This window comes from Populus alba, chromosome 3 (assembly GCF_005239225.2).
Source record: "Populus alba chromosome 3, ASM523922v2, whole genome shotgun sequence".
NCBI lineage: Eukaryota > Viridiplantae > Streptophyta > Magnoliopsida > Malpighiales > Salicaceae > Populus > Populus alba.
The window spans coordinates 8,865,116-8,937,204 of NC_133286.1; the positions used below are offsets into that span (position 1 = coordinate 8,865,116).

The 72,089-nt window shown below is 31.1% G+C and overlaps 5 protein-coding genes and 1 non-coding gene across 6 annotated transcripts; 1 reads left to right on the forward strand and 5 right to left on the reverse strand.

The window, feature by feature from the left end:
• Window positions 1–3,195: 3,195 nt before the first annotated feature.
• Window positions 3,196–4,305, reverse strand: LOC118037956 (uncharacterized). Its single transcript, XM_035044143.2, has one exon. The coding sequence runs from the start codon at window positions 4,122–4,124 to the stop codon at window positions 3,579–3,581; it is 546 nt and encodes a 181-aa protein (XP_034900034.1). The 5' UTR covers window positions 4,125–4,305; the 3' UTR covers window positions 3,196–3,578.
• A 10,121-nt stretch (window positions 4,306–14,426) lies between these two features.
• On the forward strand, window positions 14,427–17,163 carry LOC118037957 (CASP-like protein 3A1). Its single transcript, XM_035044144.2, has 3 exons — window positions 14,427–14,824; window positions 15,737–15,872; window positions 16,738–17,163. The coding sequence occupies exons 1-3, from the start codon at window positions 14,508–14,510 to the stop codon at window positions 16,957–16,959; spliced, it is 675 nt and encodes a 224-aa protein (XP_034900035.1). The 5' UTR covers window positions 14,427–14,507; the 3' UTR covers window positions 16,960–17,163.
• A 3,401-nt stretch (window positions 17,164–20,564) lies between these two features.
• On the reverse strand, window positions 20,565–21,534 carry LOC118037958 (early nodulin-like protein 7). The gene is made up of 2 exons (XM_035044145.1): window positions 21,345–21,534; window positions 20,565–20,920 (listed from the first exon to the last, which is right to left on the reverse strand). Exons 1-2 carry the CDS (start codon window positions 21,532–21,534, stop codon window positions 20,565–20,567), a joined length of 546 nt encoding a protein of 181 aa, XP_034900036.1.
• Window positions 21,535–22,825: 1,291 nt separating this feature from the next.
• Window positions 22,826–30,784, reverse strand: LOC118037959 (probable inactive ATP-dependent zinc metalloprotease FTSHI 2, chloroplastic). Its single transcript, XM_035044147.2, has 11 exons — window positions 29,210–30,784; window positions 28,194–28,366; window positions 27,846–27,947; window positions 27,580–27,744; window positions 27,294–27,434; window positions 26,220–26,378; window positions 24,927–25,012; window positions 24,661–24,739; window positions 23,907–24,029; window positions 23,588–23,644; window positions 22,826–23,506 (listed from the first exon to the last, which is right to left on the reverse strand). The coding sequence occupies exons 1-11, from the start codon at window positions 30,552–30,554 to the stop codon at window positions 23,264–23,266; spliced, it is 2,673 nt and encodes an 890-aa protein (XP_034900038.1). The 5' UTR covers window positions 30,555–30,784; the 3' UTR covers window positions 22,826–23,263.
• Window positions 30,785–38,607: 7,823 nt separating this feature from the next.
• Window positions 38,608–38,680, reverse strand: TRNAR-UCU (transfer RNA arginine (anticodon UCU)). The gene has a single exon. It is a non-coding gene; the product is annotated as a tRNA-Arg (tRNA).
• Window positions 38,681–69,516: 30,836 nt separating this feature from the next.
• LOC118037960 (ethylene-responsive transcription factor TINY) lies at window positions 69,517–70,487 on the reverse strand. Its single transcript, XM_035044149.2, has one exon. The coding sequence runs from the start codon at window positions 70,411–70,413 to the stop codon at window positions 69,601–69,603; it is 813 nt and encodes a 270-aa protein (XP_034900040.1). The 5' UTR covers window positions 70,414–70,487; the 3' UTR covers window positions 69,517–69,600.
• Between the last annotated feature and the right edge of the window lie 1,602 nt (window positions 70,488–72,089).

Consider the following 72,089-nt stretch of genomic DNA (forward strand, 5'->3'; position numbering starts at 1 on the left):
TTTTTTTTAAATCAAAAGATATTATTTTAGTAAAAAAAAATAAAAATTCAACGGGTTGTAACCAGGTCTTACTGGTTAACTGGGTCATACCATGTTTTTTCTTAAACTCAACTCGGTTTCAACCTTGGATCAACTCGTCAGGCCGGGTTGGATTTCAAAACTATGATATAAAGATAAAATTACATCTTTGTGGATACCCGATCACCAAATTCCTTCTTATGAAAGTTGGCAAGTGGGGCATTTTTTCACCACAAATAAATATTTTTGTTAAAAAAAAATTATAAAGAAAAATTAATGCATTTTTATTCCCCTTCTCCATAACATAGCTATAAACATATTTATAGTTTTTATCTTTCATCAAACTTATTTCTTAGAGTGATTATTAGTTTGACCCCTTAATGAATTCTTTATATTTTACATTGCATTTATATATGGTGTTCTCAAACCATAATTGTTGTTATGTCATATGGACCTTATAACAGGTATTTGGGAATAAAAATTGATTTTCCTTAAATTCTTTTATATTCAAAAGACAAAAAAAGTAAAAAATAATAAAACTTGAAAAGCCCCTTATCATCCCTCCCAATTACTATTGTAATGGAGAATTCTTGTCTTTTCTCCTCTTCCTTTTCTTCACCATCAAAAACGACATTCACTTTTCTCACTATAACCAACATAAAAATAACGCAAAAAACCCTACAAATTTAACAACTCAATATTTCATTTTCATAAAGTATTGTTAAGGAAATAATCAATTAAATATTCTTGATTATTTTATAATCAATAAAATAAAGAGATCAATGAATTGAATAACTCAAAACAATTAATAAATTTCAATCATCCAATCATAGGAGATGATAAAGCTTTTTCTACAATTTATTTTATTCTATTTCATTATGTATGTTGTTGTATGTTTATATAAATTGTATATGAGATGATTGTAAACATATAATAGAATTACCAAATAATATCTTTCTCTTCTATTATAAATTTCTTCTACGTATCAGAGTAGGTTTATCATATAGTGCCTAAAATATTAGCTTTCGTCTTTTCAGTGGGTAACTTTATGTAGTTCATCTAAATAGTTTAAAACACTTTGTTTTCAATGATTTTTTTATTTTCAATTAAATATTTTATTTACTATCATTTTTCAATGATACATCAACTCGTGATACCTCAATATCATGTTAATGACCAAATGACATCCAAAGAATAAAAACTAATAATAGAGGTGTAAGATGACAAAGCCCTACAAGAGAATTGAGATCTTGCATCAATACAAAAAAAAAAGAAAAAGAGAGAGTGCAAGTTGATAAATTCTTGTACAAGAGATAAGGTGGTACAAAAAAGAACACCATAAAAAAAAGAAAAAAAAGAGAGCATTCTTTCTAAACAAGGAGATGAAAAAATGGCCACCATAAAAATAAAAGAAAGAGAGCATTCTTCCTAAAGAAGAAAATGAAAAAATGGCCAAGAAACCATGATAAAAAGACATTAGTCTAATGAAGGATGAGCCAAAATAAAATTGAAAAATCAAATCTTGAAAAGAGATATTTGACTAGAGAAATGTGGCAGCAGCAATAATATGAGAAAAACAAGGGCTAAGAATGACCATGTTTAGAAAAATAGAATTGCCGAAGATAAACAAATCAGGTTATAATAACAATAGAAGTGATGTATGTCAAACTCATGAAAATTAAAATATCAAGGTAAATATTATTGATTATCTTATTTTATTTAAATAAAAAGATTAATGAATTGAATAACTCAAGAAAATTAGTAAATTATTTCAATCATCCAATAAAAAAAGATGATGATCAAGAATTTTCTATAATTTATTTTATTCTATTTCATTATATGTCTATATAAACTCTACATGAGTTGATTGTCAACATACAATAAAATTATTGAATAATATCTTTCTCTTGTATTTTAATTGTTTTATGAAAAAACATAACTATAAAAACAAGAGAAGAATATTTGTTTTTATAGATAGGGTGAAAATTGCTTCCAAACAATTAGATCAATGGAAAGATTATTGTTGCTATACTAAGTTCATGATTCGAGGATTATCCCTTTCAATAAATCCAGTCAATTGTAATGTTGTTGTGGTTGTTGTTGTTTATAGAGTTAATAAGAAGAGAAAAACATAGGATATCATAAAATATGGAGTAATACTAACACTAACATTAATAAATGAATAAATAAGTGAAAAAGAGAAAAAAAGCAAAACATCATCATTATTATCATCAACAATAATAAAAATAAATAACTAAATAAGGGTTAGTTTGAAAATTCAAAGAAAAAACACCATTATATTATATATTAGAGGAGCTAACTACATGCCACCATTTTACTTACATCAATGTTTTTTTTTGGATATAATAAATCATATGGATTATCTCTTTAATGTTACATAACAAAAGGAGCAAATACAAAAGAGACAAATGCTTTTTTGTTGGAAAGAAGAAAACAAAAATATAAATTAAATTTGTCTCTAAAATAAATTTAAAATGATTTTATGTTATTTCAAAACAATAAAGGATAAAAAAACATATTTTTTTTATCTTAATTATCTTTTTCTTTTATACAATAACCAAACGCTATTATGATGTAATGATTAATTATATTTTTATGTTTGGTTATGAGATTTTCAAAATTGTAATATAATAGATTATAATTGTGATGATCCATTATATATATAAAGTAATTAATGAGCTATTAAATGATTAAGAGAAGTCATGCATGGATTTAATTATAAATTTTTTTTCATCATAAGATTAAATTGTAATTTTTATAAAATACAAGGACCAGAAAATTTTAAATTAAGGGCCAATTTGTAAATAAAAATATTTTTGAAAATCGCAAGCACTAAAATGAAACTTTATCAAAACCTCCATCACATTAATAGAAAAGAAAAAGTTTGGTCCATATTACAACAATTATCCGCAAGAATTTAGAAGTTATTATTTACAATTACCTTGCTGAGTTAAATTAATATAAATGCTGGCAGTCCTCAACATGCAGATGGAAAATTTAGTTACACATTTAATTTAATTAGCTTGAGTTTGGCATCTCTATACAGGCACTGCCAGTCACAGAAGAATGGAAGATACGATCCGGACCAATCCCTCAAAAAAAAAAAAAAAACACAAAAAAACAAAAAAAAAAAAAGAAGAAGAATGGAGGAGAATCTGATCACCTAGAAAACCCATAGAGGCTATATATATTTATTGAAGATAGGGAGCAAAATCAACGAAGAGGAATTAAAAATAGCCCTTGGTTGAGAAGCATGAAACAGGTTTGGATCAACCCAAGAAAACCTTGTAAGGTAGCAAAAAGGGTTGGTCCACCGAGCATAATCTGATAAAAATATGTCCTACAACGTCTGAAACCTGATGCGGGCACTGGAAATATTGTCATTCCAGATCAAAATACTAGCTGGGTTTGGAAATTAAGGCATAGAGAGGGAGACAAAAAGAAAATCCAAAGAGTTTTAAGGTCTTGTTTAGAAGAGATGGGGACGAAGGTTGACAGATATAGCTAGGCCCATGACCCCATTGAAGGTAAGCAAGCTTTCATTTTTTCAACTTGAGATCATCCATGTCCCTTGTAATCGCTGCAATGCAGCTTGAACTCCTTGCAATCCCGACCATCTTTTGAGCACCTTTAGGACCAAAGGATTTGGTCCTTAAAGCGCTTTTCTTCAACATCTCCCTCATGGCCTCAGCTTGAGACAAAACTGGATACGCCCGGACAAACTTGTTGAACGTCGTACAAGCACTCATGTGTGCATTCAAAGCCTCCTCCTTGTGGCCTCCATTTTTCTCCATCTCTTCTTTCACTGCTTCTGTACACAACCCGCATATCCACTTCCCTAGAAACTTGTTCCGAACGCGATCAATATACTCAGGGGTGTACTCTTCACTCATGCCGCAACACTCACATCTTGCATCTTCAACCTCGGATATTGGTGGGAGATTGATATCAATTACTTCTTTGGTTAGTTGAGAAGAAATATCGGATCTTGTTCGATGAAGATTGTCATTTGAGAGCCTTGGTGGCTCGGGGAAGGCATTTGTCCTCGTGTAAGCGCTAGCAATAGCCTCCCCATGTGGTGCCATATTATGGTACGTGCCCCTTACAGATGGAAAACAAGAAATCCCTAATGATGTGATGAGAAGTTAGTTTGGTTCAAAGCTTCGCAAAAACAACTGAAGAAAAAGGCACTTCAAATAGGGTTAGAGTGATTGATAATGAGGAAACCTATCTAGACATAAAAGAAGAAATTGGAAGATTATGATCTCTGCGGTGGTAGCTATATCGTTCAAGTACAGGCACGTCCATATTTATAATGGTTCACCTCTTTTCGTAGGAATCCCAGCAGTGAGTTTATGTGGTTCTTGAAGATTCACATGTCAATTATCATAATCGTGAGTTTATGCTAGATTTTGTCAAGAAAGTATAGAAAGAAAAGACGGTTCACGGCTATATGTGAGGAGCATCATTGTCATTTCATGGGAAAATGAGGATGTTTTGTACTTTCAACTGTCTTTGCCTTTCAGTTTTTGGTAGATTAGGCAGGAGACGTGGGGCTGTTCCTCCACCATTGCTTTCTGCAGTTGGCTTAAGACGTAGCTGGTGTCAATTCGAGGTGATACATGCAAGTACGTGGCACTTTGTAATATCATCTTCAAGCTGGTTGAGGGTTCATAGTTGAAGAACCAATAGAAATTTCATATTATATACTCTAATTATTAGGTCGACCGTTCTATGTAATAAACAACTACCTAGAAGTTCTGCTTTTGGTCGAACCACTTAACTGGACTGAAGCTTATTTCATGTGAAGGATATTTTGCATAATACACCGCAACCTCAGTTTTTCCATCCTAGAATATAAATTAAAAAAAGAGTTAAAGTTCATTTGATTTGTTTTTTTAGTTAATGAAGTGGGTTCTAATCTTTCATGTGATGATATTGGAAACCTCTTTTAATTCTTCATTCAAAATAGTGATTTTGGGAACCAAAAAGATTAGAAAATGCTCAATAAAATTTGTGTAACAACGTGAAAGCAACCCTGTGGAAGTTTTCTTTCACCCGTTTTTTTTCACTTTCGAAAAAGGAAGTGTTAATACAAATAGATTGGTCACATGCGGGTATATTCCAGCCATAGATTTATCTTGTCTTTAAATGCAGATGCTGCTGACAGAAACATGAAGAAATTAAGAGACTCCTCCTTCTACATTACAGCGCACATAACAATACAACCAATTACCAATGACTTCACGAGCGTATATATAGATTTATCTTGTCTTTAAATGCAGATGCCGCTGACAGAAACATGAAGAAAAGTGACAGTAAGGGCTTTAAATGTGAGGGTTTTGCAAGTGGGCTGCTGCTTTATCTTCTTAAACAGTAACTTTACATGCTCATCGACACTGATAAGTTGATGGATATGCATGGCATTGGCACCTAGTGGTTTGATTCTTATCTGTGTAGATGTTAATTCTCAAAACAATAAATAAAAATAAGAGGGGTGGGCCAGTTAATGGGGTTAAATGGTCAAGAAAATTGAAGTTATTAAGAGATGGAGTATGTTATGATAATGATTGTTTTTTAAAATATTTTTTTTATATAAATATATCAAAATAATATATATTTTTTAATTTGTAAAAATTTATTTTTAATATCAACACATTAAAATAATCCAAAAATATAAAAAACAATTAGTTTCAAACAAAAAAATTAATTTTTTTCAAAAACATATTCATACCACAATAACAAACAAGCTCTTATGCACCTTTGACTTTATAAATTAATTAAAGGGGTTTTAGTGGCTTGGTATTTGCTAAAACTTGAGATGCACCGTTGAAGTGATTATAATGTGAGGTTAGCTCTGAATCTTTTGTGGCTCATCATTTTGAGAAAGGGAAGCGTCATTTGTTGGCAGCCTTTGATTCTATGAGCCCAATGTGTTTGAGGTATGAAAAGCTCGATGTCCTTGTCGGTTGTAATTTCTTTCCAAAGTTGAAAACCAAAAATAATATGGCCACACAGTTTTAGTAGTTGTTAAAGTTCATCTTTCCACAATGTGATGCAAACCATCTCATTGCAATGGCGACCATGAATGTTGGTCGTCCTAATCAGAGGTGGAACTAGAAACTTAGGATCTAAGGTGGATGAATTGCTCGAAAAACTTCAAGAGGATTGACATGCTTCAAAGCATATTGGAATCACCCTGTCCATCAGTGAATAAATATCTCTCTTTTTCTGACGCATCCTTGCTATAGATCTTGACAGCAAGGAGCCAATCCACTATGATAGAATCATGAGAACGATGCCAAGACAGTCTATGAGGCAATCATCAACTGCACCTTTCACGTTAATGCATGAAATTCACAAACTTGAACACCTTCAGGATCAACTTTGGGAGGAAGCAAATCGAGCTCTGAAAGCTCTACAGAAAGAGAGATAAACCAGTTCCAAAACAAGTTGAAATTGGAAATGTCGTAGCTCCTAACAAGAGTGTCAGTGCTAATCTCAATTTTGAGATTAGGGGTGCCATGGCACCTACGACACAGGATCGCCCTTCATCCTAACCTTAATTTGACTTAGCCCAATAACAAGAAGGAAGGAAGACCGCGCTCGTGCTTGAACCAGTGGTAGCAAGTGGGAATCAATTTATATTTAAGATGTGTTTCTTCACTAAGGAAATCAGAAATGGTTTCATCAATTCTTGGCTGATTCTTACAACTTAAAATGCTAATACGAAGAATTTTGAATTCTGATGATAGCTTCATAAGAAATTGCATGGCTTGTCATGCCCACAAAGAAATCATACCTGAATAACAAGTCTTAACGTCTTTGTCATCCTGTTGATAGTTGGAGAGTTCAAACTCCATCTCTAATTGTGCCTTGCTTGACTTGTCTGAGAGTGAACTCTCTCTCAGTGTTTAATTCCACAGAGCAGTAGCAGTTTGATAAGGCCGAAGACTCAAAGCGATGTCGTTCTACTGTGCCCTCTGCCTGTCATCTACAGGTTCGAGAGTAGAGCCATCAAGAATGCCGAGCTTATCTTTTCCCTTTACAAGAACATGGAGATGGGACTCTTTGGAGAAAAATTCTTCCTACCAACCTAACAGATAAAACCTGATTGTGCTCCATGATGCACTAATTAAATGATTAGTCAATTAAGAAATAAGAACCTCAATAAGTTCTCCAGAGAACAAAACCGATGCAAGCGGAAATTAAAGATAATAACAGATATAAAACACAACACAAATATTTAATAAGCGAAAAGAATAGTGCAAAACAACTGCCATTGTTGTCGCAGCTACCAATATGGGCAGCCCAAGCCGCCGGCAACAATAGCAGCAAGAAGAAGAAGAAACGGCATAATTTATGATTCCGCCCGGCAACTTGTATTTAATTACTTTTAGATATATTTGGGGCTGAAATTATGATTTTAACCCTCTATATATAAAATAATAATTTTATATTAAAATTAAAATTAAAACAATAAATTAAATTAATTCTAGAATTACCTTCTCTAATTGGATTGGATTGGGTTAAAATTTTTAATTAAATTTTTTTTATGTTGGTCTCAGAATTTAGTTAAAATGTTTAATTAAATAATGTTTAGAAAAATGGTTTTTCTAAAGTGAATAGAGTTTTTAAACTAAAATATTTTTATTTAATTGATCCTAAAATAATTTAGGATATTGATAAGAATTCTAGTATGATTAATATTTTTTTATTAAAATAAAAAATGATTTTTCAATAAAAGAATCTATAAGAAATATAAATTATTATATTTGGGGAAATTATAAAATTTGATTTGAATTTCATATTTTTAAGAGTCAAAACATTATAAAGCCAATAATTAGAGTTGAAGCATCCAATAATTCTATTATGCATATTAATATGTTTTTATGTATGATGGATGATTATGGACATTAAAGACCAATATAATTATGTTTTTATAATTGAATGGTTGTAATATTAAATAGGATTTGTGTGTTTTGTCTTATCTCTATTTTTCTTCTAGATTGTAAATTCTTTTCTTATTTAATTTTCCTCGAATGTAACTCAAGATTTCTTACTTCTATTTTGATATAGTGAAAAATAAAAGTTCCTTACTCCTGTGGATGTAAGGACATTGTCGGATCACATTAAATCTTGTATTGTTTTTAATTTTTCTCCTACTACAGTATTAATCTATAATTGCTACAGATTTTTCAAAACAAAATTTCTCATACCAAACTAAACAATCATAACATGTTCATTATGACTTTAATACCATGACAGATTTGAGAGAGCCAAGAATATTAATCTGACGACTTTTATATATAGTTAAAAGTCATACAAGTTTGGCAAAATCATCTCACCACATTAACTAGCATATCACAACACACACACATATATGAGTAAGGAGGTTGAAGCTACAGATATGGAGGAATCCTAAAGGATATGTGCAAGATGTTTATAGATTTGATGGATGATAAGTTTGGAAAGGAGTTTAATGGAGGATATGTGCAAAATAAGTATAAATAGGGGTTTAATGAAAAGTAATGGATTTATGGAATCAAGGATTATAGGCAATAGATATCAAGAATTACATGGTAATCATATGGTGCAGATTTGTTCTTCGATTCTATTGTTCACTCTTATTCTACTACTGATCAGTGTTACACGATCTTTTGAGGAAAAAACCGTTGTTATATGATTGACAATAGTGAGCTTTTGGAAGGATGTTTGGATTGGTGAGGAAACTACTCTTCAGCATCAATTTCCACTTTTTTAATGCCATTGCAGAGGATGGGATGTGCTCCATTGCTGACACGGAGGGGCGGTTTGGAAACTCCTGGAGACGGAGCCCAAAATGGAGGAGGCGGCGGCTTCAGCTTTGGGAGCTATAGCTAGAACATGACTCCTTCCGGGATGGTTTTTTTCCTCACATTTTGCTCAGAGTCGCCTACTTTTGGGCAAGAAAAACACTTTCCTTGCTATGATTCGTTAAGAAACGGCGATGATGAGGTCTGGTTTATTGTTAATAATACACTAATGGATCTTGATTGGGGAAGCCAAGATTGTGATTAATGTCAGGTATGGTGGTGTTTTCAGGAGTCATTTGGATCGTACTGTATGTGTTTTTCCAGCTCCTACTGGTATAATAGAGAGTCCAGTGAGATGGGAATATTGACATGCTTAGATAAAAGTTATCTAAAACTCTCAGCCATTAAATCTGTGACATCGTTTTACAAAATAGGAAAATAAAATACTCAAATTAATATTTAACAAATAAAATATTTTGGAATTTATTTAAGATTAAGATTAAAATCTACTGTTTACTTTTAAAAATCAAATTTTTTATTTTACGAAATGAAATATTTATGAAATAAATAAATCTAAAATTTTTAGCCATTAATGTTTTTCAAAAACAATTAAATTTCTTGTACATTTCCTAAAACAAAATCATTTTTTTTCTTTGAAATCTTAAAAATTTTCAACGGCTAAGAATTCCTGAAATTTTTATAGTTTCATTAATAAATTCACTATTTTATTTAATAAAAGAAAACAATTAAGATTTTTTTTTTTTAAAAAAAAAACAATGACCGAGTATATTTTTAAAGTGGTTTAGCTTTTTTTTTTTTTTTTTTTTTTTTGTAATTAAGCAGTGCTGCTGCCAAAACCTAAAACAATTGTGGGGTTGGATTTAGACTTTTTTTTTTTTTTTACAAATACGCTTTTATTATAGAATCACGAATTATAAACATTTGATTCGACAAAAAACACTATTATTATTATTTCATATAATTAATGGCTAAAATATATAGGTTTTATCTAATGAAGACAATAAAATACACAAAAATAATTAAATCTTCTCTTAGCTTCGTCTTTTCTCCTCTTTTTTTTAGAATTTGAAACTCAGATGAATGGTCACTCCCTTTTTTAGCTATATATATATATATATATATATATATATATATATAGAGAGAGAGAGAGAGAGAGAGAGAGAGAGAGAGAGAATTGAATGGGAAGGGGAAAATGTTAAACTTTTTTTTTTTTTTTTATCATTTGATTTTTTGAATCATTTGATGTTTTTCCTTCAATTTGATTTTTTTTGCATTAAGTTTATTTGGGATTCAACTTGATGATTTGTTTTAGTTCTTTAAATATAAGAATCCTCTAATATCGAGAAAGAAACTGGTGCTTAGTTTAGAAAAATAAAATTTACTTTTATTTATTTAAATAATTAAAGCTACAGGGACTAAATTTAAAATTAAAACAAATATTCAACCTTTTATCTGCCAAGTTAGGGACTAAAGTGAATGTGTTACGGGAAACTAGTTGGTGTGTGTAGGCAGGGGAAATTAGCTGATGCGACACGCCAACATGAGAGGGAGTTGCTATGGTGTGTGAGACTTCCTAGAATCTCAAAATCCCACATTTCTTAGTGGCGTTGGAAACTTCTCCGTGAGGTCATGCTTGGACAATAATGTTTAAAATATAATATAAAAATATTATTTATGTCAAATTTCTTATTTGTTTGATTTCTAGTTTTTGACAATCATTATAGTTTAGTTTGGCAAAACTTACATTCAACGAACCATGGAATAGTTTTTAAAATCATGGACATGCGAGGAATGCGAGGTGGAGGAAATATTGAAAAAAAGAGAGAAAGAAATGCAATATAGGAGGGGCACAATTGCAATAATTACCCATGTGTTTTTTAGTCCTTTGATTTTTTTGTCACTTGGCTTTTTTTTTTTCTTTCCAATTTGATCATTTTACATTGAGTTCATCTTGGATTGAGTTTGATTATTTATTCTGGTTGACTTGATGTAAGGTTCTCACAATGTAAAAAATAGATTTTGATGTTAGATCAATTGCTCAATTTGGTGGAATAAGAAAAGATTTTATCAATTTTAAATAATTGAATCTTTAGGAACAAATTTAAAACTAAAATAAATATCCAGTCTCTTTTTTTTCTTTGTTATTCATGAGTCGCATTTTAACTTGTTTTAGTCCCTAAAATTTTTGAGTTTTATATTTTTTGTCCTAATTCCTTGAGGTTTTTAGACACAATGTAGTGACAAAAAAAAAAAAAATCATTCTTGGTATCAATGAGTTCTGTTTTACATGAGGGATTCCAATATAGTATTTTTAGTATAAAAATATTTATTGGGTCCTTTTATTTTTTAGGAGATTAAATTGTAATTCAAGATTATAAATGAATTTATTAAGATCTCAATGATTCGTTTTAAGTTTTTTCGAGTAAATAAATGGTTTCTTAGGTGAATAATGTTGGGTTATATACATTTTAAGGTGTGTGTGTGAATGTTGAACCTTTATTGTCCTTGACCCCAAATGACATTTGGGATTAAGTTACATCATGAGAAGCAAGAATTATTCTTTAAAGTTGTAGACTGAATTTTTATAAAAAAGAATTATCAATTCTCTCTCCCATTTTTTTTTTTTATCACATAATCATCTACCTAGGTATTTCATTGACTTTTCTTAATAGTTTGGCAAAGAATATAACTCTAAATAGGCCTATATCTCATAGGATCATTCTATACTTTTCTTTTTATGTATAGTTGACAAGACTTGATTTCGATTAAGTATGACTAAGTTAAATAGATTTTACTACATTAAAGTATTAGCCAATTTAACTAGTCATTCTATTAATGTTAGGTTTTGAGTCTTGAATGTTTCAAGTCAATTCATTAGTTATGTTGAATTTTAAAACTATATAGATAACTATTAGCAAATATTATTAAAGAGACTAAATTATGATTTTTTTTTTATATATAAAAAAGATTGTTATTCTAACTTATATGTGATTTTCCTATATTTGAATTATTTGTATTAGTTTTTAGTATTGACTATATCATTTTGAATTAAAAAATAATATTTTAAAAGTAGTTTAAACAAATCAAAACAGAACAAGTTTACATGAAATTATTTTCAAGCTGAAATAAGATAGTTGATGGAAAAAAGTATAACAAATTATGATAGATTACAGGTGTGTTATAGCTATTATTGATTTTCCATCATAATGATGAAGAGGTTATATATGTTTGTCTTGAAGAACTTTTTTAACACTATATCTATGAAATAATTTTATCATGCTTGTTTTGATTCAGGTCTAGCAATTTATTTGTTCAACTCTCTCTCTGTCTCTCTATCTCCCTCTCCCTATATATATATATATATATATATATATATATATTATTATGAATGTTGAGCCTATACTGTCCTGATCCAATTTGATATTTAGAGCTTAGTTAGGTTATCAGAAGCAAGAATTATGCTTTAAGATGATCTATGTGGGTATTTCATTTACTTTTTTTTTCTTTCTTACAGATACTGAAGAAGAATACAAGGAAAAAGAAGCCTATCTCTTAATAATGTATTTCATTTTTATTTTACTAGGATATTTTTCTCTACAAAGCTGGGATTTTTACTTGATTTTAATATGGGATCAAAGTCAATAAAATACCAACTTGTAACTTTTTTTTTAGTGGAAAATTATTAATCAATTCATTTAGCTAATAAAAGCATAACTAAATAGGAGAAGAAAAAAATATCAAAAAATATATTACAAACTAAACATGAACCAAGCAAACTTAATTCACTTACCTATTAAGTCAATAAAATAAACAAATCAAGTAAAATATAAATATTTGAAAGATGACTATAACCATGCAGCCAAATCAACTTGTCTATGAACTCTTTGCTTAGGCAAATAATCTGCCATAAGATTACTTTTTTTTTATTATTATTAACATGTATAAAAATCATGGGAGAGATATCAATGGAAATTTTAGCTTGTTATATATTGTGCTTAGCTAGCCTCAATCTCAATTTTAGAGGCAATAAATGGATACTAGTGCAGACTAGTAACTTTCAAGTAAGTTAATTGTCATCTAGAGATTAATCCGATGGTAAATGGCTCAAGGTTATGTTAGAATGACAATATATTAAAAATATTAAATTAATATTTTTTTCATAGTATAGACTATTGATATCAAAATCATGAAAAACAAAATAATTTCAAATATATTTTAAAAAAACATTTTCAAGACATAATGTAAAAAGAAAGGGTTGATTATGCCCTTATGGGAAGATTACATTTAAGTTTCCTTAAAATATCATACTCCATCATTGCACTTTTTATCAAACAAATATTAGGTTGGATTTTGGGTTATGTAGGAGGTACAGTGATTAAGTTGTAAAAGACTTTATATAGAAATGAGGTTTTTCATGGGCTTCCTTCCTGGGTCTCTGCTTTGTTTCTAGGTCGTGATCGGGCTTATATAGTAGTTAAATATTTTTTTAATAAAACATGTTTTTCTAGTGAAATGAAAGACTTTCTAGTACTTAAATCAATGATACTTGTAAGAGAGAAAATGCATGTAATACCAAATTGTTATAAAATGAAAAAAAAGTAAAGTCTAATAAATTGTTACTTTTTTTTTTTTTGTTTGTGTGGTGTCTCAAGCTATTTATAAACCTTGATTATCTTAGTTCAATTTGAAAAATTACATGATAATTGATTGGTGGAAATATTGGTGGCCATATTGATTGTAGTATTTAACATTTTATTGATAAAGTAATTTATGAGTATCATTAACTAGAAATAATCATTAGTTAAGAGATGAAGTAATTGATTTGTATAGAATAATTTACATGTTACACTGTGATCATTAGCTAAAAATATATTGTCAACCTATAAAAATATATACTTGTACATGATTTATTAGTAAAATATATAAAATTTTATGTGTGTGAGATGCACAACTCCGTATTCTGACTTCTTGAAACTTGAAAAAATATTGAGGAGTGTATATTGAACAAGTCACGGCAAATATAAAAGTGTAGCTGTTTGAGCCAGGATCTCAATTTTGTGGATGTTGCCATTCCAAACAAAAACAAGCTCAACTAATAATTAGACAAATACAATGTTGCCGGGTGGGCCAATGCTACAAACCCAAACTACTATAATAAATTTAAATTATTGAAAATCAAACTTATTTCATTGTAGGAAGCTACTGAATACTAAAATTATAAGTCGGTTATAAGTTTTTTTAAAATATTTTTTATTTAAAAATATATTAAAATAATATTTTTAAAAATTTATTTTTAACATAAATACATTATAACAATTTAAAAATATTAAAAAAATAATTTAAAGCAAATGAAAAAGTTTTTATTTTTTTTTATTTTTTTTTTTAAATACAAACAAATAAATAAATTATATATAATTGCTGGCAAATCATCATATTATTAAATGTTTACTTATTAACACATTTTAAGCACACGCTCTAGAAGTAACAGGAGAGACAAGCACGTAACCCCTGGTGCCTATAAAATCTCTCCGCCCTCTTCACAGGTTACTGCCTAACTGCCTCCTTCGTATTACACATCGAAAAAATTTCGAAAACTCTACATCATATTAAATAAAAAAACGGTAAAAAAACCCACAAAAGAAACTTAAAACCATGATGATGAATGGGCAAAAACTGGCACCAGCAGCAGAGGTGGCAGTGCAGCTGCCTGAGTCGAAGGTAGCGGCTGATAATACCGGTGGAACCATGAGTGGGCCCCTTGCAGGTGCTTCGGGAGGGGGAACGACCGCTGCTATGAGGCCTTTTGGGCGGAAAGCTGAAGTTATGCACGTGTTACTCGGGTTGCTATGCATGATAACGTCTGTGGCAGCACTGTCCTTTATGGTCACAGCACAACAGTCCAGCACCATCTCCATCTATGGCTTCATGCTCCCTGTTCAATCTAAGTGGTCCTTCTCTCACTCATTTGAGTAAGTTACTCTCACTATAATTTCGCAAATGCCCTTGTCCCTTTTGTTCTTGTTGCTGCGCTGCTTAATTGGTTGCTGGGAGTCCGATGGAAATTAAACGGCAGAGAGTGGAAGTTTTGAAGCTTCACTTAATTGTTTGTTAATGGAGGGTATTATCCATTTAATCATGGGTTTAATTAAAAAGCTTTTGCCTCCCTCGCATTTTTCAAGCATGCCATTGAGTTCATTTTATACTCATAATGAAAGTAATGTCCAAAATCTGTAACTTAATTTTCTTTGGCCTCTTTTTTTTTATATATATATTTTTATTTGATCAAAGGAGTCTTAATTTGTGGTTTATTAAATTGAATTTCTGGGCGGTGCTGTGTTGCCCAATCCAAGCTTAACCGACAACCGCAGGCTATGACCTTACTTGTTTGTCATGTTGTTTTTTGTGTTTACGAAATCGCCCTTGGTTTTGTTTCTTCTTAGTGTAACAACAAATTTTTGGGACTCCCACCTCCACTTTCATGGCATTTGAATGAACAGAATCAAACCCGTGACTCTTTTTTCTGGTTACTTTAGTATTCTCTAATACGACTCTTGGTCGGATTATTATTATTGTTATTATTGTTCTTCTTCTTATTATTGTTGTTGTTGTTGTTTTTCTTACTAATATGTAAGAGAAGTTTAAGGCTGTTGATGCTGACATGAGTGAAGAATAATCTGGTGAAGTAAATTTCGTGTAAAAAGGAGTTGTTAACCTGAGTGACTGTGTTAATCCCTTCCTGCAAAGCAAAGCAGGACAGGGGAAGGCCTCATGTTGAAGTCCTGCCTTGCCACTTTATGGAGGACATATATTAAAAGGAGTTGTGTTTGTGTAAAAAATTGGATGATCTAACGTTAATAGTTCTGTTATTTGGTGCTGAACAGATATCTGGTTGGAGTCTCTGCAGCTGTTGCCGCACATTCTTTGCTGCAATTGCTGATTAGCATGTCAAGGTTGCTTAGAAAATCTCCGGTGATTCCATCAAGAAGCCATGCATGGCTTATTTTTGCAGGAGATCAGGTATATACATAAATTCTCATCTTAAAAGCACGCATGCTGCTAGCTAATTGTCTCTCGGATTGGTAGTTTCTGAGTAGTTTTGGTTTCAGTGAGCAAAAGTGCCTTCCATATGCATCGTTTGTGCATTTCTGAAATTTCTCATTTGTTCACGCAATTCTTCTTTCTATATGCTTTGGTTATTAATGATATAGAAAATCCACAGAATGTAGCTAACTCGTTCTACTAATTAAACAAGGTAGCAAGCTGGGTGAGAATGAAAACGTGTCACACTCTTCTTTATTGATCCAACCTAGCTAGCACATGCTTTACATATAAAAGTTTCACCATTTCATGGAAGGACTAGGAGCCGAAAATGGAGCGTGCACAAAATTGAAAAAGGCATTCACAATTATTATGTCATAGATGTCTTGTTGGGAGAATTGAGGAGGGCCATATTTCTTAATCTCTTGTACAAAATGTTGTCATCACATTGTCAACAAATCGAGCCTCTGGAATTTGCATCCATTTGAGCTTCTTCAGCTCCGTATCAGTGAGCGCAAATTTAAAATGATGGCCATATTGACATCCCATCCCAAAGTTGTCAGATTATTGGAGTAAATCCTGTTGCTTATTTCCCTACCTAGCTGAAATTATTAATCGATTATCTCAAGTCAACTTGGCTGGAACTAGGGATAATTGTTATACAGAGTTTGTACTGGTGCATCTTCAAATACTTGGTTTCACCTCATGCATTGATCGAGTGCAATGCAATGATATCTTCAAATATTGTTGCAATGCACCGCGTGGGTAGTGCAGGGAATACAACTAATTCTGTTCGCCAACGTAAAGAGAAGAGGCTAACATATGTGTAATTTTTGAGTTGCAGGTGTTTGCATATGCAATGATAAGTGCAGGGGCTGCTGCATCAGGAGTCACCAACCTCAATCGAACAGGAATCCAACATACAGCTTTGCCAAATTTCTGCAAGCCTTTACAGAGCTTCTGTGACCATGTTGCTGTCTCTATATTCTTTACTTTCACGAGCTGCTTCTTGCTTGCTGCATCAGCTGTTCAGGAAGTCATGTGGCTCTCCAGATCCAAGTGTTGAAGATCCTTGCCTCCAGACATGTATACTTGATGTTATTCCTTCCTGGACATGCACATGACTTCTATGAAAAAGGGTATATCCATCAATTAATTCCAGTGATATCTACTACCATTACTGGAAATTTTGTGATAATGGCTTTTTACCCTTTGTAAATAACAAAGGCTTGTCTATTTTGTTACAGTATCATGTCCCAATTTAGAGCTATCTATGACCAGCTGGCTTAAAACTCTTGTTCTAGCTTTATACGGGAATGGATGAGCACATATCCATTGTAACTGGCAGAGCTATTCATATAACAAAATAATTGGTTAAACAGTTTTAGACACATGCTGAAGCCATCTAAATTCGGAACTATCAAATTGGTGAAGTTTTGAGGCTTTGAATTTGAACTAGTCTTATCATCTTTTAACTTTTCTTTTTCCTTGAAAATATATAAAATTGATGTTTTTTAAAAAATATTTGTTAATGATTTTAACATGAAAATATCAAAAATTAAATAAAAAACTCTAAAATAAATTGTTTTCAATTAAAAAGTATTTTTGCAGAACACAAAATATACCATATTAACATACACACACTTAATCTTATGTATGTTTCAAAGCTATGTACTTCATAAATAAAATTACACTTGCTAAATAGTTTCAAGGATATAAAAAAAAAAAAAAAAATTAAAGACCCTGTAAAAAAATATATAATGTATATAACTCGGGAGAAAATATTCTCTCAATATCCCGTCTCAAAATCAATATTTGTATCGAGAATTCTTTCTTCAGTAAACGATCGAATTCCTGGCTTGACCTAGCTCTTTTGCTCAATTCTTTTCCGTTAATAGAAAGAAAAGGTAGAAATTGAAAAAAGAAGGCAAGTAATCACTTCTTAGTCCTTTCATCTGATTTAACAAAACATGTGGTATTGATTTTTATTTTTTTTTGATAAATTTAACCCCATTAAAATTAGACAGGGAACAAATCATTTCCCTCCAAATTTATTTTTTTAAAAAAAGGGAAAGAAATAACATACTTTCCCAAATAACCATTGGAATTCATTTCTTTATTCTACTCATCTTCGATCTTAAGAAGTGTACCAATGTGTGTGAGAAAAAAACTTTATTTTTTGTTTTGTTTTGTTTTGTTTTTTTACCATACATGCCATATTTCATTTTTCTTCTTATTCAGTTTTGATGGTGTTCATGAAAAATTGATGGGCTATTATAGTCATTAAATTTAGTCTGGTTTAGTGTATTAACCCCTTCGATATTATTCATGTCACACCCGATATTATAGCGATTCTCCTCTCTTAGAAAGAAAATGTGTATTTGTTTTTAAAGGGAGAAAAAGTCTGAAACTTATAAAAATAAATCATCATCTAGTATTATTGTTATTAGAAACTCTAATTAGTTTTCAGAATTCTAAGGTAAAGGACTGGTTATATTAGAGAGAAGATATTATCACCCTAAAGTATCATATCTAAGGTAAGTTGTATTGTTACTTATCTTCCATTTTTTAATAGTTTGATGTGCCTACTTCATCAATAGTCTACCTATATGGGTGATAGTGTCTACTATAATGAGTTAAATCATAAGTGGATATTTAAGCTTAAATCTATCTATTATAAAGACCAAGTCATTCTTGCCACTCTCAATTGCTGCCATTCATTTCGATAACAATTGATGAATTCACATATTTATAACCAATTACTTTTGATCAAGACATGTGACTATTTATAGTTTATCAAGTGATATTAATGAATAATTGGAGATATGAAGAAAAATTAATGCTTTTAGTTTAAAAGATAATGACAATGCATGTTTTAAAAATTATTTGATCTCAAGTAATGCATTATAAAGATTTATCCTTGTCTGTTTAGGTTGCATCTTCTTATTCATAAATTATTAAATGTATCCATTAAACACTAATCTTTCTTTCTTTCTTTTAGGGCATGACATTAAAGTGATAAAACTTGTCAGGATCCTTTGGTTTGTACCACTTTTCATAAGAAATGGGTATCACATAAAACCCTCCTTGAATGATAGTTAATACCTTAACACATGTAGTGGTAAAATGTGTGGTCAAAAGCTTAGAAAGTATCAGACTACCATGAATGGATCCTTAATGCTCCTCTTAGAATCCTTGGTAATAGATTGATGGTACTAAGAATATTTCTCTATCTGGAAATGAGGATGTTCTTGATTGGTCACACTTGTTCTTTTACTTGAATATGATTCTTCATTGCTTATTTCATATTAAAGAAAGTTCTATCAGGGAGAGTATGCAAGCTTCTCATAAAGATAAGTTATAAACTCCACTAATTAGGATTTTAGTAGTAATAGGTTCAAGTAGATCTTTCGGTTTAGCATTTATTTGTTAAATCATTAGAGATATGTTATATTGCTTTCATCTTTTTATTGGTTGATGATGAAAAGTTTATTCTTGTTCTTTTTAGCTAGAATACTAGTTTTAAAATAAAAGATAAGCCCAACATAGAGATCGTTAAGGCCAATAATGGAGTTAGGTTCAGGTATATAATACCATATCTTGGCATATGAGGAAATCTTGCAAGTACCACCACTCTTTTGTATTAAAAGCTCTATGATGTTTATGATGTTTTGTATGTGCTTTATGAGATTTATAAGGTCATCATAGTTATCTAAGTTGACATTTGTAGCGACACGGTCTTTGAAAAAATAAGCGTGTAACACTTTGTGATAAAGTGGAGAGTGTGATAATTCATAGGAATAATGCTCATTCTAAATAGTTTGTGTAGTTATTAATCTCATCTTGCATCTATGTTTTTTTCTTCAAGAGCATGTGAGCGAGATTTAGAAGAAGATTGATACTAATAATCATGTTTTTGCCTAGGACGGTTAAGAAGTGCTTTTCATAATGGCTTTTTTGGAAAAATTGGAGTACCATGCCTATTTTATATATTGTTTTATATTGTTTTTTCAGGGAATTATAGTAAATTAGGCTTTGAGGTTTTTTTAAAAAACAAATTATCAAATGACTCAAATTATGGACTTAACAGGTTAAAATGGATTGACATCATTTTTTTTACTTGTTTATTTTTTTAATTTTTATCATTCAGTATTTTTTTTCTTTTCTTTAAAATGTGCTTGTGTTGGCTTAACATCATTTTATAATTTATCCAACTCATGGTGTGTATATATATTACACTTACCTTACTGTGTGATGTAATTTTCCAAATCCAATTTGCAAAGCTTATAATGTTTTCTTAAAAACTGAAAGAGCCGAGAGGGTTATGTTCCATGCTGCTGATACTGTGCAAGTGTCCCCACAGTTGGGGCCCTTGGGGGCCTTCTCATCCCATAATATGTATATATATATATATATATATATAGTAAATCACACAGGATGGAGTAAGACATTAATAAAATGCTTTAAATTCAATAGCAATAACGTTTCTTGGAAAAATCAAAGTACAAACTCCTAGCATATTAGATCCAACAATATGCAATGAATGACTGAAAAGACAAATGCTCGAACACAAGATTCCAACAGCGGGAATCAGATACTAAGGTTTTTTTTCTTTTTTTTTCAAGAAAACAAACCTATATATAGCTAATAACAATTGAAAAGGAAAATAGGTCATGCTAAAGACCATAACAAAGTAATCAATGTGGCCATAAGAGCCATTGACAACGAACCAAGTGTCCCTGAGACTGATACTCCTGAACTTAGTTGTGGGGATGGTGCTAGGTATCCAGGTGGAGCTGCAATAAAAGGAGGAGAATGGTGGTGGAGACCCATCACTTCAACTAGCAAACGCTGGCCATTCTTGCAGTGACTTGGGGTTCCACTAATATAGTAGAATAGTCCTGACTTGTCGAGCTTGAACACTCTATTATTTCCATTGTTGAAGGCAACAGTATGCTTGCTAGCGTCGCAGTGGTAGTATCCCCACTTGTCTACTTCAATAACTGAGTCGTTCTTATAATCAAAGGCTGCAAAGAAGGAAAACAACAGAACGAATCATAAATCCGAGAACGTAAATGCTACTACTGGCTGCACAAAAAAGAAAACACTGTTTAAGCTTGTACTCATTCTCTTGCAAGAACAGTACTCTGTGGTCATAAATCATTCTTATCTGGTTTCAGAATTATGATGTTTACACAGGACAGCCCATATTTCCTTCTTTACTTTCTCACAAGCAAGTAGAAGAACATCAAAAAGAAATTTCCTGGTGAAAGAAAAGTTTACGTTTCTACGTACCATGTAAACATCAGTAACCGAACAACGGTTACACACCAAGTACGATATTTGATAACCAGAGAAAATCATACAATCTTAACAGCATTCAAAAAACTTAGGTGTAGAAGTAGAAAGCAAACTGTATAGTGAAGATCTAACTAACTGTAATGAACTCACAGAGAGAATCTCCAACTTGGAATCTGTTCGTAGTAGCCCACTGAGCATACAACGAAGAGCTGTTTTGTCCAGGTTCTTGCCATCCAAACACATCCCCAACTTTGAACACCCTTTCTGCGTTAACCAAACCATTCATGGACGCAACAGTGATGATAAAACAAATGCAAAAGAAAACCACAAGAGATGTCATTTTGGTGATGTTCATTGTTGTCTGTATGTACGTATCTGCTAGAGGGCTTTATATATATTAACCAAAAGCATGATCGATATGATGCATGGGTGTGGAAAGTAGTGGTTGGTAGTTAATTCAACTCAGAACGTGGAGGATTTTGGCGGTTACATTCATCGAGTAATGGATGGTTTGCGAGATAATCGAGCGTGGATTAGTGACAATTATGACTTGAAGAAATCTAGAATTGATTTGACTCTTTCAAAGGAGGACTTAGTGGGACGTTATTATATTTTTAATTTTAAAAATTATTTTTTTAATTTTAAAAAGTTATTTTTGATATTAATATATTAAAATAATTTAAAAACATTAAAATGTATCAATTTAAAAATAAAAAATAAAAAAATTTAATTTTTTTTAAAAATACTTTCGAAATATAATGTCAAACACTAGAATTATTAATAAGATAATTTCTATGGTTATTCAAGCTATGATATATATATATATATATATATATATATATATATATATATATATATATATATATATATATTCTGTAATTTTGATAGTTATTTAAAATATAGTACAATTACAACTGAAAAAAATTAGATTATTACCTTGAAAAAAAAAACTTGGTAACATGGCCAAGTCGAACGTAATTATGAAGTTACGAAAAATTAAGTAGGATTTTAATTAAAAAATAACTATTTATCACCTTAAAGGAGTAAATATTATTATTACTAAAGGAAATCAGTTTTAATTTATTACGAATTATTGTATTCGTTAAATCGTAAATTTAAAATCTCTGGAATTATAATAACTTCAAATATAATCATACCGCGTTACTTTTCTTAAAATCACGTGGGATGAAGCAATAATCAGAGACCACCCCCCACCAATTGAAACTTCTTTGCCATTGGTCTAGGAACATTACTTTAGAATCTTCGATAGAGTAAATAGTGGCCTTGCCACTAAAACTAAGAACATTACTTTAGAATCTTCGATGGAGTAAACAAGTAGAATGGAGAACTTGAATAAGTTCTAGACGAAAAAGGCCTGTTTCTCCCCATTTTACAAGACAGTAGTAAAATGAAAATTTTCAGAACCAGAGTTTTATGCAGCATGGTCAGCCAAAAAACCTCGTGCTACTTGTAGTTGGTTTGAGACCAAAACGTTAAGACCATTCTGTACATGGAATTGAAGATCTACTTTTAAACTTAATGGAAGGTAGAAGCTCTTGAACATGTAAATAAACACAGCATCCATCATGAGAGAATCGCACATCTGACAAATTACAATAGAATGCACAGGATGAGAAAACAATTTCATTAGCAATTCAGTAAAAACTCAGCAGAGATAGGAGTGGCTTGGCCTTTGAGGGCACAACCAGTTAGTAAGAAGCAAATACAAGCTAACTAAAGCCTATTCGACCAAAACAAAATCATAATATATATGATTGCAGAATATATGAGAGTTCAGAAAAAAAAGGTAAAAGGATGAAGCACCGTCAAAATTTCGCCCCACACGTAACTTGGACTTCTGTGTGCTTATTGTATCAGCTCATCCGTGATAGATCAAGGTGATGCATGATCTAGGTTTATCATCGAGAAGTTTACTTCACACATTAACATAATTTGCACCGTTCACAGCTAGCCGTTCATTTTTACCATGCAATCAAGGTAACAGCTGCTTCTCCCATGGCTAATTTCCTTGGCTAATGTTGCAGCATAAACAAAGATCGAGTTCCATGCTAAATTGAGCTCTCTTGGCATGTTGCTCTTGCATTGCTTGTTAAAGTTGTTTCATTCTGGTGCACCAACATTTCTTGAAACTGTGCACGCTTGGCAACCCTGATGTCGAGTATATTTGGTGGCATAGGTTTGATCACACCATGCAACTCAACTAAGTTAAAAAATTCTTGTTTGGTCAAACTTTTCTTTCGGACAAGTTCATCAACAACAGCATCCATCAGTTTTCGGTTCTGCTGCAGAATCTGACACAGACAAATTGTTTGCACAAGATAAGGATATTGGAAAGTTGCAACTAAGATCTTCTTTTGCATTATATTAAGTACCTCTTTTGCACCATCATAACAAAAGTTCATAACTCGTAGTGCCTCCAAATCAATTTCCTGCAATTTGCAAATTTCCATCTTAGAATGCATTAATGCAATAATTAGCATGTAATAGAGATGAAAATGTTTGCATTAGTGTGTCATTTCAACTAAAATATTGTAAATTTGCTCTATATAGCCATCTTCAATCCACTTTCAGCTTGTGTAAATGGCAAGGGAACAATATAATCACGTTAGTCTATATGGTAATTCAGGTGCAAAAAAATGCGTGGTGCATGTAACCATGATGCAAAGTGTAGAAAAGATCATGAATCCCTACATTAATTCGATCTGCAGCCCAGAAGTTGGATAAACCATGATGTTTCTCAGAAAGGCCACCAAGAACATAGCTCCGTGCTGCTGACCTAGCATTGTCTGCTGTTTCAGCCCATATTGTGCTCAACTGGAATAATTTGATGTATGAAGGCAAGTATTAGCATACCAGTTAAGATATATAGAATACAAAATAATAATCCTGATACACAGAACAATCAACTTACACGACAAACCACATATGATGATATCAAAAACACAAAACTACGTTAGGGTTTTGATATTACCAATGACAACAGGTTTCTCAAAGCCTGAAAGTTAAGAATTAAGGTGGTCCAACTAAATCGAAGTATAAAAACTTTTTGCTTGAGAAGCTGAAAAATAATTTTCTAATCAGAATAGTATAACAAATTGATGCAATATTTCATTTACATCATTCATCTGTTTTTGAATTCATGGTTGGATGCTTTTTTATGCGTAGCGTTCTGCTGTGCAATAGCTTGTAATTAGTTTAATCAACAACTCAGCAAAGAATGAACATCATTTGACTTCGAGTCTTCAGATCTTAGTATGAGTTAAATCAAGCAAATGACTCGGAGGACTGTTTGTTTCTTTAGGAAATGCAAAAAGACCTACTACTGAAACCGATAAAACAAGACCTTAAATGCTAACAAAAGAATGAATAGCTAATATCCAAGCATCAATCACAACATATATCCAATGACCTACTGAATCACACATGTTAACAAAGGTTTATTTACCTGACCCTCACCATACCAAAGCTCATCGGCTGCACGTGGTGCCAGTTGAACGGTGATATGGTCCAGAAGGGATTGCCCACTGCATGATACAAAGAAACAAGAGGGTATCTTAAAAGAAAAATATGAGTCCATAAAACAATTTCAACTGTACAATTACTGCAGTAATCGTAACACAGTGCTGTTGTATCTATCACAGTCTGGCATGATTGATATTTGGCTATCCTTTGTGCAATAAAAGACATTGAAGAGTTAAAGGATATATATACCTAAGCATTCCTTCCTTAAATTTGACATGATCCATTTTCATCCGAACATAACCAAGTTCCCTGCCAGCTCTGGGAGCAATTGTTACCTAATCCAATAAATAGATAAGTATAATCCTATAATTTTAAGGTTCAAAGTACATTTTTATGGGAACAATTTGTGATATATACTAGCACAAATACCCAGCAAGTTTAATTTCTAGGTAATCATCTCAACAAAGTCAAATATTTCAATAGCAAGCAGAATAAAAGGCAAGATGCTGACATTCCCCAAGCTAAAGACAAATGACAAATACAAAGATGTGATGATTTTAAAATATTTGAAACATTATTGGAAAACCAGAAGGATAACCACCAGAAATTGAACTCCTGTTGCAGCCTAGAAAAGCCCTATCCCTGTAACAGGGAAGAATCGACATGTAAAAACCCAAGAACTTGCCATAGTTTTTGTAGAGTTGTTTTGATCGTTTATAATGTTTTTCCTAAAGTTAAAACATCATTTTGGGCAAATCATAATGAAACACCATTACCCCGAAGTCACAGCAAAGACTAACACCATACTATAGAATCCATTGTTTGAAATATTTCTGCTTCTCTGTCCATGGTCATGCTCTAGAATTTCACCAATTTCTATTAGAATTTCCAAGAGTTTCCAAGAATATGAGAGAAATTTTTCGATGTGCAAAAGAAAAGGCAGAATCTATTCTCTTTCTTTCTTAAATCTATTAGTCTGTCCAAAGAAAAATTATTTAACCACTCAACAGCAACAAAATGTGAAATAAATTTGCTGACTATCAAAGTGTTCATCTGTCAAAATGCATACAAATCATCAACATATGCCATGAATTTGATTCATCCTCCCCAATCTTCAAAGAGTTCAATAAAAGGTGTCTAACTAATCTAACTTATTTTTTGAAAAAAGCCAGCAACTTCTCATTTTTATTGTGCTTTGAAAATCAACGCCAGTTGTATAGAACCACAACTAGTACTCAAAAGGCTTGAGCAAATATTCATCGACTCAGAAAAGTGCATAAAAATTATGTGGTACAGTTAGGACCGATTTTAAAAATGATTAGGCAGTTATTCTGCACTCACGTTGTCTACACATAGAAACAAGCTATGAATTGTGCCCTATATTCTCCATCTCACACATAAAAAATGGCATTTCAAGTAAACATCATGAGTTTTAACTTAAAATCTCTCTCTAAACAAGAATAAAAGTGAGTCAAGGAATGCAACTGAATGAAAGAAACAGTACTATGAGAAAACTAATAAAAATGAATTTAAAAGCCATACAAACTCGATATTTCTGAGATCAGGAAAGTTCACAGCCACAACAGCCATGGCTGCTTCATTAATAGCTACTTGCTTCCATGTTTCAAGGCTCCTTTCCTTTCTATCCAGCATTCCTCTTTCCTCTATTTGTGCAGCTTGTAATAAGTCATCAGTTGTAATCTGCACAGATGCAATAAATTATTCACTGACATTATGTTATACACAAAATTAATTATTAAATTATAAATCAAATCATTTTGGCAAAAGGTCACCAAGAAGACTGTATAATATAACTAACAAATTAGCCACAAAAAATAAGCAAATATCCATTTTTTTACAGCTAGGCAAATAATATTTCATTAACATTTCAATTCTTCACAAAAACAAACAATATTAAAAAAAATATGCAAACTAAAATAAAATGATTTATGGGATGAAGTAGCCGAGGCAGTAAAGGAGGATAAAAAATTAGATACTCAAAATCTCATGATCATCCATATTGTGGAATGACCAATATTGGAGGTGGTTGGTCACATCCAAGTAGTGGCTGGTTTTTATCTACATGGAATTCTTATATTCCAAATTTTGAGGACTAAATAGAATGTGATTTTTAGTGTGATCATAACTTATAAGCAAACTTAAATCTATGACGGTGTACAGACCATGAGTTGGTCCCAACAGTAGTTAGCTGTGTCGTTACCACAATATAATTCCTAGGAATAGATAGAAAAACAAAATGGACCTCTCCTGACCATAACAAAAGCAGACAATTAAAGTTTATTTTGGTATAGGATGTGGCTATGAACACATCATACTTGTCAAGGTAATATTTGAGGCGGAAAATATTGTCTCCTAGATTGCCAAAACAAAGAATGTTCTGAATAGGAAATTGAAGTCTCAGTTCCATCAAGTTTTATGGGAGACCTCCCAGTATGCAAATGCTTTTCTGTCTACTTGGTTCAAAGAACATTAAAAGCTGCCTAAAATCCAAATCAATCCATTTCTCACAGCTCCTCTTCAGCGATTCAGTTGTAATGACATGAAATCATACTGGCAATTGGAGTAAGATTTTCAATTTACAAGAATAGACAATACCTCAGTCCTTCCATCACGCATCATATTAATTGCAGCAACCTCAATTATGTTGGCCAGCTCTGCACCAACCATTCCATCTGTCATGCTTGCAACAGCCATATAGTCCACATCATCAGCCATGGGTTTCTTACGAGCATGAACCTATTACCAAAAAAAATAAAAAATAAAACAGGATAAAAAGAAGCTAAAAGGTGTGGAATGGCCTAGTTTCTCAATGCCATAAAGAAAATGACAGGAGAAAAAAAGAGGAGACCACAAAAACATGTTGGAGATCATAAATAATTACCTTCAGAATTTCCATGCGACCTATGACGCCAGGTTTAGGTATAAATATTTTTCGATCAAACCGCCCAGGCCTCACAAGTGCTGGGTCTAGAATGTCTGGTCTATTTGTGGAAGCAATAGTGATCACTTCCCCTCTACCTTCAAACCCATCCAAGGATACAAGGAGCTGGAATTAGAAAACTGAACATCAATCCTCAAATGCAGGTTTATCATAAAACAGCAGCATTGAAGTCTAAAAGTACAGGTTTAGGATATGCCCCAACCAACCTGATTAAGAGTGGCATCACGTTCTTGTCCACCAGAACCTTTAATCAAACCACGCTCCCTTCCAACAGCATCCAGTTCATCAATGAAAACAACAGATGGAGCCTGTGCAAACAAAAATAAGTATGATGACATGTGAAAAAGATTAAAGTTCCCAGAGCTTGAAAAAGAGGTGTTGCATTCTGAACAATATTCTGCTCTATATTTGAATTTGAAAGCATTGGGGAAAAAAAAGGTAAATACATGTCTAAATTCATAGTGAGAACAAGTTTAGAATTTAACATCAGCAATACCACTCCAAGATATCATGTGAAGAACCTTGATATTAGAGAAGCTAAAGAGAACACCTACGTTTTCCTTTGCTTCTTGGTAAAGTGCTCGAACTCGAGAAGCACCAACTCCAACATATATTTCCACAAATTGAGATGCAGAGATGGAGAAGAAGTTTACACCTGCCTCACCAGCCACAGCTTTTGCCAGTAAAGTTTTCCCCACACCAGGGGGGCCACAAAGAAGTATGCCACCTGATTGAAAAATGGATTCAAGCGGACAAGTCATGCACACAGGATCACAAGCATAATGACTTCATTAAAATAATCTAATTGGCAATGAAAATTCATAGGAACCACAAACATAAATAAAACATAATTCTTTGCTCCATATCCCTTTCATCTCTTGCTTTCAAAAACATTTAATTGCACAGAATACTCTATCCTCAAGAATCTCCAGTAAACTTCAACTAGATCAAATCTAGTGTCTGTAATCATCCCAGAAATTGACCAAATGGAAGATTCATACCAGTATATGAGGTCATGTAATTTGAGATGAAACCAAAAGAATGTGTTGGATAGAACTTACATACTGAATGTCAAGCATTTAAAGAGAATATCACAAATAGTCTATGATAATTTTGCTAAAAGCAAGCTGTTATTTCCAGTCCTTTCTGCCTCTACAACGTTGTCTGTAAAAGTTATGTTTGAGTTTCTGTATTACTTAATACTCATGAAAGAATGAATGCCTGCAAGGCAGCATATTAGTGTGAAATGTTAATTTGCTATGATAGTTCAATCTGTGCTGCTTTTTTTATCTTTTAATTTTATTTACACAAGTTCTGCACAAGGGAAGTTTATTTGCACAATCCACTTCCAAATTGAATGTTTAAAGTGACTCCACAACATGCAGAGCAAAAGTGCAGTGTTTAATGTAATTAAAACAAGAACAATAACATAAAATGTAAGGTCCTCCCAACCAAATCCTCAAACCAGATAAAGAACATAAATGAGATGACAAGCCACGAAAACAAATCCTACTGAAAGTTCAAATCAAAAATCATTAAAATTGCATACAATGGCTTTCCAAAAACTAACCTGGGATCTTCACTCCTCTCCTGCGGTACATCTCTCCATGTGTAAAAAATTTCACAATCTCCTCAAGTTCAAGACGTATTTTCCCAAGTCCTGCAACATCAGAGAACTTCACATCCACACCCCTTTCCAAGTACTGAGGCAATCTCTTATTATGTGCACGCCTAACACGTGCTCCTGACTTCATGAACTGCATAGCCATCTTCAAATAAGGATTCTGCTCCGCTTTCCCAGGCACGCTCTCATCTTCTTCCTCTTCTTCAATACCCATCAACTCCCTCTCTAACTCCCTCATCTTCTTTCTCTCTTCAGCCTCTGCCTTCTCAATCTTGAGCCGATCATCATAGTCCTTCTTCTGCTTCCGATAACTAAGCACCACTGTACGATAAAATATTACAAAAAACACCAGCCCTAACAAAGTGGTCACATTCGAGTCCTGTGCTAAATTTGCCCACATACTTGCCATTCTTGTATAATTCTTCCGTGCATCACGCAATGACTCTTCATACTTCTTTATCCTAGTCTCCCTCTTTCTCCTCCTGTCCCCGTCTTTCTTTTGCATCTTGATTGCCTTCTCGATTATTTCTCTTTCCTCTCTCATTTTCTTCAGCTCCTCCTTTCTTTGCCTCTTAAACTCCTCTCTGGCCATCCTCAACTCCATAGCTCTCTTGGACTCCTTCTTAGGCTTTAACCTCGACAGCATAAACTCTGGAACTTTCCACAAAAATCCTAAATATGGCTTAGGAAGCTCAGGTCTCCTAACCGGAGGGGAATATGCATTCACACACAAAGCATCAATCTTGAACTCATCCCATGAATCCCAAAACCTCCTATTACTCTCTAAAGAGGGCAAGACAGTCCTGAACACTTGATTATCATCTAAAACCACTAAAACAGCCTCCGGACGTTGTTTTAAAGAGGCATTAGGCGCTTTAATCACATGCTTAAGCTTGTTGTTCTCTTTTAAAATCAAAACTTGAGTATATGGTATTCTATTGGATACAACTGGCAGATTCTGAGACCATTGTTTAAGCTGGTCCGGTGTCAAGGCTTCTTGTTGTGTCTTTTTTGAGGTTTTCTTTTTATGGTAAGTTTTGGGTGTTGGTGTGGCAGCAAAGGCAGGGTGTGGAGTGAGAGAGGTGGAGATAATAGTGAGAGTTATGGGTAAAGAGAGGAAACTGAAATGGGTTTTTTTATTGGTATTTTCAGTTTTGTTATCATTCTCAAGAATTGGGTCTTGTTTCTTGCATCTAATGGAAGGGTAAGTGATGGTTCTTAGTGGGATTTGGTGGGGTTTTATGGTGGTTTTGGGGTGCAGTGACGAGCTCGAAGGGAAATGACAGGCCATCAAAACTGAAAATTATGAATTTTTTTTCTCAAATAAAAGAATATAGCGACAGAGACAGAGGCATAAACAGGAACCTTACATTGTTGATTGTGAGACAATGAGCCATGGCTGTGCTTGATTGAATTGAATTCGAAACAGAGATGATTTTGCTGTCTTCAGTTGTGCCTCTGTTTCTGTTTTACAAGATAGAGAGACCTAGCCTCATCTGAACTGGCCTTGTTTCTCCTTTCATGCAAGAAGACATCAAGACACGCCTTCCTTTTTTGTAAATATTAGGCCTCTGTGGCCCATTCCAGATGGGCCTTCGTTACCCGTTGGATATGTCTTTTCAATGAAGCCTTGTTCTTAGTCGTTGTCCAGGATCGATTGTTATTATAAACTTCGAGGACTTCGTAAATTATTGTTCACGAATATTTATAATTTTATTTACGAGAGGTAGTAGAGAAAAAAAAAGGAAAAAGAAAAAGAAAAAGAAAAGGCCTGTCCAGAGAGCCCAGCCGAGCTCATAAATGAGAGTTATCGGCCTAACCAAGTTCACAAACGAGAGAAAGCTTTCGGCCCAACTAAACCCTCTTCTTTGCCCAATTAAACCCTCTTTTCCTTGGCCCAACATAACTTTAATTTTTTTTAATTTTGATTGTTTAGTCAATTTTTCATTTTCTAATGTGATTTATTTTATTTTTTTTTGTAAAAATACCCTTTAAAATAAATAAAAATATTTTAAATTAAATTAAATGATTGTAAAAAAAAAAAACTTTTAGATGTAAACTCTTTTCGTCAATGATAAGTCATCTTGTAAAGGCTAAAAAATATTTTATAACTAAAAATTAAATTATTGATATAATTGAAATATTTATAACATAAATAGAAAGTTGATGAAATTATGACAGATAGACTATATTTAAAAAAACTTGAGTAAAAGAACCTAAAATGATGGTGTATCAAAAAAAATATTAAAGTTCATGTACTTGACTATTATAAAATGAAAGTTTAGAGTACAAAGAGCAATTTAAGGATAAATGATACATCATCAAATAACAGAAAAATTGATGAAATGTGGACAAGATTACTTGATTAAAGTTTTTAAAAATATTAGTGCACTCAAATAAAAAAGAATTAAAATTCACATACTTAATTGAGAAAAGGCATCAAATTAGTATATACTAATATTGAAATTATATCCTTTATCCAAAGAAAAAACTTGTATATAGTAATAATTCTTTTCTCGTATTTATGAGTGAGGGGTATATACCTAATCATTTGTCTTTTATAATGAAATTAACAATTGTGAACAAAAACTTATGTGTGCAAGAAAGCTATTAGGATGTATAATGCTATAAAGCTGGCACAAGTTAATCATTTCTTTGTGATTTTGGCTAATATTAGTTTGTATAATTTTCTTTTATGAATACTAGCTAATTCCAGTAACCTAGAAAGCTAAAGCAAGTTGAATAAATCATGAGCTCTAGAAATGCTTTAGAATAAATAAGTAAATATTAAAGTTGTGAAAACATTTCATACAAAAAATGAGTTTTTCATGGCTACATCATTAGGTTGGGTTGTGATGGGTATTGAGCTTTAATCTTTAGCCTAAAGATGTCCTTGAAAAACAAGTCTCTTGTGGGTACAAGGAACACTCACATACTTATATTAGTAAATATAAAAGATGAAAACAGTGTAAGAAAAAAATATAGGGAATGAGAAAAAAAAAAAAAAAACTTATTAAGACTTTGTCTATCGAGTTTGTGAGTCTATGTAAGTTTATATGTCTAGGTATGGAGTCTAGGTTTGGCTTGTGTTTGTATGGATTAGTGTTGGTCTTTTGCTTTTTTAAGTCTTTGTTCAGTCTTATTCCTCTTTGTTGGCAATGGTCTTTAGTATTTATAGACCTATTATGTTGGCTCACCTTATGTAAAGCGGAGAAAAGAAGTTGTGCAATTGGTATATGAGTTGGCACACATTATTGGTTATGGTGCCATTAGCATCAATTATTGAGGTTGGTGCTTACGATGCAAAAGGTGGATAAAATAGTGTTAACAATGCTAGAAAGCAATATAGAATTATGTTGTTGCTTTGCATAAAATAAAAATATATGGTGCCAACTATATAGAGAAATATGGTGGTGCTTGTATTGCAATCATTGGCTAAAAGTGGGGTGTGAACAAAGAAATGTGTATTTTGTAAAGATTCTACCAATCACGGAACTAAAAAAAAGAGTTGTGTGCTATTACAAAAAGAGAGATAAGTTGTGTGAGAGGGAGAAATGTAAAGAGAGAGCAAAATGAAAGGTTAGGTTGGTTGTTTGTGCATGGCCTAAACGACCACATTATTTTAATTATACACCATTATCCAACTCTCCAAGTTTTTTAAACATACATGTTTGGAAGATGTTAACCAAAAAAATTAAGGGAAAAAATACTTACTATATAAACATTACGTTTTTGGTTATAAGTGCATGAGAATGTTACATTTGGCTTTTGTTTATGTGTCTTTATAAGAGTTCTTTTCTTAACTTCTGTTAATGTTTCTACAAGATAAGAAGAATTTAATTGTCTTGCTTGTTAATTAAAATAGTCTAAGTAATAAAAATGAGTATAAAAGGTAAATATTATGTATGCATTTGTGAACTTATTTTAGAGAAAAGTGACTCGTATGGAGTTAGGAGCAAGATCCCTAGTTATTTTTTAAAAGAAGTGGTCACAAATACTTAGTGAATTTTAATAAAGACATGAAAACATTGCCATAAAGATTCTTTATAAAGGAATGTAGATTTTTTGTGGGAGACATGGAGATTTTAATGGTGACATTTAGTTAGGGACTTAGAGATTTTCATGGAGACAATTTATTGAAAACATAGGGAAACATTAATGTTTTTTATTTGAAAAATTCAAGAGATAGTGGAGATATAATTTTTGTAAATCATATGAACTCATGTTTGCATCACAGGGATTTTCCCTATATATTCATGTTGTATCTCATTTATCACAAATTATTGAAGATATCATTTGTTCATCAATATTTTCATTCTTTTCTTAAGACATTGTGTTCCTTAATTTCATGATCATGGTTATAGTAAGTGACAAAATTTTTTAGGATTCCATGTATTCTTGCCACTCTTTATTAGAGATAGATATCACACAAAAGCTTTTCTCTAAATAACAACAAACACCTCAACATACATAGTGATAAGAGGTGCGATAAGGAACTTAAGACATGTCAAGTAATCATAAATAGATCCCTTCGTGCTCCTTTTAAATAATGTCTTGGTAAGAGATTGATGGTATTGTGGAGATTTTATTCTTTGAAAAAAGAGGTGTCCTTATCCGGTAACATTTGCTTCTTATACTCAAATATGGTTCTTCGTTGTTTATTTTACATTGAAAATAGTCATTTTAGGGAGTGTATATAGGCATGTCCATAATTAGTAGTTGTAGACTCCACTAATCAGAGCCTTAGTGACAATTAGTTCATGTAGATCTTTTATATTTAGCATTTTCTCATTGAATCTTTTGATATAAGCTCTAGTGCTTTCATCTTCTCGTTAGGTGATGACAAAAAGCTTATTTGTGCTCTTTTTAACTGAAAAGCTAGTGTTAAAATTAGAGATAAGCTTAACATAAAGATTGTAAAACCAAGAATGGAGTTAAGTTCAAGGTTATGATATCACACCCTAATATATCCACGAAAAGTTATATGAAAGATTTTGCACATAGCATTATTTTTTTATGTTATATATTCTAAGATGTTTGTGACATATTATGTGTTACCTAAGATCTATATGACTATTATAGTTATCTATATTAACCTTTTTAGTAACACAGTTTTTTGAGAGATGAGTGTGTAGCACTCTATGATAAAGTGGAGAGTCTCTTACTTGATAAGAATGATGTTTGTTCTTAAAGGTTGTACAATCATTGGTTTTATTTCATATTTATGGTTTCTTCAACATACAAGCTAGAGTTAGAGGAAGAAAGATGGAGATACTTATTTTTGTGGCTAGGATCTATTAAGGAGTGCCTTCATAGTAAGAGCAACTTTTTCTTAGAATTAGAGTATTGTGTTTACTCTTTATGTCATTTTATCATGTTTTTTATGGAACCAAAGTTGTTACATATAGTGCATGTAACAGAGTTTTATGTTGTATTTCTTGTTGATAAAATATTAGAGTATGAACCTGTTCTTTTATGACTGAAACAATATTGTTGAGCACTTATACTTGATGAGTGAATTAATGGAAATTTAAAGGGGATGTAGTTTCTATGGTAGGGAGATCAATCATTTTTCCCTGTCCTAAAGTTTCTCCATCATGAAAAGAATAGATGAGAAGTGAAAGAGAATGAATTAGCTTTTATTCAGTTTCTCCTAGTCAATGTTATTAATAGAGTCGTGAAAAAAATCAAGATAGAAATTGAGTTTTCCATAACTCCATCCTTAGGCTAGTTTATAACTAGTCTATTAGCTTTTATCTCTACCCTAGTCATGTCCCTAAAAAGCAATTCCCTAGTGGGTACATGAGACACTCTAACATTTAAGTTGGTAAATGTAAAAGTTAAAAATAATGTAACAAAAAGAATGTAGGGAATGAGAAAATTTTCTTAAGATTTTGTCTATGAAGTTTATGAGTTTTTGTACTTGTGTGAGTATGTATATCTAGGTATGGAGCTTGGGTCTAACTTGTGTTTGTATGGACTAGTATTGGTCTCTTACTTTTTAAGGTCTTTATTCAATCTTTCTTTAATGGTGACGGCTTAGGATATTTATATACTTGTTATGTCGGCTCATCTCAATAGCAAGTGGAGAAAAAGATGGTGCACCATGAGCATTTATTAGTGAGGTTGATGCTTGTGATGCTAATTGTAGAAAAGTTAGTGTTATCAGTGTTAGAAAGCATTATAGAATTGTAGTGTTGTTCTATATATATATATATATATATATATAAAAGTTATGCAAACTACATAGAAAAATATAGTGGTGCTTATATTTTGACTATTGACTAGAAATGAGGTGTCAACCCTTCATAATAATTGTACTTTGTAAAGAGTTTACTAGTATCAAAACAAAAAAATAGAGGTGTGTGCACAACTACGTACAATAAAGTTTACTTTATACAAAATAAAGTTTTTTGTATTTTTAGAAGGTGATTGTAATTACATAGTTTACTAGGCATCTTATCTATAACTAGAATTTTGAAATTTGGAGCTAGTGTACAACTACGTGTTGGTGGTTCTCGTCTAAAAGGTTTCTTCATTTTTTTTTTTTGTATCATTAGATAATTAAAACGAACCGATTCATACAAAAATCCTATGAATCATTCATTATTTGTTTTGATTTACACTTTTTAAACATTTATTTTTTTTTATCTAAATAATTTAATTATTGCTCATTTGATATATACGACATTAAATTTTGTTAATATAAAAATCACTTGAAAATCATATGCATAATAAATTAAAAAAAAAATCAAAGTAATTTTAACTTGAGACTCCATATTATTGTTAGCTTATATTATGATATTAATCCATATGAACTTATTATTATTATTATTTTCATTGATGTTTTTCACTTTTATATTATTTAATCTTTCTATTTTCATAAAATTTATGTGTAGCTAAATTCCTTATGAGTTGAGTTTAAAGATGAATCTCTACCTATGAATCAAGGCTAATGGGGTTTCTCAAAGTTCTTATGCCTCATTGCAAGTTGATATATACTAATTGATATCATTGTAAATGTGTCCAAATACACTATTTTATTACTCCTGACTAAATTAATCTCTCATTACATGTAATTTTTTATAGGCATGACAACCCTACTTTAGTTATTATTGAGCTCATGAATTATCACATACAATTTAATAAATGAAAACTTTAATACACCATTTTATTTAGGTGTAAATAAATTAATTTTGTATCTAATGCTTAGTGTTGTAACTTAGTAACTTGATTTCTTATTTGAATGCCATGGTTATGCAATAACTTTATTAATAGATTTTATTGTATAAGTCTCATTCTGATTGAGCTATTCGTGCACGGTTTTAGATGAGGGGTAATGGGAAAATCATGCTTAATCTTTTATTATAGTGGAGGGAATCCCAAGAATCCAACCTCATTTATATTCATAAACACTTTAATACTTGTATTTGTCATGAATATTTGAGACATAATCAACCTAGAATCCAAGTGAAATATTATATTTAATAAAATAAGTTTCTTCTTCCAGGATAATTCTTGTGGAGTGACCTCGATACTCTTGGGTTTATTATGCTTAACAATGATAAATTCATGACTCCAAACCTATGTTTGGGATTGCATATTAAATTGAACTACACTTATAACTATAACATTATAAAACAAGTAAGCATAGTTGAAGGTAAACCATTTGTATTTTAGTTACTAGATGAGTCAATTGAAATAGTTAAAGTAGATGATAGGTTACCATACATATCAATTAAGTAATTAAAGTGGATTAAAATTCATTTATGATCAATTTAGGGATGGTAGATGCATGGTTGTGTAGCAATAATATAGGCCCATCTTAATTCATTGACATGGATTATATGTGTCATTCTATTGATAATATGTTTCAACGATTTTGTTCAAGAATATTAGAACAAAATTTCTTCAACATAACTAGTTAACATTATCAATTAATCTTGCTTGATATGACAAGTATTCCTCAAGTGCCACCAAAAATGGATGATGGACATGCATTAATTGAAGTTAACTTGAGGCCTGAAGATAACCTTAGACTAACCTTTATACGTGCAAATATACCAAAAGAATTTTAAAAGGATTTGGTATCATTGCTATACATTTATAAAGACTGTGTTGCTTGGAATTACAATGAAAGGCCTAGTTTAAATGGAGGTTTGGTTGAAAATCCTTTGCAAATCAAGTTTGAGTTCAAGTCACATAAACAACCTCCACGATGAATAGTCCAGGACATAATTAATCATGTGAAAGAAAAAATTGAAGGGCTCTTAGAAGTTGGATTTATTAAGCTAATTAGACATGACGAATGAATATCTAACATAGTGTCAATACTAAATAAGAATGGAAATTTAAGGATATGTATAGCTTTTAGAAATATAATTATTGTAACTTTAAAAGATGAATATCCAATGTTATTGGTGAATATGTTAATTAACACAACACTCATCAATGAAATATATGCTCAACTTTATGAATAGTCACTCTAGTTATAACTACATCTTCATTGTAGAGAAAAATGTGTCAAAATCTATTTTTAGATATTCTGATTTATTAGGAATGTTTGAGTGGATGGTAATGTCTTTTAGTTTAAATAGCGTAAGTGCTATTTACCAAAGAGTAATGAATTTGATTATTCATATTATGATCAAACACAACATGAAGGTCTACATTGATGATATCATTTTAAAATCAAAGTGCAGATCTATTTTCATGAATGACCTACAATTGATCATATAACTATTATAAATGATGTTCTGCTCCATATACATAATTTTTATTCCTTAAATTTATTCATTTTATTTCTTTTAGTATCAGTACTTTCTTTCATTTATTTACTTGCTTTCTTTTACAATTTTTTTTATTACTTTATTTAATTTTTTTATATCTTTTCATTTTATGCAATTCTCTTTATCTTCTTAGATGTTTGTCCTCTTTCACATGTGGTTCTTCTTGAAGCAGATACTCTTTTCTTAAGTAGAAGGTCTTGATGTCTTGGTATTTTCACACTCTGCTTGGTTTTATAAAGGCGTTACTTATTTCCATCAATGATTAAGTCCCACAATATAGTTTCTCTTTATTGAAAGAAAAAAAATGACTAGCAGGGTAGTATAATTAGTCAAATAAATATTAACTGGTCAAACCTTAGGTCAAATAGATAAATATATAACTAAATTAAAAAAAAAAAAAATAGGCTTCATATTAAAATGTGAGAGCTAATTTAGGTACAGTTTCCAACTATGCATAATATGCTTGCCTTTTCTTCATGGTTGACTTTCCATTCATCCGATGATTAGATTTCAGATTTTTGCGCCAAAAATAGTTGCTTGAGCGAAAAAGAAAGTCACGCCCAGTGGGACTCGAACCCACAATCGCTTGATTAGAAGTCAAGCGCCTTATCCATTAGGCCATGGGCGCTGCACGCAACCATCTATCAATAATAATTAAATAAATTAATAGTCTCGATCTCAACCTCATCCCCATCTTTCTTTATTAAAATAATAAACTATAGATGACCTGTTCGAGTGAAAAAGTATATTTAGTATCACTAAAGCTATTTGCCACAAGTAAGCCTGTCGAAAAATTATATCTTCTAAATGTATTTACTATGAAATCAACTTAAAAGGAACATCGATTTTAATTAGTGAAATGAATGTAGTTCCTTCACGATATACAAATGGATCCCTTTTGCATATATATATATCATGATATCAAAGAAGGAAAAAAAGTTTCTAATACTGAATTAACTTTGTCATGGATCCCTTAAATTATTAAAAAACAATTATAATAATACAAGTGAAAAATTATAAATCATTTACATTCTTATTATTTTCACTCAAATATTTTACCAATAATATTGTGAAATCATGTGATGCAAATTTATAGTATTTTTTTAAAAAATAAAAAAGATATTATGAATTCAAATTGAGTATATGTCAACATTTTGATATATATTGTATATAGGAATTTTAGAATTATTTATATTAAAAATTATTTTCACTATCATTAGCTTTCTATTAATCTATTTTTAACTAAAATTATGATATCAAATGTTGCATGTTAATTATAGTATTTATTTCAGAAATCAAGAGAAATTAAAAGTTTAAATTGAATATCCATCTAGTATGAAGAATATACTATATTCATATACTATTTTCTTAAGAGAAATTTAATTATAGTTGGAAATACAATTTTCTTAATTCAATTTTAATTGTTAAATCACTCTAAAAATATTTAATTAGAATGTGTGTATAGTTGGACATGAGGTGTAATATAAAATAAGTCCAATTGAACATAAGTTTGCTAATATTTTTTTTCTCGGTGGGATAAGATTTAAGTTAACCATGTTTTTACTATTAGTTTAATATGCTCTATAGTCAATCGGTTGGTTACATGTGGTTTATTATATTAATGTAAATATATATTTATTATTAATAAAGGATTGATTCATCTTTTAATATTCATATAATATTAGATTAATTAAACTAGAGTAAAACTAAAGTCTATGGAAAAAAAAATATTATGCAAAAAAAAATATATAAAATTATTATAATTATGGGATCTCATTGCATCAAGCATTGTTCCTAAAATATTCCTAGTCGATACTCTCTTAAATACTGGACATTCATTAAAGTCGTAAAAGACTGATACATATTATGTTTTTTTCGTTTATGAAAGGAAACAATTATTTTTATAAGCTGAGGTATAAGGGATACCTACAATTACTATAAAGGTGCTTATCATAAAATATGTATACTGAACTGACCTATATGAAAATTTCATATGGAGAGGTCACATATGTCTATGTAAAGGCTTATGTGGTGGTTATATAAGTGATTTTTATACTTAAATCACTAAGTCATTTTATATAAAAAAATATTATACTTTGATCATATTACATGTTATCTTAATCGAGGTAACGAAAAAGCAGGTATTGAATATATCATTAACTATATGAAGATACTTAAATGATCAAGAGAAAGATTCATCACCCTAAGTAATTTAGAAAAAAAAAAAATTCTCATATGTTCTCAAGTAGTATAGATTGAAAAATTCTTGGCCAAGGTGGAAATGAAATTTGAAAAAAGTTTCAAATTTTATTCAAATGATTAATGATTATTATGTAGAGAATAAATATGATTTAATATAGCAAACATGTTCCATGTTTTAATGTTAAATTAAAACATTATTGATGAAAAGATACTAATGATACTGAGAAACTGATCACTAAAAGGTTAATCAAACCACTAATGACTTTTCTAATATTTGAGGGATCATGATACGTTGCTGGATAATACACTTGATCTTCAAATATAAATTAATCAATTGTTTAATTGATAATAAATTAAAAATTTTAATTTATTTAATTCTATTTAATTAGAATTATAATTTATATTTGGGCCAATATATTAGGAACCTAATGGGTCACACACACAAAAACTATTAGTCATAAATTAAACTAAGATGATTTAATTTAAGTATGACTTAATTAAAGTATATTTTAGAAATTAAGGACTGTAATATAATTAATACATAGATTATATTTTTAGACTTAGAAAAATCAAGTAAGGACTTGATTGAGTTAATTTCTAAAATTATTCTAAATTAATAAATGGATATTATTTAGGAGGTAAATTGATATTTTACTAATTTAAGGGTTTTTCATATTTCCCTATAAATAGTAGATTATATCTCTTATTTTTAAAAGTTGTTATCTGTTAGAAATAAAAACCACGTAAACATAAAATTAGAGCTAACATTTTAGGCATAGCAATCTCTTTATCCTAAATAGGGATTTAGAAAATTTTTCATGGATAGTTCATGTGGATTATCATTAGATGTCATATTATTGGATGACTCGTGGTTTACAACAACTCAGCCTTTAAAAAAATTATTTAAAACAAAAAAAAATTAGATTTTAAGATAATAAATCTCTAAACAACTCCAGATCTGTCTAACGAGATTCTAGAGACTTCTGAATGATATTGTTTCATAGTTTTCACTATGTATATAATATTAGAAAACCTAATTTTTACATGTATGTTCAGAGATGGTATTGTTATTCCATACATAGTACAAAATAATAAAAACGAAAACAATTATCTAATTATTGATGTGATTAAAAAAAACTAAAAAAAAATATTAATTATAAATAATTGAGCCATAAAATAAGCCCAACTCTACGACGCATGGAAGGATGTATGATATGGATATTTGTTTGGAATGGTCGGGTTTGAAGTTTAGAAATCTGATGGCATCAAGCCTCAAGGCATAAGTTGATATTAATAAATGATACCAAAATCTGACCTTTCAGCTCAAGCAACATGGTGCGGCTGGCGCAGAAGATAGTATTAGCATTTATGAAGTCCAGAAAAAAGTTGATACCAGTTACTATGTTCATCATACCCAATGATTATTCCATCAGAACCACTTGATCATCCTCCATTCTATGGCATTTCAGTATGGGTTTGTATGTTGACGAGCACAAACAAGAATATATGGATGTTAATAATGAGAAGTAGTGTTTAATTAGTCAGATTTTGAATATATATTTTTTAAAATTATTAATTTGAGTGACATAAATTTTAGAGCCATTAAAATTAATATAATTAATAATATTTTAATTAAACTATACGTAAATTGTTTGAATATTCACAATAAAAAAACAAAAAAAAGAATATATTGATGTTCCACTATAGACAGGGCTATCTGTCCTCAGTCGTGGGATGGCAAACCGCTTGACCACGTATTTTATACTTAAAAGTAGATTTGACGTCTTACTTGATTGATTATGCAGCTCACCATCCATGAACAGCTCATTAATCTCGACCTCTATGTTTTATGGATCAAATAGATAGACACAAGTATTTTAGAAAAACAAACTTTTTATTTTTAACTATCTAATATCTATAGCTTTTGATTAGATTGACATTAATTTTTGTTTTGTGTTTTTATTTATTTTATATTTGTTATTTTATCCTGAGACGCGGGTTTTTTTAAGAATTAACGACCCTCGTGTCTCTCGCTGCACTCCGGTCAAATTTTCCACTCCATGTGCCGATGGACTCTTGCTGTTTCTGTAGGAAAATTAGATGACAGCACTTAGAAACTGCGTTTTCCGTCTTGAAATTCAAAGGGTCAGCATCCTCTCAACAACAAGATAACAAGAAATCTGAGAATTCTGAATATGTGACTCCAATCTTCTAACTGGGACCAGTTTGTCCAGTAGCAGGTGTGAGGGGTCAATTTCCTTGCCACGAGGTTGGACAGAACTTAAAATAACAATGGTCATATTTTTCAAGGAACAGTACGCGACACAGCCGTCGTCTGGGGCCTGTAACCTGTAACAGTTAATGCCATTCAGGCAAGACTGGTCGGAACCTTCTTATGCTTGCAAATGCATGAAAAAATCACATTTTTCCGAGAAAAAACTACAAGAGAAGAACCTCTCCTGTGCAATTATGGCCGACGCCATCAGCTTGTCCTCCATGGGGACCCTTTTAACTTGAAGACATCGCCTTGAATTAAGCAGATGGGCTCATCTTCTCGAGCAGCTTAATAATAATAATGCGACAATCAACATGCATTCATGTCGTTTGTTGACTATTTTTTTTTTTTCTTTTTGAAAATGATGCATGTTTATTAAATTAAAAATGCAGCAGGATGCTCTGTGTAAATAAGGGAAGGCAATCTCGTTGCCAACCAAAATTGAAGTTTTGGTGACATGAAAGGTGGAGTCATTATGTTTTAATTTTGTTTTCTCTCATAAAATTTAGGTTATTAAAAATTTATATAATCGTTAATTTTAAGGTTTGTGAAATTAGTTGAGATACACGCAAACTAACCAAAACATTCACATTAAAAATTAAAAATAAATTTGGGTCCACCGTTACAAGTAAGACGGAACTACATTGATTCGTGGCTGGTGGGGCTATGGCACAATCAAAATTTGAAAAGTTTTATATTTTAGTCCTAGAAGTTTGAATGTTCTTAATTATGTTCTTTAATTTAACATATTTTTCATATAAAAAAATCAATTGTTTTCTTATCCAGCCCTTCCCCATTCCAAAATATCTGATTACCAATGGTTGAAGCTTTGATCATTAAGAGTGCCCAGACTATTATACAATATATTAAGAAAATATATGGGTTTTTTTCTTTTCTCAGCTGCTCCATTATTCATATGAACATGCAATAAAGGCACTCTTTTTTTCTTTTTTCTTTCATTTTCATATTCTTTTTTTTTCAAATTTTATTCTAATACTTTTTATATTTTAATCATATTTTGGCCTAATTCCACAAGATAAGGTTTTTAATAGTAGTAAAAAGATAAATTTAAAAAATAAAGTACAATAATGTAAAACATGGAGAAAATGTATGATCAATCTCAAGGTTTTAAGGATTTTTATCTTGTTCCAAAATATTTTATTTATTTATTTGTCCCTAGGTTTGAGAGATGAGAGAGAAACTCGCCAGAAAATGACAAATAAAAGAGAAAGTTGTTAGGTTATTTTTTGACCACAAAAAAAGATGATTTGTGTGCCAATGAATTCTTCTTCTCGAGAGAAGTTTAATGGATGTAGTTTCTCTCTCTAAACATAATGGGAAAAGTAGATCAAGTTTCATTTAGTTTATTTTGATTCGATAAATATTTATTTTTTTAAGAATGATTTTGAGGTATTTTGAGCTTCTTAAGTTGTCTTTTGAAGTTTATATTGTATTTTAGAGGTGTTCTTGGGTATAAATGAACTAGAAATTTGATTTTTGGGGTCCAAAAACATGGAACTTGATTTTCAATGACCAAACTAGTCCACAATATGTTGTTTGTGTTGGCAACTTGCATGCCATTACAAGTGACTTGCCGCCCTCCTTCAATAAACTAGAACATACAGGAGTAGAAGATGCTTCTTTCACTCTTGAAAAACAAAAACCAGGCATGTGTCTGGGCTTTTAGCTCCAGGTGAACTTAGGCTTGATCTATCCATGTTTGATCTTTGTTTTTGTTTTTGATTTTTTTTCTCTTTCATTAAATGTTTTTATTTAAATATTGATTTATACACTCTCTTATTTCTTAAACAAATTGAATTAATTTTTTTTTTCAATGTCAACACACACACACACACACACACACACATATATATATATATATATATATATATATATATATATATATTCTTAGTTGCATGACACTTTAAAGAAATTAATTTGATTTGTATTGAATTTTCTTCCATTTGTTATTAGCAACAATATAAAGCCACTAAGATAAAAGGAATGAAAAAAATTTAAAATAAAAAGGACAATTAGTATAAAATATTTGTATGTGCATCGGTCATTTTATTTCTACTATGAAGATTACATTCATGCTTTAATGTTTTATTAGTCTTAACAACTATTTTTTTGTTAATCAGTTCATGTATTTCTTAGTTTAGTTTTTTTATAAAGTATAAACAATATCTTTTTGTTTCTCAATTTAAAAAAAAATATATATGATAAGAACATATCCATAACATAATTACTTTTTTCACATTAAAAATTTACTTGAAATCCTACATGTAGTGTAAATAGCATGTTTACATTTCTAATTAAAAAAAACATCATAATACATTTTAAAATGCACTCACAACATTATCATATTATTTTATTATGTTTGAAAATAACTTGTAATTCTACTGATAACATTGCGCGAGTGATAAAAACTAGTTATAAACTAAACCTTGTGACCATCACTACCAGCAAATTAGAAAATATAAATAGAAACACTAATGAAATTTTTATCTCGATAGATTGTGATGAATTTTATCGACAAGCTATTCCCTTGTTGTATCTATTGATAAACATTGATGAAATGAAGGAATTAAAGTGGGAAAAGAAATAATTGCAAAAATCTAAAAAGTATGATGATGTCACTTTTACAGCCATAATTATCGATAGGTTAATTTTATTAGTAAATCTATTTGTGATATTTAATTTATAACTTGGCGAGACCCCCCATTAATATTAATAAAAAAATTCTTTTACAAATTTTAGTTAAAAGGAAAAAATTGAATGGTATATAGCTAACAATGCTATTGAAATTAGGGTTTAGGAGAATTATGCTAATTTTATTCAATTTAATTTTTTATTTACTAACAGATAATTCATTTGTACCATATAGGTTTTGTGATTTTTGGTATGGGGTGGAAAAGAAAGCCAAAAAATATGCAAAAGAAGAGAGCTTCTAGGCTGAAAGAACATGGTGTTTTGGAAGGATTTCAGATCACCATACATCTCAAAAGCTATATTGGATGAATATATTCATCAAGTGATGTTCGAGCGCTTTGTGTGATGGCCACAATCCAATATGGAGAACTAGAACCGACATGTTCATGGTTCAATTACCATGCACACTAGCGATCTTGTTACGTTCATTTCACATGTGAAAATGATGGTAAGTTTTTGTTTTTACTAGATCCTTTATTTATTTATTGTTTTTTAAAATATATTTAATTAACAATATTTTTTTCTTGCAAGCTACGGTTCTTGGATGCGAGCCAAGCTTGATGGAGCTTTTTATAGAAATGCACGTGTGGACCATAAAAAAAGGTGTAGCAGCTCATTAATAGTCGAGTTCAACACTTTGTGATATATTAGTTTTCAATTATTTTTTTGAATTTGTTGACTTGTTTTTTCGAGAAACATATAAATCTTGTTAAAGAAGAGATATGAGGATGACTCTTCAATCTATCCGGATCTTTATTCAAATTTATAGCTAAAGGCAGAATCGTTTAGTGGATCCAATAGAAATCAGGAGAACACTCTTTTTAACACTATGACCGAGGACTGGTGGATGACTCACAATGTTTCAATCATTGGATGCTCGCAATCGATTTTGAGCACGAAGTATCCAGAGTTTTAGGCAATTTTAGACCAACGAGTACAAGCTTAGTCAACCCATCTTATTGCTGATCATGCACGACTTAATTCTAAAATGACTGAACTCCATCGATTGGTAATGAAGATGAAATCATAAATAGGTGGTATATGTGCTTCTCCTTGTTGGCCTCACAATCCCAACAAAGACTTGTTTCCTCTCCAGCACCTCTATTCTAGATTATATTTGAACTTATAAATGTTTAAATTTGTAATAAATATTTTATTTTTATATTAATTTAATTTATATTAATTATTTTATACTTATGTTTAATTTTTAAAAAATATTTTGAAATTATCATTGATAATGTTACCGACATATTAAGATCGTTAGTATATTTCAAAGAGTTGGAAAAAAAATTACTACAAATATAACTGCTATTGTTTAATAGCGATGAAATTGCATACAGTCTTTTTCTCAGTTATATACCAAATTCATCAAGGGAAATAGCGACAGACAAAAAAAATCACTAATAAAATTACATACAGTTTTTATGTTGGTAATATGTCATATTCACTAATGGAAATACAAATGAAATGAAGTTGCTACTTTTGTTTTTTGGCGCACTTTTGCTGTTAGTAAATTTATTGGTAAATTTATCACTGATAGGCCACAAATCACTAATGAGATTTTTTATGCAAAAGTATTTTCATTTGTGATCTTGTCGGTAAAATTTGAACTAATAGGCTGAGAGAATAAATATCGACAAAAAATTATGTTAGTAAATTTAAAAATTTTGGTAGTGCAGGGCATAACCTTCTTATAAAAATCAATTCTTTAAATAAAAGTATAATTTTTACATGTTGAGTTAGTTAGTAGAGATTTGAAGAAGTTGATGGATCATCTATAGTGGAAAGATTTATAGCCATCTCTTTCCTAAAGTTTATAAGCTATTGACCATGGAAAAACTAGAAGCTATGTGAAAAAGGTAAATAAAATGGATTTTGTTCAAAAAGTTTGTATAAATGGCGCCATTGATTAGGTTTAAAGGAAATTATAAAAGAACGATGTCTTGGCAAAGTTAGTATTATGCTAAAATAATGTAAATGGGCTATTACTTAGTGATAACAAAGAATCAAAAGCACCTACAAAAAAAAATCTCATTTGGGCTCGGAGATTCCGATGCTTAATTAGGATCGTAGGTGTAGATGGCCAGATTTCAAAAAACAACAAAAAATTTAAATGAGTTTAAACATGTGATCAAAAGGTAAAAAAAAGTGTTAGTGTAAATCCTAATTGAAAATTTGTAACGTTACCACGATAATAAAACCATAAATAAACTAAATAATGAAAAGGTAAAATAAATATATTATGGAATAATTAAATGGTAATAAATAATATGTTCCAACTAAGGATAGCATAAGAAAATTCATATTTTTTTTTTATGTAAAATCACTTATCGATTAATTTTACGCTATCAAGCATGACTCTCAATCTAATTATCGAATCAAATTGAACTTTTACAAAGAGTTTCCTTACACAATGCATGCTCTATCTTTAGTGAGAAAATTCATTATAATTAGAGTTTAGAAAAGTTATCCAAAAATATCAATAGCCAGATAAAAAATAAAATATAGACTTATTAATGGCATTTACATAAATAAGTGAATAAAATAGAAATTTTAGCTCCTTCCTCTCCTTAAACAACTAGTTTTGCTAGAAAGAAAAAAAAAAAAAAAAAAGACAGTTTGTTGCTTCCTTGCAATTTTTACACCAAAAACTTAAGAGAATTCAAGGTTTAATGCTAGAATAAGAGAGAGATGATTTCCTGAACCTATCAACCACAAGAATCAGGAGAAAATCAAGTGAGAGAAAACAAGTTCTAAAGAGAGAGGCATGACAAATTGGAGGGAGAAGGAAGAGGAGTTGAAAATTTCTGACTCGTTAGCATTCAAAGCTCATTTTCTCATCAGGTACAGAGTTTTAAACCTAAATATACAAACTTGGATTAATACAAATAGAATTGATGCTGAAACTCTTAAATGTTGAGGTGGGGTTCTTAAAGAAATTTAAGGAAAATGAAAATTGAATGTTATTTGGATCAATTGGATTGTAATATATGGTAATAAATACAAAATTATAGCAGGAATTTAAATTAAAACTTAGTATCAAATAAATACTAAGAATCAGCCTTAATGGTGGAAAGTGGGAGAAATATAGATTTTTATATATGGCATGTAATTTAAAGAAAAATCATACCACTCTTGTTATGTGTGTGTTCAGCTAATATTTGCAAGAAAAATCATATCACTCTTATTGCGTGTTCAACTACTATTGGAAAAAAGAGGAATTAAATTGGTGTTCTAATTTGACATAAGAATTGTGCTAGGTTTTATTGTAGGAAATATTATGAGATTGATATAAAATGTAATTGCATGAAATTTTTTTAAAAGGAAACTATTGTTGATTAAAGAAAATCTCGGCCAATTAAGGAGTTTGCGAGGAAATAATTAAAAGAGTGTGAAAACTTGTTAAAAAGATGATTATGTATAATTCTACGATGATATGAAATGAAGTTTAATGAAGAATAAAAAAAAACTTAGTATAACTAAAATAACTAGTATGGACCATTGAGGAAAAAACATTAAAAATATAGAGATTTCATGAATTACTTGTTTAATTATAAATACATAATATGGGTGGAAGTATTAATGATCATTTGAAATTGAAATAAACTCTTGCGTTTGATTATGATGGAGATTTTGGCATGTGTTAAATTTTAACACCTTGGGATTAAAGTGAAACTTAGGAGAGCAATTCTTTTGGTTAAATGAATGTGTGATATATGTTGAACAATTAATTCATTTTAGATTTCGAAAGATGAATATAAAAAGAAACAAGTTTTGGGTTGGCATGCATAAATCTTGAAAAAGTTAGATAATTGATGATAAATATATATTTTTGCTTAGACATGAATTTCAAAGTATAAAAATAGTTCTTGAATGAGAAATTTGGAAGAAATATTATTAAAGAATTAAACGAATGATTTTGGGTTAAAAATAAGTAAATAAGTTTGAACTAGTGTTGGATATGTGTGCATGTGTATATTAAAAAATTTCAAAAAAAATGCTAATAATAATAAATTCAAAACAAAAAATATATTATTTTCAAGACACGGGGACATAAATCTTTGAGCTGCAATAGATCTAATTGCCAATTTTCATTCATTTATGCTAGACTTTTTTTTTCATATTTTTGTTTTTCTAGGTGAATATTTTTTTTATTTTCATGTAAAATTTGAGAAGCTCAAACACATCAAAGTTTTTTTGGAAGAAATAAATTGAAAAGTTGGGTATGTGAAAAAAACAATGTATCACCAATAAATCCATAATTGTTTCCTCCATTTAATACTATATTTAATTTACAAGATCCAAATAATCACTATATTATTTTAGACAATGGAAATAAGAAACAAATTAAAAAATTAGATCAGTTTTTTTTTTCTTACTTCTTAAAATGAAATAAACTTTCTTTAGTGTGAATAAAAAACTCAAAGAATTTTTTTAAAATTCAAATGGTAAATGAATAAAGAAATTGACAATCTTTTAAGTTCTTTATTAGTTTTTTAATTTTTAATCATTTTTTTTTGTTTTGAAATTTGAATCAGTAGAAATTTATCGCGTGACATAGAGACCCAATTACATGCGCAATTCATGACCACAAGAGTTTTTTTTTTTTTTTAATAAAAAATAGATACAAAATGTTCTTCTAACCTTTTTGAATCAATATTAACTATAAACTAAAAAAAAAGGAGTTTTACTTGTCCTTTTTATTAGAAAAGTATTATTTATTATAATAGTATTTTGTTTTTTTTTCTTTGATTTTTTTTTAATTTTATCATTTAATATTAGATATTTTTTGCTATTTAGTTATTAAATTCTTATTAATTATAAACTAAAGGAGGAGGGGACTTTACTTTATCCCTTGTCACAAAGCATTATTAATTAGAATAGTGCTTTCCTTTGATGATTTTTTTTTAATTTGTTTTCAAATAATTTTTTTTCAATTGCATTTTCTAATATTAAATTTTTTCTTTCTATTTAGTTATCACACTTTAATGACATGAATCCCAGATTTAACGGGTTAACGTGGTTTGGTAGGTTAACAAACCAGGTTAACCCGATTGACTTATATTTGTTTTTCTTGATTTTTTTTCAATTTCATCATTTAATATTGATTTGATTGAAAATTAAACGTCATAATTTATTTTGTTTATTTTTCATTAGGTTATCTTAGACTCATGACCCGAGAATAGTGAATAATCGGCTAATCCGAGTTGACTCGGGTTGTTTTTTGTGTCTTTTATTTAACTAATTTTTTTTTTAATTTTATAATTCAACATTTGATCAGTTGGAAATTAGACATCATAATATGTTTTGATTTGTTTTTTATGAGAATATTTTAGTCTCATGATCAAGGTCACGAGTTTTAACATTTTAACCCTGGTTAAATCATATTGTTTTTTTTTGTCTTTCTAAGAGGTTATATTAGTCTCATGACCCGAGTCATGATCCTTCAACATTGAACTTGGTTTTTATTAGATTATCCTTGTCTTATGACCTGGATTATAAGTTTGGCAAGTTAGCCGAATTGACTTATTATTATTTTTTTTTTTTTATTGATTTTTTTATTTCATCAATTAATATTATGTTTGATTGGGAATTAGGTTTCATGATTTGTTTTTCATTAGGTTATCCTGATTTTATGATCTAGAAATAGTGCTTAATGATTAACTCGGGTTGATTTGACTTTTTTTTTTAATTTTTTTAATTAAGATTTTTACAAATTTCACCCTTCAACAATAGGTTTGACAAGAACGATTGAAAATCAAGTTTTTAATTTGCTTTGAATTTTTTTCTCTAAGGTTATTTCAATATTAAGACCAAAGTCGTGAATTTGAATGTTAGGTAAAGTTAAATCAAGTTATTTTTTTATAAGATTATTTCGATCTCATGACATAGTCATCTATTTGGTGGATTGACTAAAATTATTTTTTTATGTTCTTTTCTTAATTGATTTTTTTTTTAATATCGTCCTTTAATAGTAGGTTGGTTTGGGAAAGGATTTCGTATTTTATTTTGATTTGCTTTTCATAAAGTTATTTCAGTTCTATGAATCGGGTTGCAAATTTGATATGTTAACTCAAATTATTTTATATATATATATATTTTTAATTGATTTTTTTTTCAATTTTATTTTTCAATATTGAGTTGATTGAGAATTAGATTTAATAATTTATTTTCATTTACATTTTATAGGATTATCATAGTTTTATAACCCGAGTCACAAATTTAATATGTTAATCCGGGTTGTTGTAAGTCAATCCAATATGTTATTATTTTAATATTAAAAAAAGATATCATTTTAAAATTTTATTTAGTCAATATTATTTTCACAAGTTGTATAAGTTGTTTTTTGTTCAGTAAAATCAATCGAGTTATATTGAGTAAATTTTTATATGATTTAATTTTTCTTATTAGAAAAAATATTACTAATATTCAAATACTTTTTTATATTCAAATAAAAATTAACTTGTCTCACAATATAGGTGGGTGCATAATCTTGTTGTTTTTACAAAAGAGAGAGCTATGGTAAGAAACTACAAGGACACTGCTATCACATAAAATGTCTCTTTCACAAACCCAAACGAAAGTGTCATTTTCACACGTTAATTGCCTAATTATGTTTCAATGTCTCCCAAAAGTAAAACCACCCAGATCTTAGGGCTAGAATTCATGATTTTGACATGTGATCTAACATATTAAACTCCATAACCTAATATTGTGGGTGACAATATGCTGGTGGTCGGTTCTTTTTTAGAGGGTTTTTTTTTTCTTTCCCACCCTTCACGCTCGATTTGTTTATTAGATGCGACGTCGTATGTTTTACTTCAATTATAAATTTAAAAAATATTTAATTAATTAATATACATTATAGTTTTGCAAATGTAATATTTTATTAAAAAAATATATACAAATAGGGTGTTTCATCTTAAATAAAGAATTCTCACTTTTTGTGAGGTGTTCTATATTGTTAAACGATCATAAAATCTTTCAAATATATAGTTTGGTACAACTCTATGATAAAGATATCTTCAATTTGATAAAGTATGAAATGAAAATAAAAATAAATAAATAAATATGCAATTAACAAGAATTCTTTAAAAAAAAAAAAGAGAATAATTGAAGATTTTTTCTTGTTACATTTTCTAAGAGTACTTCCCTTGTATAGTTTATTACTCAAATTCAAGAAGCATCTTCTGTTGTGACAATTTCATAGATAAATCCTAAGAAATAGCTTAAATAGTTAAGTTTTGAATTTCTTTCTTAAAATTATAAGTTCAAATTTTTTTAGGATAATTGAAAACTTACATAGTCATTAATTTTAGGATCCATAAAATTAATTGAGGTATATACAAGTTAATCCGAATACCTACATTAAAAAAACAACTTCATGTTTAATTGGACCAAAATTACCAACTATTTATTTGTGCTTGCTAACTCCTACAAGAAAATAGCAAAGTCTTTCTTTAAAGTTTTGACTTTTTATTTTTTTGTTATAACATTGGATCATTTAATGAAGCAAATGGTATTAAAAAACATGACTATATATATATATATATCACAACAAGAATTCACAGTTTTACCGACGGACATATTTCGTCGGTATGTGATTGATAGTACGTCGGTAAATTATTTACTGACGGAATACGTCCGTCGGCTTACCTTTCGTCGGTGATTCCACATTCTGTCGCTATATCGGTCGGCAAAACAAAAAAACTATATACCGACGGTTTTACAGACGAAATATGCGGGCCAAAAAAATAAAATTTTGCACTTCAAAAAAACCGACGGATTGTTATTCCGTCGGTGATATTACAATTCACCGACGGTTACTTTCCGTCGGTAACTTTGTCGGGGAATTGTTGAAATACCGACATAATACACCGTCTGTAAATTCGTCGGTAATTTATAATACCAACGGACTAATTCCGTCGGTAAAGCCATTGGTGAGTCATGAAAACACCGACCGAATTTATCCGTCTGGAAATTTGTCGGTGATGGTCGCGGCTACTGTCTAATGCCGACGGATTTATTCCGTCGGTAAATCCCTTTGTAATTTTTTTTTTGAATTTTTTTTAATAATTATTTAGAATACATAATATAAATTAATGGTAATAAAAACCAATTATGCAAATAAAATTTATATTAAGCATCAAAAACAAAAATTGAAAGATAAATAATATTCATTACAAAATGAAATTGTTCAAAAAAACATTAAATGAAATTTTAAATGTAAATAATGTTTATCAAAAATTAATATAAAGGAGGTTGAGGAGGATCAGGAGGAGGAGGCTGGCTGTTATGCGGCCAACTTGGATTGGGTGCACATGTTCCACCTTGTGCCATGTTGATGACCATTTGACAAAGCTCTTCATAGGTCGCTCTTTGTTATGCAGATTCTGCTGTGCATTGTTCTTTGAGTTGTGTGTACGCCTCTGATAGGTGGTCGCACTTTTGTTGCAAGGCCACAAACTCCTTAGATTAGGAGCTCGATACTGATTGGGAGCTCCCGACGGTTGAAGCAGTACGGGTCGTCCGCAAGTTGTCAGCCCTAGTGTTGGAGAGCCCGTAAACCCAATTCTTATCGGGTCCACCTGATGATCTAGCCTCCATCCACAAATTTGGATCGAATTCCGGATGGGTCAAAGGATCGTCCCCGTATATCTCTCTCAACCGATTATTATATGTCTCCTGAAAATAAAAAAAGTAATCATCATATTCAATTCAATAAACATAATAATAACTTACAAAATAAAATGGTTGAATAAACATACCACAAATTGTTGAGTGCGGCTGTCAACGAACTGTTGCACCTCCTTTAGGCGGTCTTGACTCCGCACGTGAGTTTCCACAAACAGCTCCATAGGGCTTGGCTCACGTCCAAGAGACGTAGCCTATAATGAAAAAACTTTATTAACAACAAATTAATTGAACGATATATTTCATTTAAATTAATCTTACCATCCGTTTCGCATGTGCAGCAAATGAAAAGGAGCCACCGGTATGCGTTGTCACCGAGCCATGAATTGGCTGATTCCGGTTGCTAGCACCGGACTGTGAGCATCGTGTGAACCGTTCAGACGTCACGTGCTCAAGATAGTGCGACCATATATCCTCTGGGATGTATATTGGTTTGAAATCCCTCTAAACCGCAACATCGTTCCGGCATTGGAACCCCCTATCCCTTGTAGTTTTTTTTTGCCTTTTTTTGGGCTTCGTGCCAAAAATCACGCAACCTACTTAACGCAATAAAAAATTACATTTTGAAATATAAATTTTTTTGTAAAAAAAAAATTGTATTGTTTTCGATGTTACAACATTGTTATGTTCCTCGTTCCAGCATAATCGATTTTGTGTATAAAAATAATTTTTAAAAATGTTAATAATTTATTTACAATTATATTAAGAATTTATTAGAAATAAGCAGAAAATGATATATTAACACAAACCTCAAATCTGGAAAACCATGCATTGATTTGAGGCATCCATTCAAGATGCCTGGATATCTAACTCCATTGAAAAAATGGAATCTCCATCGACGCTTTAAACGCCGATGATATTACTCGGGCGGCCTCAATGTTTGTGAACCTGAAAAGAATTGAAATTAATTAAATAGTGACTTCATAAATTTGTTTTAATTTTTTTTTAAAAAAAAACTAAAACCTTAACAAACTTACATTGAAAAATCGTCCTTCCATTGTGCCTCGTACTTGCGGGTCCATCAATTCCGCTACGAAGGCACGCCGCTTCTGCGACGTGAAACAACGCTGGAAGAGGCAGCATCAACTGACGGCGCAAGTGGTGTAGGTGCCTCTTCTTGAGAGGCACCTAAGGAAATATCTTCGTCGCTGCTAGACAAACTAGATGAGACCGTACGTGAAGCTCTGGTTTTCATTCTTTGCATCTAACCAATTTTATATAAATAATTATATAATTCAATTCAAATGTTAAAAAAAATTCGGCAACATCTCCCCTATACTTGGATACTACCCAAATCCACAAACCTGCAAATATTAACAATAGCCACAACCAATTGACCCAATCTATACTAATTATTCCAACATATTCAACTAGTAATCCTAAGGTAAATTCAACATTAACAATTACAATTCAACAAATTATTCAATAATTATGTCAATACAACAAAACTATAAATTCAAAATAAATAGAAACAATTAAACACAAATCATCAAGTTAGAGTAAAATTAATAATTCTTCCAACATATTCAATTACTAAATCTAAGATAAATTCAACATTAACAATATTAATTCAACAAATTATTAAATAATTATGGCAATAAAACAATAAAATATATTCAATAAATTTTTTAAAAAATACAAACTAACAATTAAAAACATATGCAATTACTAATTATTCCAACAAATGCAATTACTAATTCTAAGGTAAATTCAACATTAACAATATTAATTCAACAAATTAATCAATAATTATATATGGCAATACAACAATAAATTATATTCAATAAATTAAAAAAAATATAGACTAACAATTAAAATCAATGGAAATAATTAAATACAAATCATGCAATAATAGAGTAAAATTACTAATTATTCTAACATAGTCAATTACTAATTCTAAGTTAAATTCAACTTTAACAATAAATATCCAATAAATTAACTAATACCAATTATAACAACACAAGAATAAAAAATATTCAAAAAATTCAAAAAAAAAAAACCTACATCAAGAAAAGGAACGAAATATACATACCTTAATAATATGTCCAATTCAAAGCTTTATCTACATTACAAAAAAAAAATACACCAAAACAACAAAAGAACAAAAATAACAACAACTAAAACTAAAATAAAAGAAAATAAAATAAAATAGAAAAAACCACATACCTTTTAATATGATGAAGATTCACCACAACTAATCTTGCCAGAGCCTTGAAGCATGGTTGTTAAAAATGCGTTTTAACTCGTAAAATCGTCCGATTTTACGAGTTAAAACACCAAAAACGTTTAGAATCCGGGTTAAAACTCGAAAATAAGCAAAATCAGGTTGACTCGGTCAAACTCGTATAAAAACGGTCTGACTCGGAAAAAACGTAAAAAACGGACCGTTTGAACGATTTAGCAAAAATTTTCACTTTCTCGATTTGACAAAAACACAGAGTAACTACAACTCTCACACTCTCCCAGACTCCCTTTCTCCCCTTTTCCCTTTCCCCTTTCCCCTTTCCCCAGCAAATTAAAAAATCACTCCCCCGATCCGGAGCGTCTCGCCAAGGATGAAGGTAAGAATTGATTCCCAATCCCAAGCTTTGTTTTTTCTGTGTAATGGTGCTGATTAGAGACAAATTATCTAGGAATTATGTGTTGCATTATCTAGGATTATCTAGGCTTCTGGGCATTCTACATTTCTACTATACTTTGTTTGCTGCTGGAGTGCTGGGTATTTTTTCGGAAGGGGAGTTGTGCTGCATTATCTAGGATTCTGAAGCAAGCTTTGTTTGCTGCTGGAGTGCTTGATTTTTCGTATGGTTTATGCATTCGATTCGATTAAATGAGTAAATTTGACAATGGAATCTTGATAGAAGCTTGAGAGTGAGGGCCACTGGTTCAAGAATCCAATGCTTTCACTCTATTTCCTTTTCACTTTGTTCTGTTCATGAGGATGACAATGTTCTTCTTTTCACTTTGGTTCAATAATGAGATAACAAAGTTAAGTGGCAGAAGATCCTACAAGATGTTGTAGTGACAGACTGTGCCATTGAATTCCATTTTCTTTCTTTTGTTTTTTTGCTGAGAAATCTTTCAAAAGCTAATGTCAATCGTGACGAAGACTAGTGCATTATTTTTGCATCTCCTTCAAACAAGTAATCAATCATGGGGTGGTTCTCTGTTTCCTGAACCATTCATCCGTTTCTTTCTTTGCTAGGTGAGTACTTTTACACATTAATTTTCTTTATTTCTTCGTCACTGTCTCTATATTACTACACATAGTATCTTAATTATGTCATCAAAATGCTTATACCTTGCCTTGTTGCTTTTGAAGCTGGATTCCATACAGAGCTAAAGGCCATCTCCTTTTCTTCCTCCTGCTATTTCATTGAGCAATCAGTACCAGTGGTAATCAAATTCCTATTCTCATTCTCTTTGCGCCTCTTTTACTTGCAATGACTCACTCTCATGTTTTGTATCCTTGTTTCTCTGATTTTGGCACATAATTAGTTGCTTATTACTTCTTTATTGTTGTGTTTTAATTATATGATTTTACGATGGTAGGAGTTATTATTCTGTGTGAACAACAGAAAAAAAGCTGCCCATTTCCTTGAACTTCTTTGTTTTTTTTTTTTAACACTAAAAGAGGAGCCAAGTTTGACTTTCTACGAGACAAATTCTTACATTCAACTTTCATGCTGTAGATTTATTGTGAGATCTGAGATTCCATACTTTCTAAGTATTTTCTTTTGTTTTTATTTGTTGACTTTGTAGACAGAGACATTTTCTTCTTACTGCTTCCCCCATTATCTATGGTTTCTTCAAACTTGAATCTGGGAAATTTATAGCCATGTAATTGCCTATTTGTAGAAAAATACAATTGTCTTTGTTGAGACTTCTGAGACTGTTTTCCCCATTATCTATGGTTCCTCTTAATACAGTTCTATTTTCCCCATACCTGCCATGCAAATATGTGCTGAATAGTTGATTTTCAATCACCTTTTGTTTCTATTTCTCTTGTTGATTTGCAATCTGTGCTGAATAGTTGCTTTTTTTTTTATTATTATTCTTGAACTGCAGGTTTCATGGCATCTAAAAAAACTACCAGTGGCAATAGACTTGATGTGGGATGACAATATGGTATAGATGTTGATAAGAATTCAAGAAGAGTGCAGTGCAAGTATTGTCAGAAAATTTTCAGTGGAGGTATTTACCGTTTCAAGCATCATTTGGCTTGCACTCGAAAGGATGTTGAGCCATGCTAACAAGTACCGGAAGATGTAAAGAAGATGATGTTGAATGTTTTGGTGAAAAATCAAGAAGCAGCTGAGAAAAAAAGAAAGGCTTTCCAATATATTGGAAAAGATGAAGATAATGATGAAGGGAATGAAATTACCTCAGTGCACAAAGGAAAAAGAGTAGCAAGTGGGAGTGGAAGTACACAAACCACCATCAATCAGCTGCTAAAAAGGGATCTTAGAGAAGAAGCATGTCGACAAATTGCAAGATTTTTCTACACCAGTGCAATTCCATTTAACTGTGTGAAAAACCCTGAATTTGTTAAGGCACTTGAATTGGTTGCAAAGCATGAGCCAGGTTTTAAGCCTCCGTCTTACCATGATATTAGAGAGAAGTATTTGAAGCAAAAAGTAGATCACACAATCAACTTACTTGAGGAGTACAAGGTAGAATGGAAAAAAACAGGTTGCTCAATAATGTCAGATGGATGGACTGATAAGAAAAGGCGTTCTATTTGCAACTTCTTGATTAATAGTCCTAAAGGGACAATTTTTTTTATCATCGGTAGATACCTCAAATATATCCAAGACTGCTGATAAGGTATTTGAGATGTTGGATGCTATTGTGGAGAGGATTGGAGAGGAAAATGTGGTGCAAGTAGTCACCGACAATGCTGCAAATTATAAGGCAGCAGGGCAATTGTTGATGGGAAAAAGAAAAAGATTGTTTTGGACACCATGTGCTGCCCATTGTATTGACTTGATATGAGAAGATTTTGAGAAAAAACTAGAGATCCATCAAGTAAATATTGCTAATGGGAGGAGAATCACCTCATATATATATTCAAGAACTATTCTCATTTCCATGCCCAGACACTTTACAAAAGGAAAGGATTTGATTAGGCCTACTGCCACTAGATTTGCTACTGCATACTTAACTCTTGGATGTTTGAGTGATTGCAAGATACAATTGATGACAATGTTTACTTCCATTCAATGGAGGTCATGTAGGTTTTCAAAAACAGAAGAAGGGAAGCGAATTCAAAGTTGTGTTTTGGACAGCAAGTTTTGGCATGATGTTACTACATGTATTAAGGCAGCATATCCTTTGATAAAAGTTCTTCGATTAGTTGATTCAGATGAAAAACCAGCTATGGGTTTTATATATGAAGCAATGGATCAAGCAAAAGAGAAGATACAAGTGAATTTTGGTTTTGTGAAAAAAAAGTATTTATTATATATATATTGCTAATTATTTATTTACTACTATCAGTTGATTATAATGTTTACTAGCTAGGTCATATAATGTTGATGATAATATTCTTATTTTTATTTTGTAGTTATATGCCTATATGGAATATCATTGATGCAAGATGGGAGCTTCAACTTCATAGACCTTTACATGCAGCAACATATTATTTGAATCCTCATTATCATTATAATTCTAATTTTAAAGTTAATACCAACATTAAAATTGGATTATATCAATGCTTAGAAAGGATGGTGCCCGATGCAAGTGAAAGGTGTAAAATTGACTTGCAACTTGATTCATTCAAGGATGCAAGTGGGTTGTTCGGTATTGAGGCTGCCAAGATAACAAGGGATAAAAAGACTCTAGCTAAATGGTGGGATTTTTATGGGGATGAATGTCCAGAGCTACAAAAATTTACAATTCGAGTTTTAAGCTTGACTTGTAGTTCATCTGGATGCGAAAGAAATTGGAGTGCATTTGAGATGGTAAGTTTTTTCCTTTTTAATTTTAATGTTTTTATATTTTATAAGAATCTTATATGGTATTAATTTGAATTTCTTACATAGGTTCATACAAAACGAAGAAATCGTTTGCACCAGAAAAAAATGAATGACTTGATATTTGTAATGTGCAATCTGAAATTAAATGATAACCAAGTCAAAAGGCAAGCTAATGATGTTGGTGAAGTTTTTGATCATCTCTCATCTGATGATGATTGGATTACCGAGGGAGAGAAACATGATGGTTCATCCAACTTTGACTTGCTTGGTGTCATTGATAGTGCAAGACGAAGGAAAAACGACAAAGAAGATGAAAGTGATGATGAAGAAAATCTTAATGATGTTGGGATGGAGTGTCATGGAACTGAAGATGATTTAGAGATTCAGAATGATGTCAATCCAAATCATTCAAGGAGCTTGGAGTTAAATATTGTTGACAATATTGGTGTTGGTCCTGGTACTAGTAGTAGCACTAATGTTCCTAATATCGGTGCTGGTACTAGTAGTAGTAGTAATAATCCTTTAGATGGTAATGATTTTGATGACTGTTTTAGGAATAATGAGGGAGACAAAGGTAATGAGGGTGTGTTTAGTTTACATGACACACCTACAGACTGTTTGTTTTAGATGTGTTAACTTTTAGTTATTGAAATACTATGGACATGTATGAATTATGTATTTTAAGATGTTTGGATATTTGTATTGTTTATTTTACTTTTATTTGAATTATGTATTTTAAGATGTTTGGATATTTGTATTGTTCATTTTACTTGTATTGTATTTGAATTATGTATTTTAAGATGTTTGGATGTTTATTTTGCGATTTTACGATTTTAGTTAAAATATTTTACTTGCGATTTTACGATTTTTAGTTAAAAAATTTTACTTCTGATTTTATGATTTTACGATTCGAGTTTACGAGTCGAGTTTATATTGTATGTTCCGTGGTGTGTCAAAAAAGCGTTTTTGACAACCTTGCCTTGAAGGATTGAGAGCAAAAAAATCAAATTTAGAGGGCAGCGGAGGAGAAGAAAAAATAAAGCGAAGCGGCGGGCGCTGGAAGTTATATGGCAGATTTACCGACGGATATTAAACAATATTATTAATTTTTAAATCCGTCGGTAACAGTTCAACAATCCGTCGGTAACAGTTTTGAATTTCGCAACGAATTTTTAATTAACCTCCGAATTTTTTAATTACCCTCCAAATTTTTCGCGGTTCGTCGGTGATTCCGTCGGTAATCTGACACGGTCAGAGGTGCATTCAATTCACACCTTTTGGAATTCGCGCATTTCGTCGGTATTTTTGTTGGTAAAATTTGCCCACCGACGGCCTAATTCCGTCGGTATAAACGTCGATAAAGTCGTTGGTTTGGACGTCGGTGATTGTGGCATTTTGGTGTAATTATTTTCGAACTCTCTGTGAGATGTCGACAGACTGTGGTCTGTCGGTATGGACGTCGGTGATTGTGGCATTTTGGTGTAATTATTTTCGAACTCTCTGTGATATGCCGACGGGCTCATGTCTGTCTGTATTGACGTTGGTGATTGTGGTATTTCGGTGTAATTATTTTCGAACTCTCTGTGAGATATCGACGGACGTATGTTCGTCGGTATAAACGTCGGTGATTGTGGCATTTCGGTGTAATTATTTTCAAACTCTCTATGAGATGCAGATGGACACTTTCCGTCGGTATGGACGTCGATAAAGTCGTCGGTATGAACGTCGGTGATTGTGGCATTTCGGTGTAATTATTTTTTAACTCTCTATGAGATACCGACGGATGTATGTCCGTCAGCATGGATGTCGGTGATTGTGGCATTTCGGTGTAATTATTTTCGAACTCTCTGTGAGATGCCGACAGAAGCCTGTCCGTCAGTATGGACGTCGGTGATTGTTCAATGTACAAGAGGTGTTGTGTTTGTATTTTCTATTTACCTTCCTACAAAAAATTCAATGATAAACTGTCCATCGCACAAAACAATAGCAATAATGCTTAAACAATAAATATATATTTCATGTTACAAAATATATCATCCATAATGCATGTAAATTACATGAAGAAAAGGGTTTTACATAGGGCTTCGTTTTGATAGTTAGTCAGAATTATCTTCTTCTTCGTCATCAATTGAATAGTCATCACCTTCATCGCAATCTTCAATATGGATATCATCTTCTTCATCGACATTTGCTTGTCCGCTTTAGCTCAAAACAACGTTCAACTCCTCTATGTCAACATCAACAAGACTATCATCGGAAACACGAAAATTTGAATTTTCTTCCAATTCAATCGAAGGATCAACTCGATATGGTTCAACCAACTCACTAACTTGAAAGACTTCATCCCGCACACTTGTTTCTTCGTTCTCATCCTGAACAACCTTGACACGACCCCGTGGTTTTGTTTTTAAAACGGACAACCAATCAACTCTTGATCGATCCTTTCTAAATGAAGGGGTGTATGTGTAATAAACTTGTTGACATTGCTTTGCGAAAACAAAGACATCGTTTATGTTGCGGAGTCTAGCTTTTGAGTTGATTTCGACCAGACCATGGTGTGTATCAACTCTGATTCCTTTGTCCGTCGTGTCATACTAATAGCATTTGAATAAAAACATTGTATTCTGCTCGATATGATATTGTAGTTCGACAACCTCTTCTAATCTACCATAGTAGTCAACTTCTAACTCACTACTTGTGGATCCTTTAACACAAACACCGCAGTTGTATGTCTTTCTTCCTTGCCCGTATTTTTCAGTATGGAAAACATATCCATTGACAAAATACTCGTTGTAGCACTTAACTTTTCTTTTAGGCCCGAGGCTTAGTAAAGACAATGACTTAGACACACTTTTTCCCATTTGATAAACCTTGTATACGTGTAATGTACATCAATAAACGGTAAATGAACGAGAATCTCGTAATGGCATGTATACGTACAGTAATTTTGCAAGTTAGAATGAGTTTGTGATAGTACTTACATGTGTTCTGAACCATGTGGCAAATTGTTCATCTTGTAATTGAAAGATCTGGGAGTCGGTCAGCTGCGAGTTATTGGAGAGCAATTATTGTCGATGTTGCCTGCAAGTGATAATGAGTGTATGATTTCACAATATATAATTACCAATATTTTACTGATAAAGTTTAATTAGTATTACATATATATAAACTTACTGAATAAATGGTCTCAGCTCATCACAATTAAATAGAACATAGTTGTGTGCTTGTTTGAATTCTATTTCCGACAAATATCTTCCTCGTATGACATTTTTAGGTGTGGGTCGTCCAGTTTTGGAGAATATTGACAAGTTCTCACTGGAAGACACTTCACCGCCATCATCATGCCGTGGAACGCGATTGATTCTTGTTCTTAGATGAGGTTTGAAATAGTACGAGATAAATGTTGAGATCTCTTCAACAATATAGGCCTCAGATATCAAAGCCTCTACATGCGCCTTGTTCTTAACCTTTTTCTTGAGATTAAACAAGTACCTGCATTAAATTACAATTCAAGTATTTTCAATTAAGAAAAACATATAAAATACTTTTAGATATGAATTCCATTGCAACTGTAATATCTAACCGTTCGAATGGGTACATCCATCTATACTGGACCGGTCCTCCAGCTTTTGCCTTGAACGGTAGATGTATAGGGAGATGCTCTATTGAGTCAAAAAATAAGGGAGGGAATATCATCTCAAGTTTGCATAGTGTCTCGATGATATTCGTTTGAAGCCTCTCAATGTGCTCAACATTCAACTTGCTGGAGCATATATCTCTGAAGAAATGACTGATCTCCGTCAGTGCATCCCATATTCCATTTGAAAACAAATCACGAAAAGTTAATGGGATGAGTGTTTGCATAAACACGTGGCAGTCATGACTTTTCATTCCATACAATCTGCAGTCCTCTATGTTAACAAGCCTTGATATGTTCGATGCATGTCCATCCAGAAAACGCAGACTCTTAAGCCATTTGTAGACTAGTAGTTGTGCGTTTTTCTCTAACATAAAGCTTACCATTGGTTTTGCGACTCGTGACTCCTCATAAACCAACTCCATGTTTTTACGGTTACAGTATAAAGCTATATCCAATCTAGACTTGATGTTGTCCTTTGTCTTCCCCTTCACATCCATGACGGTGTTGAAAATATTCTCAAACACGTTCTTTTTGATGTGCATGACGTCAAGGTTATAGCGGAGAAGATTGGTCTTCCAATAAGGAAGCTCCCAAAAGATACTTCGCTTTACCCAATTATAGGTCAAACCAAAACCAGGAAACTTTTGCTTACCTGATTGAAGGCCAAACACAATGTCACCGTACTCTGATACAACATGATGCAATTCTTCACTAGAAAGACGCGGGGATGCAACATCTTTTTCAACTCTGCCAACAAAGAAATCTTTTCTGTTCTTTCTGAACCTGTGATTAAGTGGCAAGAAGCGACGGTGACACTAAAAAAAAAGAAGCTTTACCTCTGTTTGCTAGCGTGAATGCCTTGTTGTTTTCCATGCAGTATGGACATGCGAGTTTCCCATGCGTTCTCCAACCAGAAAGCATTCCATAAGCTGGCACTAGAAGTTAACCCAACCACCGTTTCTCTCATTCTCCTATTACTAACAAATACCTCTCCATGTGCATACCAACACTCATAATCCTCCACAAACCCTTTGTGTAGAAAATGCATCATTACAACATCTGGATGCAGATACTTTTTATTTTGACACTTCTTGCATGGACACCTAATACCGCCTCTAGTCAAATTTCTGGGAATAGATGTTGCAAAATTAATAAAACCCTGAACCCCGTTACAATAATTCATCCTCCGCAATCCTTGGGGTGAATCTAGATACATCCATGAACGATCATCCATGACTTCTATCGAACCTTTATAAAATTATGATGACATCATGTATATATTAATTAACTAAGTTAGGTAAATAAACTTGTAAATATATTACTTTACCTTGAGATTATCCAACAAATTAATCACAACTTCTCATAAATATTAAATATTCATTATCATTTATCAACGTCCATACAAATTAATATATATATATATATATATATATATATATAAATTAACAGAAATTACCACTCTGCAATACCATCGATAAAACTTAAAAAGGACTCATTAAGCAAGCTATTAATTATTTCAAAAACATAACATATAATTCGGTAATTCCACAAAGTTTTAACAATTTACAAACAAATACAATCTTACAAAATCTAAAACAAACCATAACAGGTATAAAATGATACATTCATAAACTACAAGTTTGTTTGAGAAATAACAATAAAACATGTACATCTACTAATAAAAATACATATACTAAAAAAAAAAATTTACATTTAAATGTTAAAATTTAAAAAGATAGAATTACTTACAAAAATTGATAAAATCCGTCGGTAAATCAGAACACGGATGCTGTGACCATGAAACTTCAAGAAATACAACTGCTGAGATGAGAAAGATTTTTCTTTGGGGGCGAGGGGGGGGGCTGGTTATTTGTAGATGGGGAGACTTAGAATTACAAAGAAGAAGGAGAAATGGGGGAGGAGAGTGTCGGCAGGGCGGCTATATATTCATCTTTTCTGACGGACTCACCGACGGAAAAACACCGTCGGTGAATATGTCGGTGACTCCATCGGTAATTGTGACAGGGAATCGACACGTCACCGCACAGACCTGCTTTTCAAATCCGTCGGTATTTTTAATGGTGAACCAGTCACGTCACCCGTACGGGTCCCAGGTTTTGAATCCGTCGGTGATTCTGTCGGAAAAATCACCCGCCAAAACCTCCGCCTCAGGTACCCACCTGTTTTTCATTAATTCTGAACTTTCCGTCCGTAATTCGGTTGGTAATTACCGACGGTTCTATTCAGTCGGTAATTGCCGACCGAAGTACGGGCGGAAAAATTCCGTCGGTAATTTCGACCGAAAAATACCGATAGAAATAGTCCGTCGGGGATTCCGTTGGTATTTAGCGAGTTTCTGGTAGTGTATATATATAAACACATTGGAGAAGCGATTTAAATCAGTAATTCAAAGATTCACACCTCGCCGGGAGCTACAATGGTGGGTTTTGAACGATTCAAAAGACTGTAAGAAAATAAAACCGTTTTTTGAACCTGTCAAACCCTCAACTAACTCTAATTTCATCATCCTCGCGAAAGGATTTGGTGCGCAAGTCAATTTCATGTATGAATGAATGATGCTTGTCACCATATTTCAAATCTCAAATCTCAAATCTTACCATGCACACAGGTAAGGCATCTTTGTTTTTTTTATATTTGAAAAAAATTAATTTTTATTTTAAATTAATTTTTTTAGTATTTTTAGATTATTTTAATGTGTTAATTTAAAAAAAATAAAAATATATATTATTTTAATATATTTCTAAATAAAAAATATTTTAAAAAATAATCGAATGTAATCAAACAGTAAATACTAAAATGTTTTTGAAAATTAAGGATAAAATATGTTTGAACTGTTCCATCATCCCGTTGCAATAAAATTAATGAAATCCAAAGTAATCATGAATAACTGTAAAATATATTAATACCCCCCTCAGTGGCAAAATTTGACTTTCCACATATTAAGAAAGTTTAACTTTACACATCATGTCATATGTTTTAAATTACTTCCCAATTCTACCATTTATTTTGTTAAATATGTATCAGTTTAAAAATGGATTAAAAAAATATAAAGATTAAGTATAAAGTTTCATATTACTGCATTAAGTTATAATTAAATCTTTTCATAATATACTCCATTAAAACGAATTATAAATACACATATATCTTAATTTATTAAAATAAATGTTTGATATTGTAATGACGATAAATTTTTAAATTATTTTTTACTTGAAAATATATTAAAATAATATTTTATTAAAAAAATATTTTTCTCATCAACACTTTAAAATGATTCAAAAATAAAAAATAATTTAAAAGAAAAAAATTCAAATAAAAAAACACGATAATACCACAAATACAAACATACTCTAAGAGAGTGTTTGGGAACGCGATGCAAACCCGTTCCCAAAAAATTCAAAATTTTTTTTTTTGCTAAAATTTAATACGGTTTGTATGTTTTGGATCGTTTTTGATGTGCTGATGTCAAAAAATAATTTTTAAAAAATAAAAAAATATCATTGACATGTATTTTGGTATGAAAAGTTATTTAAAAAGCAACCGTTACCACACTGTCAAGCATACTCTAAATCGATATTCTTATTAGCTGAAGTTGTTCGACTCTATATTGTATATGTTTGGTATTAAGTTGAATTATTTTCTGTTAAAATGTTAATATATTTTTGTTTAAAATTATTAATTTTTAGTGTTTTTAGATATTTTGATGAATTAATATTAAAAATAAAATTTAAAAAATAAAAAAATAAAAAAATATTATTTTATTTTTCAAAAATAAAAAAATATTATTCAACACGTTACGTGTAATATTCAAGAAGAGAAAAGAAAAGCCCTTGCAACGGTCCGTTCTGCTTATGTCACGTCAACAAAGCAACAAACCTTCCAACGGCACTTTCTGCAAGTTGCTCTTGTCATGCCTATAATAAAACACATTTGAATGATTGATGGCGACGACCGTGATTGCGACTTAAATGGGTAAATCAGCCGTCGTCGTGTTTATTTGCTCTGAATAATTAATAACAAAAATGCGTCCACCCTAATATATGATTATTATTATTAAAACTAGGACCTTCGATTTTAATTCATAATATAATGCATCCTTCCCAACAAAAACTCTTAAATCGGCCCTTTTCTTTTTTAACAATCTATTTATTTTATATTTCAAAGATATTTTTTAAAAAAATCAATTTGTTTATATTTTTCTATTTCAAATTAATAATTTTTTTAGTATTTTAAATTAGTTCAATACATTAATATTAAAAATAATTTTTAAAAAATTAAAAAAATATTATTTTTATACATTACCAAATAAAAAATATTTTAAACCATAAATATATTCTCAGTCATCATCTTACATGCCTTTCTTTTCCCATGTATGAATTCAACCAATAAATGATGCCAGTATATTCTCTGATGAGTTCCAAGAACTACTGTGTTGAAGGCACGTGTCGTGTTTCCTATGGTAAAAATAGTACCTGAAGAGAGACCATCATGGCCCACCACCATATTCTTTGTTAGAACGAGTCCACCAATTGAATTAGAAATCTTAATTCCTTTTCTTTTTATTTAGAAATTATTTATATTATATTTTTATTATTTTCAAGCCATGCCATTTTTTGAGCTACTTTTTATGCCGATTCTTGCGGGCAAAGAAAATGTGCTAAGTAATTTTTTTGCTGGCAACTAAGAGTATATTTATTTTTGTATTTTAAAAATATATATTTTTTAAAAATAATATTTTTATTATTATTTGAATGTTACTAATATTAAAAATAAATTTATTTAAAAAAATTATTATTTCACCATGTTTTCAAATAAAAAACACTATAAAAATAATAATAACCCACACACTCTAAGTTAGGGCAAATGTTAGATTTTGTTGCTGAGCAAGGGGGCTAGATGTTCAGTTACAATTTATTGTCATTTTCGTCAATTGTTGAAATAAAAAATATGCGCGTGTAGATTAAGAAAATAAGAAAGCAAACAAGGAAAGTTTCGTTGATAAAATAAATAGGAAATCAAAGATTACAAAAGAGCAACGGTATGCATATAAAGAGGATCTTGGAGACGTTGTATATATCCCGCGTGCCATCAAGATCACCATCGCCTCCACACATCATCACGCTGTCCAGGTCTTGCTGAAAGGTCTCCGACTCCACCACCTCCCCTTCCGGTGGTACTGTGCTGTACTAGCATTGGGCACAGTGATTCTGGGATATAGCCACTGCTTCCTTATCCAGAGCTTGTTAATTTGTCGATGAAGAAGAGAAGGAAGGAGAGTGGGGAAAGAAGAGAGGTTTTTTATTTAGAATTCAGATTAATACCTTTAAAAGATCTCAAACACAGAAATTAATTAACTAAATTTAATTCCCAGAACTCTCCAAAGTATGACAGATTCGATGAGGTTGAAGATCAGAAGATCTTCCCGACAATAAATGAGTGGTCTCTGTAATAAATTTAATTCCTTTATCTTTTCATTGATTAAAAGAGATTAAATAAAGCTATCTGCACACATTAATAAATAAAAGATGGTATTAGCAGGTATGACTTAAGTTACTGGGAGTGTTTTTTTAAATTATTTTTTTATATTAAAATAAATTAAAATGATATTTTTTTCATTTTAAAAGAAATATTTTTAAAATCAATATATTAAAAGAATTTAAAAAATATTTAAAAAATTAATTTTTTTTAAAAAACACTACTCTCTTTCTCTCTCCTAGTTGCTTGCCTCGTAGACAAGATTAATCACATGATTACTCTTTAGTCTATGAAATCTCTCAATAGAATCACAAAATACAGAAGACTTTTATATTTGGAGTAACCAATGAAAACATCTCAAGTCATATTTATTCATATATGCTAGTATTTACAAAAATTCTAACATATATTTGTGTGTGATAGAAAGAGATTAAGCATCTACTCTAGCATATAGTATCGATCATATTACAAGTAGCCAAGCATATTTTTTTCTTCTATAAATTGAAGGAAGAAAAAAGAAAAAACAGGGAGCACACCACCAATTTAATTAGCCATCAATTCAATACAGACCCTGCAAAGTTGCTCGAAATGAAGCTCTCCAGGCCCATTAGCTGATCAGAAAACTCTCCACTCAAGTCTAGCGGTGGATACACCCATCCATGGCCATCGACCGCGTCAAACAACATGAACTCAATTCGTGACTGATCAGGAGAGTCAAAGCTCCCTTCTATATTCGGTAACTCCACGATTTCACTCAAGTACTCCTCCTCGGATTCTGCCACATCTTCAGACACCGTTACCGATGACGACGACAGTGACGAGGATGGTGATGGTGAATTAAACTCGACCATGGCAGCAGCTTTCGCCGCGGCTGACTGAATGTCACGTGGCATTACCGACACTGGGCGCGGTAATGAGTCTGCAAGTTCTGGAAAATTTAAAATGGCAGAGTCGCCTTTAATACTCAACTCTGCCACATCGTGAGCACGCGCTGCCATTTCTGGCGTCGGGAATGTTCCGAGCCAAATACGTGATTTCTTACGAGGTTGGCGGATTTCCGACACCCATTTGCCCCAGGCTCGCCTTCTAACGCCCCTATAAACTGGGTGTTTGCTGCAGTCTCTGACCTTTCTCGAGCTTTGCTGAATTGGGTTTTGTTTATTGAGCTTATTGGTAATGGTGGTGGCCAAAGATGGTGGTGGTGGTGGTGGTGGTGAATTACATGTTGAATTGCTTGAGCTAGTGCTTTCTTCATTCATCTCTGGAACGCTAATCTGTGGAGTGGTTCGAGAACTGAAAGGCAGAGCAGAATAATAAAAGGAGGGGTTTATGTCGAGAGAATTTGTCAAGGCAAGATGTACGCTCATTATAAAGACCCGAACCTAACCTCCCAGTGGCTCACAAGACAAAATTGAGAGATGCCAAAAATAAATTGGAAAAATGGAAATCAGAGAGAGATTTCCCCGCAAGAATGAAAGGTAGAACAATAGGAATGTGGGACCCGGTGAAGAATGTACAGGTAAAGATATCGGAGTTGACCCGTCGGATGGAACGACTTAAGTTTATTCCTGTTAATTTATAAAACTGATGTGAGTTGTAAGATTAAAATAATTTTATTATATAAATTAAATTGAAATAAATAAAAAAATATATATAATTAATTAAATATTGAAGATATTAAATGATAAAAATAAATAAATAAACTCAAATCAATTGAGTTAATTTGTCAAATTTATGATGAATAATAATATTAAAAATAACTTAATTAAAATATTCCGAGCAGAATTTGAGTAAAATTTTCAGAATAGATTGAGATTCATAATAAAATAAAATTTATACATGTTTTATATTTTTTTTAAAATGTAACAAGATATATATTAAAAAAAAAACAAAATTAACAATATTGAATCGTACTTTTGTACCAAAGACACACAATTCGATTAAGTTTTCACCCTTGTCCATTCATTTGTCCACGTCTCCCTTGTTTTGTCCGTTAGGCTAGTTGAATTTTTTTTCCTGTTGTTGTGTGACTTTACTGTTCTATTTTTTTTTCTCTACTTTTTGTGTAGCTATCACAACCTTCCTTACCGCTTCAGTTAGCATTGGGTAAAGTTGCTCGGAGGAGGAAAAAAAGAAAAGAAGCAAGCTTCTTCAATTCTGTAAAAAGTTGAATGCTAACCAAATAAATTCTTATGAAAAAAGTTTTTTGTAATTGTATATTACAGTAAAAATTACTTCCAATTAAAATTGATGAATATTTAGAATAACTTTAAGAATGTTTTGGTCAATTTTTGATGTTCAAATATCAACTTTACTTGTAGGTCCAACATTTTAAATCAGAATGTTAACCATCAATTCTCATAAATTAAAATTTTAGTTATTAAAATATTGGTCACATTCTCATGAATTTAATAAAACGATTATTAAATCCTAAAATGCATATAAATACATATTTTGAATTTTAATATGAAAATATTAATAAAGATATGATTTTTTTTTATAATTTTAGAAGACTTGGTCGTATGTAACACACAAAAATATTTTTTTTGTAATTTTTGTAGACTTCTTGAATTAAAAAAAATCTTAAAACATTTAAAGAAGTCTTGTCAAACACACTCTCAAGCCTACAAATTAAAAAACAAATTCCGAACAAAGCCTAGAGACAAAATTTTTTTGATCTGGCTAGGTCAATTTGGATGGATTGACCCGGTTGGGTTCATCCAACCAAGTCGAATTAGAAACAAACCAACAGAAAAAATAAAAAATGAAATAGATCATACTTTACAAATACATAAAAACTTGAAAATCTTACAATAAAAAAGGATCAAATACATAAAAGAAAAAAAAACAGAATATTCATCGTCATTTCATAAAACACAATTCTTAATCTAGAACAGATCTCAAGCAAGGAGGGCATGATTTTGTTTGCAATCATACATTGAACAAGAATCAGGGGTTTATTTGTTTCAATAATTAATAAATTAACACAATTTTGCAAAAATAAGTTTCGATTCCCTGTATCTTGTTCACTTGGCTTCTTTAT

Excerpts from the sequence above, each read along its gene's own strand:
- LOC118037956 (XM_035044143.2), bottom strand. The coding sequence starts at position 4,124 with ATGGCACCACATGGGGAGGCTATTGCTAGCGCTTACACGAGGACAAAT.
- LOC118037957 (XM_035044144.2), top strand. The coding sequence starts at position 14,508 with ATGATGATGAATGGGCAAAAACTGGCACCAGCAGCAGAGGTGGCAGTG. Across the intron at positions 14,825-15,736 it reads TCCTTCTCTCACTCATTTGA|ATATCTGGTTGGAGTCTCTG; the intron begins GTAAGTTACTCT and ends GGTGCTGAACAG. Across the intron at positions 15,873-16,737 it reads TTATTTTTGCAGGAGATCAG|GTGTTTGCATATGCAATGAT; the intron begins GTATATACATAA and ends TTTGAGTTGCAG.
- LOC118037959 (XM_035044147.2), bottom strand. The coding sequence starts at position 30,554 with ATGGCCTGTCATTTCCCTTCGAGCTCGTCACTGCACCCCAAAACCACC. Across the intron at positions 23,645-23,906 it reads GGGCTGCAGATCGAATTAAT|GAAATTGATTTGGAGGCACT; the intron begins GTAGGGATTCAT and ends TGCAAATTGCAG. Across the intron at positions 23,507-23,587 it reads GTTATGATGGTGCAAAAGAG|ATTCTGCAGCAGAACCGAAA; the intron begins GTACTTAATATA and ends TGTCTGTGTCAG.
- LOC118037958 (XM_035044145.1), bottom strand. The coding sequence starts at position 21,534 with ATGACATCTCTTGTGGTTTTCTTTTGCATTTGTTTTATCATCACTGTT. Across the intron at positions 20,921-21,344 it reads CCAAGTTGGAGATTCTCTCT|CCTTTGATTATAAGAACGAC; the intron begins GTGAGTTCATTA and ends CCTTCTTTGCAG.
- LOC118037960 (XM_035044149.2), bottom strand. The coding sequence starts at position 70,413 with ATGAGCGTACATCTTGCCTTGACAAATTCTCTCGACATAAACCCCTCC.